General features: G+C 47.5%; 3 protein-coding genes and 1 non-coding gene across 6 annotated transcripts; 2 read left to right on the top strand and 2 right to left on the bottom strand.

Moving 5' to 3' along the window:
* The first annotated feature begins 11,845 nt into the window (after nucleotides 1-11,845).
* RAX (retina and anterior neural fold homeobox) lies at nucleotides 11,846-16,062 on the top strand. The gene is made up of 3 exons (XM_045886322.1): nucleotides 11,846-12,134; nucleotides 12,442-12,692; nucleotides 15,565-16,062. Exons 1-3 carry the CDS (start codon nucleotides 11,846-11,848, stop codon nucleotides 16,060-16,062), a joined length of 1,038 nt encoding a protein of 345 aa, XP_045742278.1.
* A 7,737-nt stretch (nucleotides 16,063-23,799) lies between these two features.
* LOC123853352 (U2 spliceosomal RNA) lies at nucleotides 23,800-23,990 on the bottom strand. The gene has a single exon (XR_006793124.1). It is a non-coding gene; the product is annotated as a U2 spliceosomal RNA (small nuclear RNA).
* Nucleotides 23,991-39,598: 15,608 nt separating this feature from the next.
* LOC135362528 (small ribosomal subunit protein eS24-like) lies at nucleotides 39,599-40,130 on the top strand. Its single transcript, XM_064578001.1, has one exon. The coding sequence runs from the start codon at nucleotides 39,638-39,640 to the stop codon at nucleotides 40,028-40,030; it is 393 nt and encodes a 130-aa protein (XP_064434071.1). The 5' UTR covers nucleotides 39,599-39,637; the 3' UTR covers nucleotides 40,031-40,130.
* A 163-nt stretch (nucleotides 40,131-40,293) lies between these two features.
* Nucleotides 40,294-52,456, bottom strand: GRP (gastrin releasing peptide). 3 transcript variants are annotated; one of them, XM_045870694.3, is made up of 3 exons: nucleotides 52,318-52,456; nucleotides 46,812-47,011; nucleotides 40,294-40,616 (listed from the first exon to the last, which is right to left on the bottom strand). In XM_045870694.3, exons 1-3 carry the CDS (start codon nucleotides 52,454-52,456, stop codon nucleotides 40,560-40,562), a joined length of 396 nt encoding a protein of 131 aa, XP_045726650.2. In that variant the 3' UTR covers nucleotides 40,294-40,559. The 3 variants fall into 3 exon arrangements, with proteins under 3 accessions (XP_045726650.2, XP_045726649.2, XP_045726648.2); XM_045870693.3 differs by having other exon boundaries at nucleotides 40,294-40,592; nucleotides 46,790-47,011; XM_045870692.3 differs by having other exon boundaries at nucleotides 40,294-40,613; nucleotides 46,790-47,011.
* Between the last annotated feature and the right edge of the window lie 11,565 nt (nucleotides 52,457-64,021).

Genomic DNA, 64,021 nt, shown 5'->3' on the forward strand with positions numbered 1-64,021 from the left:
CTGCTAAACAAACCAACCAAAATACTCTTCGTAAAAACATAACACAGCAACTTAAGGAGAAGGGAGGAAACAATAAATATAGGAGCACAAATCAATGAAATAGAAAGCAAGCAAATATATTTTTAAAAGCCCAAAAGTTAGGGGCACCTGGGTGGCTCAGTTGTTAAGCGCCTGCCTTCGGCTCAGGTCATGATCCCCGGGTCCTGGGATCAAGCCCCGCATCGGGTTCCCTCTCCCACTCCCCCTGCTTGTGTTTCTTCTCCCCCTGTTCTCTCTGTCAAATAAATAAGTAAAATCTTGAAAGAAAGAAAATTCTCAAAATCTTACCCACAAAGAAAAAAGTATATATACTTATATATATCCCAAATTCCAGTCTTTTGTTAGATAAGTATATATTTAAAACTCTTACAACTCAATAATAAACATTTTAAAAAACAAGTGCAAAAAGAAAGGGAAGACTGTGAGCAGACCCTTAACGAAGGGAGACGCAGAGACAGCCAAGCCTATGAAAAGGCGCTCAGTGTGATTGTCAGGGAAATGAACATTAAAACAATCACAAAATGACACACTACGACAGACCCACTAGATTGCTTAACACTGTAAAAGCTGACAACAAGGGCCGGAGAGGGTGTGGAGCAGTTGGAGCTCTCCTGCACTCCTGGGGGTGAGGGGGGGGTGTGAAAGAGTACAACCAGTTTTGGAAAATGTTCTGGCACTTTCAAATGCAAGTAATGGACTAAACCACACCATCCTCTGACCTAGCACTACACGCTTAGGATCTGAAAGCACATGTCCTCAAAAAGATGTGTCTAAGAATGTTCACAGCCCCTCTCTCTCACTATCTCTCTCTCTCTCTCTCAAAGAAATAAATAAAAATCTTAAAAAAAAAAAAAAAAGACACGGTGCATTACTATCATCTCAGAAAATCCACGCGTGCCCCTTCCTGGCCAGTGTTCACCACCCTTCCCCTCGAGGCAAACGCTGTCCTGATATTTTTCACCATAGACTGGTTTACCCGTTCAAGAATTTCTTTTCTTTCCTTTTTTTTCTAATATTTATTTATTTATTTATTTATTTATTTGAGAGAGAGAGTGAGAGAGAGCACTAGCGGGGGGAGGGGCAGAGGGAAAGGGAGAAGCAGACTCCTGATGAACAGGGAGCCCGAAGCGGGGCTCGATCCCAGGACCCTGGGATCATGACCTGAGCCAAAGGCAGAAGCTTAACGACTGAAGTCACCCAGGTACCCCAGCAGAGCACCATGTCTTGATAGGGATTTACTATAAAACAGCATATTAAAGTATATGCTTTTGTGAAACTCATTATATGGTACACTAAGATGTATGTATCTTATCATGTGTATATTGTACTGAAAAAGAAAAAGGGAATCCTTAAAAAATATTGAACTCTAGCTAATGATATGCATGTGTTGGTGTACTTGGGGATGAAATGCACTGAAATCTGCTACTGACTTAAAGAAGTACAAAAAAGTACAAGAGATGGATGGATAGATGAATAAATATATATAGAACAATATAGCAAAATACCAATTTTAAAATCTAACGCATGGATACATGGTACTTATAAACCTTTCAACTTTATTATATATTTTTAAGTGTTCTTAATACATGTTTTATATTTTATCATTAAATATTGAGGGCAGGGGCACCTGAGTGGCTCAGTTGGTTGGGCGTCTGCTTTTGGCTCGGGTCATGGTCCCCGGGGTCCTGGGATCAAGCCCCATATCGGGCTCCCTGCTCAGCGGGGAGCCTGCTTCTCCCTCTGCCTCTGCCTGCAGCTCCCCTGCTTGTGTTCTCTCTATCAAACGCTCTCTCTCTTTCTAATAAATAAATAAAATCTTGAAAAATAAAAAAAAATAAATACCGGGGGCAGAATGAACAAACTTCTAATTGTTAGCAGCTCTAGTGAAAAAGGTACAATAGGAAGAAAGGCGGAAACAGATGGACACAATGAAGTTTGGAGTTCTCTGTGCATTTTATTTTTTAATAATGTAGTTTTAAAATTTTTTTTATTTATTTTAGAGAGAGAGAGCATGCAGACAGGAGGGAGAAGGAGAAGGAGAGAGAATCTGAAGCAGACTCCACTCTCAGTGCGGAGCCTGACACGGGGCTTGATCTCACGACAACGAGATCACAACCTGAGCCGAAACCAAGAGTCAGACACTTAACTGACTGAGCCACACAGGTGCCCCAATAATGTAATTTTTAACATTCTAATTCCAGTGAAGTTAACATACAGTGTTATATTAGTTTCAGGTGTACAAAATAGTGATTCAACAGTTCCGTATGTTACTCAGTGTTCATCAACATAAGTGTCCTCTTGATCCCCTTCACCTATCTCCCACATGAGTTTTAGGCTCTCAGTTTCTTCTCTGCTCAGTAGTCCAAATAATGGACAGGTACTTGGTTCATATTCATGTATTCATGTGTAGCACTTTCACTTAAGAATTCAAAGTATTGAACAATATATAAATCCTACTCCCACAAAAACTAAACATTTTGATGAAAATTACATATTTCTTAATGCAAATGGGAATATAAAAGTTAAAATGAAATAAATATGCTCACAGTGTAACCACAGGAATTCTGAAGGGCCATAAAATAACATAACATTTTTCACCATTTTTTAAAATATTTGTTTATTTGAGAGAGAGAGAGTGCATGAGAGTGCAGGGAGGGGCAGAGGGAGAGGGAGAGAATCCTCAAGCAAACCCACTGCCAAGCGCGGAGCCCAATGTGGTACTTGATCCCACAACCCATGAGATCACGACCTGAGCCAAAACTGAGAGTTGGAAGCCCAACTGACTGAGCCCCCCAGGCATCCCCCTCTTTCACCATTTTTAAGTGTACAGTTCTGTGACATGAAGTCCATTCATGTTGAATAATGATTACCACCTTCCATCTCCAGAACCTTTCCATTTTCCCCAACTGAAACTCTGAACCCGTTAAACAGGACCTCCCCATTCTCTCCTTCCCCAGAGCCTGGCAACCACCTTTCTACTTTCAGTCTCTATGCCTTTGACCACTCTAGGTACCTCATATGAGTGGATCACACAGTACTTCTCCTTTCATGACTGGCTTATTTCACTCAACAGAATAGTCTGTTTTCACCCATGTTGCAGCATGTGTCAGAGTTTCTTTCCTTTTTAAGGCAGAATAATATTCCATTGTATGTATAGACCACATTTTGTTTATCCATTCATCTTTTCATGGACACTTGGGTTGATTCTACTTTTTGGCTACATGATAGCTCTTACTTTCCTTTTTTTTTTTTTTTCAATGAAATTGGATGCAATTCCACCTAGAAATGGAATGTCTAGGTCATCCTTAGATTTCTGTCTACATTAGAAATAGTTTGTGGAGCTACAAAAATGATTCTTGGAGAATGCAGTAAAATTTGGTATCATACCAATTAAATTCAGATTCAGAAATCTGTTATTTTCTTTTTTTTCTTTAAAAAAACCTTTTTATTATGGAAAAATTTGAAACCTAACCAAAAGTAGCATTGCAAGTATAGCAAATGCACATGTATCCAAGTTCAGCTTCTTTACCTTCCTCTAAAGTGCTGCTCTTCTGGGAAAACTCTGTGTTGTCAACCCCACCTATAAACTAAAGACATCATTCTTAGATGGCATCTAATTCCTAGAGCTACAGAAAAATAGTATAAAGCACGAAATGATGCTTACTTGGTTTCTCAAGTCATTTCAGAAAACATTAAAGATCTCCAAGTTACATTTCTTTAAAGCTTATTCCTTTGACTTACAGGGTCCGCACCCTCAGTAAGTGCCGTAAGCTCCCGACATCTGAATGAAGACACTTCTGGGGAGCATCTTGAAAACCCTATTGAAAGCATCTGATGGTTAAAAAGGGCTAATTAGATTGGTCAGGATATATGAGATCAGCATTTTTAGGGCTTAAGGGGTCAAAGGAGAAAGTGCAATAAAAATTGACAAACAAATGTCTATGAAATTGTAAAAGTAAGCTATAGCTAATGGTCCGCAGGAGAGTTGCAGGAGCCGCTTTGGAAAAAGAATGGCATTCCCTAAGACGGTGCACTCCGCTGAGAGAGAAGCCGGGGTGGGGGGTGGCTCTGAGCATGGTGGCTGGGGCATTGCATGGGGCCCCGGCTCCTCATTCGATGAACACTCACATCAAAGACCAGAGAGGAAACCCCAGACAGAGCTGATGCTAACAAGACTGGAGTGGCCTGAACTGACTTTTGAAAGCGATCAAATGGTTTCTGTCGACTACGTAGGAAGGACCTCAAAGCAGTTTGACATTTTCCAAACACCTGGGAAATAGCTAATACTTAGAAGGACTTCAGATGACTGATGATAAGGATGTGAAAAAATATGTACTTGTGCTAATTAATAGCTATCTGAAATTAGACAAATTTCTTTTTTTTTTTAAGATTTTATTTATTTATTTGAGAGAGAGAGAGAATGAGAGAGAGAAAGCACATGAGAGGGGGGAGGGTCAGAGGGAGAAGCAGGCTCCCTGCCGAGCAGGGAGCCCGATGCGGGACTCGATCCCGGGACTCCAGGATCATGACCTGAGCCGAAGGCAGTCGCTTAACCAACTGAGCCACCCAGGCGCCCCAATTAGACAAGTTTCTTAACCTTAGTTTCCTCATCTATAAAATACAGTTCCTTGCTGTTAGTCATGAAATCAACCACCACGACGTGTAGCACATGTTCTGGATGCTAGGGATCCGATAGACAAGGTCCCTATTCTCACGCAGCTTAGATTCTAATGAGGGAAGACAGGTAACAAACAATTACACAAACAATACACAAGATAGTTTTGGAGAATGGAAGGTGCTATGAGAAAAATAAAATGACAAGAAGGATTATGTGAACATGGCGGGGGGTAGCATTCCAGGCAGTGAGAGTAGTCAGTGCAAGGGTCCTGAGGCAGGAAGGGGCTTGGAGGATTTCAAGAAGAGAAGAAGACCAATATGGCTGTAGCTCCGTGAGCAAGTAGGAGCAGATAGGAGAGTGCCCAGAAGTGTTCAGTGAGGCCAGGTAAGTGGGGAGGGGTAAGTCTTGACTCACAGGGTGCTGTGAAAATGAAATGAGAATTGACTCCTGATAACTGTCCTTTCAGAAAGAAGAGGGGAGGAGTCTGCTAGAGATGGCCAAACTCTGAGTGGGGGGGTGGGTCAAGGCTGCTGCAGAATGGTCATCCTTGGATTTACCTTCTTAGCACTCTAAAGAGGATTGCTGAGCTTCAAGACCATCATCCCCTTGAGATAAATGTCTCTTGTGCTTCCCTTAGACACTCTGAATTCAATTAGTTTAATTAGAAAACAAGTAAAGAGGAATTATCTTAATATAGCTTTGCTCCTAACAACTCAAAAAAAAAAAAAAAAGCCCGTTTCTTTGGCAGAAATCCAAGTTTCCCTCTTTTATTTATATATTCTGAGATAATGATGTAAATGCTCCATTTTATTAGCAAAAAAAGTGGACATCTCTTACCCAATAGATCATAGTTTAGCTTTAATAATAATAATAATACTTTCTGATTTCTTCACTCTTTAATGAAGTAAGAACATTGGTATGCTAGTTAATATTTTTAGACCACTAATGGGGGGTGGAGAAAGAGAAGAGGGAGAATGCTTTGATTTTCGGGGCTTGCCTAACTGTGACTATGACTTGTTTCAAGCCACTAATGTGGCGTCTGCGAACTCAGAGCTGGGAAGGGATACTAACCCATCGGCTCTCACAAGCCCCTGCTGGCTGATTCCGGCACACGGGTTGTTTGCCCAAATGCCCTGCAAATCTATTGCCAAGGGAATTTTTCCTCTTACGTGGAGGCTACTTGGATTGGCATCAGCTGCAAAAGCAAGCTCAGGACCAAGGCCAAGGTAATTGGGTTGGTAAATGATTGGGGAGTAGTGGAAGAGTAACTTCATTGTGTTTGTTCAATAAACGTATTCCTCCAGGACTCATGCGCACACTTACTCCAAAGACAAGCATGGGACTTCCAAGTGTAGGACTCCTGAGAGCTCAGCGTGGCAGTGGTAAAGCCACAGTGGCCTGTGGAAGAGTCAGGGAGTCCGGAGACTGGCCCCTAGTCCGAGCCCTGCCACAGCCATTTTATGTCATCATGGGCAGATCACTTCCTCTCTCTGGACCCCGGTTTCCCAGATTCCCAGATCTCCGAAGGAAAGGTGGGGGCTAGCAGTGGGAGAACAGACAAGATAATCACCAAGCTTTTCCTTCTAAGTCTTAAACATATGATCCTCTGAAATACAAGAAAACTAAATCAGAGGCTAGTTTTAAGTGATGGTGTTCCTAAAAATACCGTAATTGGGAAACAACAGGGATGCCAAAGGAGGACAGACTTCTTGCCAATTAATGGATGATCTGCGGAGAGCTGTGGTCTCTGTTCTTACACAAAAGGAAGTCTTTCAAACAGCGTAATGCTACCGGGGAAACTCAACAGCTCCCAGATGCCCTTGGTTTCATCTTGTGATTAGGTAAAATGTCTGTTTCCATCTGCCCACCTGAGAGGCTCTCCATTCAGCCAGAAATGCCTATATGATGCCCATCCCTTCATTGGTTGGTGTGTTTTAGCCACAGATATGTGATGGGGTAAATAATAATTCACTGCAGTATCTTTTTATCAACATTTACCCCACCTCAGTCTGAAAATACTAGAAGATATTTAGATTGCCATAGCGAGTGGTAAACTGATGTATAGGAAGTGTTTTATCTCATGCCAATCTGATGAAAGTGGCCAACAATATTCATTATTGGTTGTCTACTTGTAAAAATGGGTTTTCTAATAAGCATTTCTGAGAATATTTTCCTGGTTTTCCTTCTGCTATGCTTCAACTAGGAAAATATTTTATTGGTTAGGAAGATCTGGTAGTGAGAGACAAACAAGCACTGTGTGTTTTATCTCTGAACTCACTGTGTCCGAATTAAAGACAGTTTAGTGATTTTTTTTTTTTTACAACGGTCTGCATCTTGTATATCGTGCCCATGACGTGACATGCAATGTACAGTAGAGTATAGGGGAGAATTCATAGCATCAAAGGAAGACAAAATAAATGACACAGGGCTGATGCTTAAAAATATACTGGGTGGTTCAGTCAGTTAAGCCTCGGACTCTTGATTTCCATAGTATTCCTATATCCTTTGACTCCCAAATGTTCTTATTTCATCTGCTAGTTCTCTTAGAGTCACAGGAAGATTCACAGGGCCTATCATGTAAACACGCCGTATTGGGAGGCAGTGCACATAGTGGTTAGATGGACACATTACTGAAAAACACCTAGGTCCAGATTCCACCCCAAACCCTGAAACCTTGGCACGTGATTCAATCTGTGTTTCAGATTCCTCGTCTATAAGAGGAGATAATATTGACTATCTCACAGGGTTACTGTGAGGACTAATTAGGTAATCCACGTAAATTCACTCTCAGAAGAGTGCCCACTGGCATAGCATTAGTAGTCGATAAATTTATTTATATTTTTCCCTGAAAGAACATGTATGAGCTAATAATAGAAGGAGTGTGAGACAAGAGGAGTTATTCCAGGATAAAAATACATCTACTGAAGGAAGAATCTACATGCAGATGATAGAGTTGGTTTTACACACGTGAAGTGATATCATATAAGCCCTTAAATAAACATTTTTCGCCAAAACCTCAAACACCGCTTCAAGGTGAAATTACTAGACGCCACAGTCAGACGCCATTAGCTCACTTTGTGAACGTGTCACCTGCTCACCCGGCGCACAGGGAAGTCACCGTACAAAGGCCCATTTCCCGCAAGAGGGTTCTGGGGGAAGCAGTCCACCTAGAATGCTTCCAGAAATGGGACCTCCCGCATCCATCCAAGACAAAAGAGCCACTTTACATTACAACTTCCCATAATTGCTGGTTACATTTAGATTTCATTTTCTTCATGCTGGCCTGTCCTTATTCCCTTTCTCCTCAAAATCTCCCCCTCTCACCCCACCCCACTTCAATTATTGTTCCATATTGTCCTTCCCACGTCACACGGAACCTCCCACTCTAAAGACCTTCCCAAGCCCCGACCACCCCCACTCTCCTCACTACTGGAAAGGTTTCTCTGAGCCATGCCAAGTTTAAAGGGGCTTTAGCTATGTCTAGGTTCAGCCCGCATGTGGGGGCTGGCAGGACGGATTTTTCTTTGATCCACCTAATGAATTAATGAATTAAATAGAGGTGGAGTTCAGAAGGCAGGCTCCTTACTTTTGCTGAAGTTCGGCTGATTATGAGCCGGCGTAACTGCTGGAAAAATGCAGCGAGCTCCATGCTAGAATTAGGGACATGGCCGAGTCCATTCATCTTCCCTAATCGAGTTCTTGGGAAATACACATGTAGATTAGCCCCTAACAATGACCCCCGGCTGATTGCTTGGAGTACCCTCCACCGCGCCCACAATGCCATTGACTAGCTCTTTATGTCGCGCACAAAGAAAGCCCCAACCTCCCCTTGTCCTGCTTTGCCCTGTTTCCCCCGAAGTCCCTCGCCAGTGGCTGTTGAAGCCTTTTCTGCTTTTCTCTCAAGACTCTGAAATAAACAGTAAATAAAAGCTAACCTCACCTGGACCTATTAGGGAGAGCTGGGCAATCCCAGAGGGAATTAACTTTGGAAAACAAGGCTCTAAGCCCCTTAGCGTGTGGGCAGAAGCTTAAGAAAACACTGCCAATCTTTGTTGAGCAGTGATTATAGAGATCAATTTAATATTGGGGAAGTTTACATAAAAAGCATTCTTGGTCATAGGGAAAACAACAAACACCAGTCAGCCACTCGGGCAGCCACCAGGTCTATGTAACTGGCATTTGGGACATTGTGGGGGTGCCACCAGACCCTTTGCAGGGACAGTTGCCTTCGACAGCCTAGAAAGCCCGAGGGCCCCAGGGACAGGCTTTGCCTGGACTGAGATGGGAACCTCCCAAGGATTTGTTCACTAGTCTGGGACACCAGCGCCCCAAAGGCCTCTGTCTACGGGCTCTGGCTTCACTTCTCCGGGAAGCTAAGCTGCCATTACTTCAGCCTCTTAGATGCAGTGGCCAGTCTCAGGGAAGGATTAAGGATGGACTGCAGGCTAAGATGGGCTTTTATTCTTTTCAAAAACATCCCACTCTACAACCTTTATTACAAATGAGCCATAGGCAGAAAACGCTGGACAAGGAGTCCCGTGGTCTGAGTTCTAGTCCTGACCTCTCCCCTTAACAGCCTCAGTGTCCTCGTCTATAAAATGGGGACAAAGGCATTTGTCCTGCTCACCTCACAGGATTGTGAGCATCCTCTGATGGGAAGAGTGTGAAAGGATTCTGAAAGCTATAAGGTGCATATTGATTATCATTAACGTAGCTTTTTCTTAAAATAAAACGTCACTTCTGGGGTGCCTGGGTGGCTCAGTCGGTTAAGCATTTGACTCTTGATTTCGGCTCAGGTCATGATCTCAGGGTCCTGGGATGGAGCCTGCAACCAGCTCCTTGCTCAGCAAGGAGTCTGCTTGAGATTCTCTCTCTCCCCCTGACCCTCCTCCACTCTCTCTCTCTCAAATAAAAATAAATAAATCTTTAAAATAAAACATAATTTTTACTTGAACCTGTAGCTCAATATCTACTGCAAACTCACCTGCTTGCTATTTTAATTTACCTTTTTATAGGTCTACTAAAAAATAGAGTGATTTGTATAATGACCACTTGCATATGCCCATCATAGAGAATTAATCATTTCATGATCCTTAATGTGGTCACATGTCCTTTTGAGTGCCCTTCTAACACCAATTTAAAGGATTGGGGGGTGGCTGGCTGGCTCAGTCAGAAAAGCATGCAGCTCTTGATCTCATGAGGTCCTGAATTCTAGCCCCACGTTACGTATAGAGATTACTTAAATAAATAAACTTTAAAAAAAATAAAATAGAAGTGAGGGTTGGAAGATAATGTGTTTTTCTCTTGTTTCTTCTGTTGTCTTGTCTCCCAGGCTGGCTGTTAAACTTCTCAAGGCAAGCACCCAGCCTTTCTTTTCTTCTGTGGTGCTGGCATGGCCCACCTGAGTGTGGGACCCTCAGAAGGGAGGCAGTAAACCCTTGTCTGAATGCAAGCAGAGAGAAACTAACGGTGGGGGTGGAGGAGACGTCCCTGTGTGGGGATCAGAGCTCCTGCTGCAGAGGACATTTTAAGAATCTCTATTTTGTATCTGTATGAGATCATGAGGTGTTAACTAAACTTATCTTGGTAATCATTTCACTATACAGGTAAACCAAATTACAAACCAAATTACACTGTACACCTTCAACTCACACAGCGCTGTATGTCAATTACATCGCATAAAAGTGGGGAAAAGGAAAGGAATCTCTAGGTCCTCAGACCTTTAGGAAAGCATTTTGGTTCACCTTTCCCGCTAATAGTTTAGAGAAGAGGGACGGGGGCGGGGGGGGGGGTGGCCTCGGGTCGGGCATCAAAGTTGAGAAGTGTCAGCCTTCACAGCGCGGACCACAGCACCCGCACACGTGAAAAAACACTTGTCGGCAGTAACCATCATTCCACCTGGCCTGCGACTCTCATTCTGGGCCAAGGAAGCCTCGTGGGGCTCCCAAAGCGCAAAGAAATGCAAGCAGATTACGCCTATAACCCCCCAGAGAAGTGCGAGGCCTTCACCCCAGACGAAGGTCCTTGCCCCGTCAGCCTGAGGCTGGGACATCTCCTGGGTCTGGAGACTGTTGGCGGGGAGAGGGGTCCCGCGGGACAGTCTACGAGAGTGAAGGCGGGCTCCCCCTACCCCACCCGCCCCGGGCCTGAGCCCGGCAGCAGGTCCGTCTCGGGGCCTCCCAGCCTCCTGCTGGGCGGTCGGGCACTCGAGGTCACCGGGCGCGCAGGGACAGATGGCCCCACCGCCTCCTGGGGCTGGCGCTGGGGTGAGCGAGCCTACCGGCGCGCGAGTCCGAGGGGACAGGAAGGAGCGGTTAAACATATATAGACAAATAAAATAAACCCGAAGGCTTCGGACTACGGAGCCGAAAGAGGAGTGCCCTTGGGGGTAAAAAGAGGGAGAGAGAAGGGAAATTTCAAAACTGGGACGAAGCGTGCGTGGCCCGACGTCCTACGCTGTAGAGCAGGGCAGCCGCCCGTCCGCTCTGTCTTTCCAAAGGTCGCCCCGGGCGCTCAGCCCGGCCGAGGAAGTGAGCCCGAGGGCGGAGGCGACTCTGGGGTCGCGGGAGTGATCGTGGGGGCGGGGTGGGGGGGAAGCCCAAGAAGGGAGGCAAACCCACGGGGCACTGGGGGAAGGTGAGACCAAGGGCGTCGGGCCCATTGAGGCCAGACGGGGGAAGCGGGTCCCAGAGCGGGGTCCCCAGGTCTGTCAAACATCCCACCGCCGGTTCCCCCCGAGACGTGTTTAGAGCGTTTGGAGCGGATCGAGAGGTGGAAGGTGGAAAGTTCGCAGTGCCGGCCCCGCCCGGAGTGGCAGCACGGGGACCCTGAGGGAAAGACCCGCCCCGCTGCCGAGGGAGGGGCCGAGGGAAGAGGCTGGGTCCGGGGCAGCAGGGGAGGAGCCGGGGCGAACGGGCTCGCAGCCTTTAGCCCCCGGAGCCCCAGCTACCCCGAGTCCGAACTTCAGACTCCTGCAGAGACCCAGGCCGCCGTGGGCCGAGCGCTCGCCCGCCTCCGGCGCGCGCAGCCCGGGCCCGCGTCACCCGCCAAGCTTGACCTTGGGTCCGGACGCCGCGGGTGGGACGGCGGTACCCGGGAAGCGCCGACTTCGAGCCTCTTCTCTCGGCCTCCAAGGCAGGCGGCGCTGCGAGAGCGCGGGCCGCGCCCTCCGGCCTCCTGGCGCTCCCCATGCACCTGCCCGGCTGCGCCCCCGCCATGGCCGACGGCAGCTTCTCGCTTGCCGGCCACCTGCTCCGCAGCCCGGGAGGAAGCACCTCGCGGCTGCACAGCATCGAGGCTATCCTGGGATTTACCAAGGACGACGCGATCCTCGGTTCCTTCTCCGCGGAGCCGGGCGCCCGGGGCGCGAAGGAGCGGGATAGGAGGCCGGGAGCGCGGGCCGCCTGCCCCAAGGCGCCCGGGGGAGGCGGCGAGCCCTCCCCGCAGCCTGCCCCGGCGCCTGCCCCGGAGTACGAAGGTGAGTGTGCACCCCTGGCTGCTGCGGGGCCCTGAGGGGGTGCCCAAACTTAGGAGCTCCGCAAGACGAATAAGCCCCTGCCTTAACCTTTATTAAGGCATTTGGGCGCGGAGTCGGGCTGTGTAGAGCAGGAGGCTCCAGTTTGCGTTCCGAGAAATCTTAGGGGCCCCTCACAGCCTTTCCCCGACCTCCTGGTCCCGCGCCCGGGAGGAGCCCGCGTCCCGCTGCCAGCGCCCAGGGGTAGGTGGAGTGGGCCCAGAGATAACTCCCGGAGTGTCTCTGACCGTCTGGGGCCTCTTCGTCCCAGCCCCTCGACCCTATTGCCCCAAGGAGCCTGGGGAGGCACGGCCGAGCCCAGGGCTGCCGGTCGGTCCCGCCAGCGGGGACGCGAAGCTGTCGGAGGAGGAGCCCAAGAAGAAGCACCGGCGGAACCGCACGACCTTCACCACATACCAGCTGCACGAGCTGGAACGCGCGTTCGAGAAGTCGCACTACCCCGACGTGTACAGCCGCGAGGAGCTGGCCGGCAAAGTCAACCTACCCGAAGTGCGGGTCCAGGTAAAGCGCCCAGATCGGTCCCCGGGGAGGGCCCCAGGCCCAAGCTGCAGCGAGTGCTCACCGAACCCCCGGGCGTCCACGCATGTATTGTGGCGCTCTTCCCATTGGTCCTCCTCGACGGGGCTCGCCCAGAGCCTCAGAGGCGCGTCACCGACCTTGTGGGTGACCCACCACCGCCCCTGGGACAGTCTGTTCCAGTTTGTAGTAGCATCTCCCTTTTGGGGGTCTCCCTCTTCGAACCTAAAGAGAGCACTAAGACAGGGCTGGCAAGACGAAGAGCGACAGCTCGTTAGACGCAGCCAGGACTGGGGCGGGAGGCGGTGAGTAGGGAGGAGATGTAGGCAGCCTCCCGCACTGGGGCCCCAAATGCCACCCTGGTCGCTGGCGCTCACCCTGTCGAGAAACCCAAACCCAGTCTTCTTGCAAGGGCCCTGGCGCCTGCAGTTGAAACTTTTGGTGGATTTGTTTAAGAAACGGACTTTTGCTTCTTTGGTGCACATCCAACCAAACTTCCTTCCCTCTGCTGCAGAGAGGCCTTTTCTTTTCTTTTCTTTCTTTTTTCTCTCTTTCTTTTTTCTTTCTTTCTTTCTTTCTTTCTTTTTTTGTAAAAGGGTTTTTGCTTTAATTAAAGCTGAATTATCTTTAATCCCTGATCATTAAAATATTTGAAAGCCTTAAATATTTGCTAGTCATCTGTGAAAAATCTGGGAGGATTTCCAAATTAGGAGAGTTTACAGAGGCCTGAAAGGGAGTCATTGGGAACAAATTTCACTACCTCTGAAAGGCAGTGGAACTAAGGTGGGATTTTTGTGTGTGTCTAATGAATTAGATTTCCAGGAAGTGAAGATATTCAGATGTTAGGGGACTTTTAGCCTTACCTTAAAGGTAAAAGGGGACAAGCTTTTGCCTTTTGTCTCTTCTGCTTATTATATTAGGGGTTTAAAGTAATGAGTAAATGCTGCGGTTTAAAAAAAAAAATAGTTCCCTAATGTAATTTAGGATTAACTTGCAAGGACAGTTCAATTTCTCTTAATTTGGGGCGGTGGAACTGCGATGGATGTGGTTGAAGGTGTGGACATTTTAGTACCTGCTTTTCAGGGAGAGAGGCTGCCGTAGGGGGAAGAAAGGAACACAAGTGAAAGACGAAGGAGGAGGAGAGACAAAGCCTCCCAGTGCCCCCACAGACCACAGACACAGCCAGCACAGGGCTGCCTTCCCACTTGGTGCCGCTTCTGTCCTACCTTCCTTCCTCCCTCTTTATTTGTTCGGGGATTTTGGCTCCTCCTCTAAGTTGTCAGCTTCTTGAGAACAGTGTCTGCGGCTTCTCTGTGACCACAGGGCCAGCACAGTGCCCGGCATATGGCGGGTTCTTAACACATGGCTCTGATGTAATCAGACAGGGGGGGGGGGCTCCCGTGGGCCTCCAGCTGCATGGAGGGCAGCAATACAGCCCTCTAAGAGTAGACTATCCCAATCTTCAGCTCTCTGACTTGGAAGACTGGGTGGAAGGCAGTAGCCGATATTTTGGGGGGCCAGAGTGGGACATGCATGGAATTGGAGGAAGCAGTGGGATGGGAGCCCTCCCGAAGCTGATGTTTCTCTTTTCTCTATTATCGGCAAATATCTAATGTTTCTGGGGGAAATTAGGGCCCCAGCTATGGAGATGAATCTTTTGTGGGAAGGGGACAAGGGTACCTAACTTTTCTGTTCTTTTTCTTCCTCCCCCTCCCCCCAAATCCTAGCATTACATACATTACCCTTCTAAGGTCTCAGCTATTCCCCTATTTCCTTCCATTAAAGGAAGCCACCACTTTGGCCAAAGTTCTTTCAGATTCTCTACCAAACTAGACCAGTTCTCTCTGTTCTGTTTCCAGGGGTAGGAACTTGGTAGTGAAATCCTAATTACACCTTTTCTTGGGCTTTTACCAAATCACTAATGGACGTTTTATCATCAAGAAACCAGACTTCATTCTTGGTGCAGACTTTCTATATGTAAAGGGGGGAAAAAAGAAAGAAAGAAAAATTGAATTCATTGAACTTATCTTAATGTCAAAATTGACTCCAAAAAATTCAAGGTAAATATAATAAACAAACGACTGTAATCATTGAAAGCCATTTATAAGAAATATCAGAAATACTAAAGGGATATCAGTTAAAGAAGAATGAAGATCTTATTAAAGCAGCAACTCAAATAAGCTTGGGATAAAATAAAACCACTTTTTTCTACTAGTTATAACCAGTAATTCCTGGAAATAGCTGTATTTTAACATCCAGTGCTGCCACTTAGGGTACTTGGAGTATTTGTTTATATATATGTTTATAATAGAGACAAAAGGTAGGCAAAGCACAGAAACTGGGGGCGCCTGCCTTCTGCTCAGGTTATGATCCCGGGGTCCTGGGATGGAGCCCCGCGTTGGGCTCCCTGCTCAGCCGGGAGCCTGCTTCTCCCTCTGCCTCTGCCCGCCGCTCCCCCTGCTTGTGCTCTCTCTCTCTCTCCCAAATAAATGAATAAAATATTTTTTTAATTAAAAAAAAGAGAGAGAGTCTGAGCCCAAACACAGTCAGTGAGAGCAGGACCATAGAGAGAGGAAGCAACTGCTAAACCGAGGTGCCAGGAGGAGCTGACAACCAGCAGGTCCCCGAAATTTGGTGACATCTGCTTTCCAAAAACGAGAGGAGGGAAGAGGCAAAAAGGAGAAAACGGGGTGGAAAAGAAAGGAGAAAGTAGGGGTGGGGAGGTGGTGCGAAACAGTGCAGCCCCGGTTTTCTTTGCGGAGGAGAGAGTCGTCCCGGCCGGGCTGCCCCGGGGGCAGGGCGGGGCGCGGCCCGAGCCTCCGCCGCAGCCCGACGGCCGCTGTGCTGCCCTCCGCAGGTGTGGTTCCAGAACCGACGGGCCAAGTGGCGGCGGCAGGAGAAGCTCGAAGTGTCGTCCATGAAGCTGCAAGACTCGCCCCTCCTCTCCTTCAGCCGCTCCCCGCCCTCCGCGGCTCTGGCGCCCCTCGGGGCCGGCCCGGGCGGCGGCGGCGGGCCGGCGGGGGGCGCCCTGCCGCTCGAGTCGTGGCTGGGGTCGCCGCTGCCGGGCGGGGGCGCCACGGCGCTGCAGAGCCTGCCGGGCTTCGGGCCGCCGCCGCAGAGCCTGCCCGCCAGCTACACGCCGCCGCCGCCGCCGCCGCCCTTCCTGAACTCTCCGCCGCTGGGCCCGGGCCTGCAGCCCCTCGGGCCGCCGCCGTCTGCCTACCCGTGCGCGCCGGGCTTCGGGGACAAGTTCCCCCTGGACGAGGCGGACCCGCGCAACAGCAGCATCGCGGCTCTGCGCCTGAAGGCCAAGGAGCACATCCAGGCCATCGGGAAGCCGTGGCAGGCCCTCTAGGGGCACCCGCGACCAGATCGGGCCGGACGACAGTCCTGGGAACCGACCCGGACCCGCAGGCGCGCGCCCTTCCCCCCGGGTCCCCACACGGCCACCCTGCCGAGCCGCCTGATGCTGCAGCCAGGCTTGGGTCTCGGACGCGCGTCTGCTCCTGGCTCGGCCGGGAGGACTGACCTTCCGGCCCGCCGAGGCCCTTTGGCCTCTGGCCGCCCCTCCACCCCCACGGACCCCCGGCCCTGCTGCTGGAGGCGGAGAGGCGGCCCGGCCCCCCGGAGTTCAGGGGACCCAAAGCGCCTGACCTCGGCTGTTCCCCGGGCGGCGTGGCTACCCCGGAAAACGACAACTGGGAAGAAGGGGAGGCCGAGAAATAGAGTTTGAGGGACTGTTTGTATGCGTAGTTTGAAATATTGGGGAGGAGAATTAAAGATTGCCTTGTTTTGGTTTGACTCCGGTTAAGGGCTCCCAGGACTGCGGTGGCGGGGAGGAAGGCGCATGGGGGTACGGGAGGGGCTGCGGTGACGGTTGGGGGGGGTCAGGGAAAGCAGAGGACCGCGCAGGACCTGGGGCTCCCTCCTGCGTTCCCTCCTGGGGGCGCTTTGCTGCTGCGGAGACTCCGAGCTCCCCCCAACCCCCCCAGCCCCGAGCGCTCCTCTCCTGACGCTTGCGGGAGCCGCGAGTGTGTGGGGCTCGGGGTGTTTGGAGCCCAAGGCTCAGCTGCCTGCGCGTTCCCAGGCCCTCTATACCCCAATAGCCAAGCTGCGGCTGCTACTTCGAAGGACTGACCCCAATAGGAAACGTCTACACGACCTTCCCCAGGGGGAGAGCTGAATGTCCGGAACCCCTGAGGGCCCCGCCTCCCTGCTTGCAGCCCGTCGCTGCCCAAGGGCCCTCTTGGATCACTGTCCGGGTCATGGGCTCTGTGCCAGCCGCTGCTACCCAGGACTGATGACATTAGTCCTCCGAAGACTCGGGCAGAACAATTTTTCCTCTTCTGATCCCCACGCCTCTCTCTCGCTTCCCCAACTCGCTCCTCAACCCCCAACCCCACGGTTCTGTTCAGTGCCCGTCAGGTTAGCTGCCGTGCTCTAGGACAGTGTCCTGGAGCGCTCTGCGCCGCGACCCCGGAGCGCACATCCTTGCGGGCGCGTCGTGGACAGTATCCGCTGTTCTCTGGGGCGGGAGGGAATCCAGAGGTCTCTGCCGGCTTCCGAAGCTCCCGCGGCACTTGGGGAGTCACCCGAGAAGGAGAGCCCAGAACTTCCAGCCTGAGCAGCCGCGGTATCCGCAGTGGATCCTGGAAGCCGGGCAGACTGGGGAATAACCCGCTTTCCCACCGCGCAGGTCCTCTGGCCTCGTTGCTTTGAGTGCACTGGAAAAGATGCGGCCGGAGCCTTAGCATCATCCACCCACTACTGTTTTGTCGTTCGTTAGCACGTTAGTGAGCCACCCCAGCCCCCTTCCCTTGTCTAAATGAACCTATGTCCCTGGGAGGTGGAAAAGATGCAGAAAGATCAACTGTAAGGGCTTTGTGTGAACTACCAAGCACCAAGCAAGGCAATACATACTGTGATCTTGCTTCTCTGATCCCACACTATCCCAGTCCTACTCTTGGGCTCCTGAAACCGACCTGGGCAAAGGACGACTGTCCTGAGGCTGGGGGTAGAGGAAGTCTCATCACAGGACTCAGGCCTTGCCATGAGGGTCCTGAGAGGCCATAGCATAATCAGGGGTGTGTACCCCTAGACCCTCATGTGGTGCCTTGCATATAGCAGGCTGGTCAGTAAGGATTTATTGGATCTGTTATTTCCCTCAAGAGGTAGGAAGTAATACCTGTACTTTCTCTCACAAGGATGTTCGTTGAGAAATGGATGGATTGGCCAAGTGATCCCAGCCGTTGGCATGGAAAAAAAAATAGGTAAACAGGATGAATGTGTAAGTAAATTTCTTTCAGTTTGGACTATCCTCTTTCATCCATCCTTTCATCCTTTAATGCCCTCCTTTTACTAGGAATGGTTTATTCAGAGAACTCCCAAGGTCACTGGTGAGTACCTGCTCAGCCTTCCCTCTCCTTCCTGCAGTCCTGGGCACCTCTGACCTTGCCCATCCTACCACCAGCATCTTCTTTGCTTCCTTTAGATCATTTCCATGACTATTCATTTTGCCTCCTTGCACCACTTTTCTTCCTATGCTTTGTCACTTGCAGCTTTTCATCACTTCTTTCTCCTCTTTTACTACTTAGTCTGAGAATGAATATTCTAAACCGTCTCTTTAGACACCAGCAGAGTGAGTCATACCTGGATTTCAGGGACAAAGCCTTGGAAAATGATCAAAACACTAACAGCTAATGATCACTGAGAGCTTATTATGTGCCAGCACTCTTACAAGCAGCTTACATCTACTGATTCATTTAAGCCTCACAAGGACCATGCCAGGAAGACACAGTTAGCCTCATTTTATAAATGAGGAAACTGAGGCACAGGGAAGTTGCCTCAAATAACACCTCTTACAAGCATTGGAGCTGGAGTAACCAGAAGCTCTGGTCAGTTCACAAGCATACTGCAGTGTTCCAGAAGCACTTGCTGAGTAAGTGCTCCTATTTCAACTCCCGGGAACACAACTCACTAGGCCACATGGGAATTAAGATCCTGAGGGGTGGGTGCTAGCTTCCAACAGCCCCAGAGCCCCTCTGCCCCCACTCCTAGGGGCTGCCTAACAGAGCAGCTCTAAGAGCTCCAGGAGTAGAGGTGCAGGAGAGGCCGGAAGCCAGGACTTAACTCAGGCTGGAGGTTAGAATGACTTGCGCTAAAGAGCCTTAAAGCGCCAGACGACCCTGAAACACCTGCGGATGCTGCTCAAGCTCATGGCTGCGAAAAGCCCTTTGCAGAGGCGCCGGCTTCGGAAACTAGATTGTGCTGGCTATGATTTGGGGTGTCTTTCAGGGACTCGGGGTGGGGGGAGGTCTCCCCAGTAAGCCTGCATCACTTGAAAAATGGTTCTTGAGTCTTCCATAATGAGACTCAGGTCTGGGTTTGGCTCAGGCGGGTTTGGCTCAGGCGACGCTTACAAGCGTCCACTGAAGGGGAGCAAGAACCTGTTGGGAGTGGTTCCACAGGGTTTGGGGAAGAAAGACACTGTTGTCCAAGCACAGCGACTTAGGTCCCCAGGCAGGCGCTGCTTCAGGCTGACTGGATTCAGTCAGTCTAAGAGGGAGGCCTTGGGAGCCTCCTCCCCAGAAGAAAGCACACGCTCTGACCTGCCGCGGGAGGAAGGCAGGTGAGTCTGTAGCCGATCGCTCCGTTTGGGCTCCTGGGTACCTGGCTAGGAGCCGCGCAGGGCCGGGCTCCGGGCCTGGGGGCGGGGCGGGAAAGGATGCCTCGGATTGGACCACTCCGAGAGAAGGGCGGAGTCAGGCGCGGCCTGGGGACCTGGGGCGCTCGCTGGCGGGTGCCCAGCCGAGACCAAGGGCTAATCCAGAGATCGCGGACGCGCCGAGCTACGCCACCCCAGCCACGGCCCCCGCGTCGGGGGCGTTTCCGTTTTCGCGTTTTCCCCATTTTGGAGGAGTGTCTTCTTGCCCACGGGAGTGTCGTGATCACACCGCGCGCCACGGCTCTGGATTTATGGTGGCGATTTTTCTCTGCCGCAGGGACGCGGGGGACTGAGGGCCCCGCCTCTCCTGGTCACCCGTTTCTGGAGCCACGGGGTCCAGAGGCGGCCGCGGCCCCGCGGGGCCCTCCTTGCTCCGTGCCCTGGGGCCCCACGCTGTGGCCCCAGGCCCGTCCAGGCTGTTCATCAGGATTGGTTGTCCCGCTCTCGAAACCCAGTTCTGCGCCCTGCGGGTCTGAGCTCCCACCTCTGCTGCCTGGGAGGGTGACCGGGACTGGTGTGGATGACACGGGGAGGACCGGGAGAGACCCCTGGGGAGGGGCAGGCTTTGACCAGAGGTCAGCAACTGGCCTAGGGTGGCCCCTATGTAATTTTATTTTATTTTATTTATTTTTTAAGATTTTATTTATTTATTTGAGAGAGAGAGAATGAGAGACAGAGAGCAGGAGAGGGAGGGGGTCAGAGGGAGAAGCAGACTCCCTGCCGAGCAGGGAGCCCGATGCGGGACTCGATCCTGGGACTCCAGGATCATGACCTGAGCCAAAGGCAGTCGCTTAACCATCTGAGCCACCCAGGCGCCCCTCCCCCCCCCCATGTAATTTTAAACAGAGAGTCCCTGTTGGGGAGATGGGAAATGTCCAAGCAGGGGAGACAATCCCTGCCCGTCCCCCACTCCCATCTCCAGTTAATCCAGAATCCAAAGAACGGAGACAGGGAATCCTAATCCTCCCCTCTCTGAGCCAAATTCATCGGTTAATCGAAAGTCTGCTGAGGGATTCTGGAAGCCAGGGCAGCCCAGGACTCCGCTCCCCGGGAGCCGCGTCCGCCCCGCAGGCGGCGGACAGTGGGGCCATCAGGAGTGCGGACTCAGCTGCCCAGGCGACTTTAACATTTGAAGTCATGCCTCTCCTCTCCTGCCACCTTCCCTCCTCCTCCCCTGCCCCCCAGCCTCGCCGTGGGCCTTTCTCTGTCTCCATCCAAGTGCTCCTTTTCACCCACAGAACCTTACTACACGAATAGAACTCAAGCCTCCAGGAGGCCAGCAGGAAAAGATTTCCGGGGGAGATAAAATTAATGAAAAAATTGGCGCTTCCTTTCTGCACAGCCAGCGCGAGCTCCGCACCGGCCCTCGGGGCTCCGCCCGCGTCCTAACTCGCCTGGGAAAGTGGGACGGCCCTGCAGCGGCCCGCGGGTGCGCGGGACCCTTCAAGAGGCGGATGGTGTGCTTTGTGGCCAATGTCGTCCCCTTAATTGGGAACTGGCTCTCATAATCTGGCCTCAGCTTGTTAACTGTACAATAGTGGGCAGAGTTAATGACTCATTAGTGATTAATTCTTTAACTGTGCCTTAACTGCTCACTGTAAACCCCCTTTCCTAAAACTGGATTAAATCGTCTAGATCCTTGGCCACGTCTCTCACAGCCCTGGAAGAGGCTTGGAGGATGCCATGTTCCCTCCAACTTCCAGGTCAGCTTCTTAAAAGCAGGTGCAGCGGCGCCCCTCAGCGTGGAAGTGGGGAGACCTGTGGGGTGGCGGAGTTGTGACATTGCCTGGTCATGACCTTCAACAGCCCCATCCCCCCCACACACACACACCAAAGCTGGATCTCCAAGATCTCCCCTCCTCCCTCATTGTCCCACCAAAGACACCTGAAATGTAACACCCCATTTTCCAAGCAGCTTTCCTCTGCTCTGCACTTAACATGGGTGTGTGTTCACAGTAGATTCTGAATGAATTGTATAGGGGGGTGCCTTCCTGTCAAAAGTCACCTGCAGAAGTTATTTCCAGGGCTAACAATAGCTGGGTTCTATATATAGTCTCTCCATCTGTACTTTTAAAAAGTTAGCCCTTAGTGGTTTTTTTTTCACCTTCTTAATTTTCCTACAATCGTTATCCATTCTGGAAATTTGTAAGATATAGTGGACATGTAATGATAAACAAGAATCTCCACCCTCAAGGAACATGGTCTAAGTAGAGGAAATGACCCATTTCTACATATGTTTTCAAATGCCTACTGGTTTTCTCCACTTGGTGTTCCACAGGCCACCCAAAATAGATATGCTCAAAACAAAACTTACTCATCTTTACTCTGTGGCTTCCTATAAACCTCCTTAAAATTCCTCCCTCTTTCTTCATTCACAGCCACCCAATGGATATGAGAATCATTCTTGATGCCGACACAAGTTATTTTCCACTTCCTTTCTACCTCTTACCTCTCTCCCCGCCATATAGCTTCCAAATCTTAGCTGCCCAGAATGAAGACACCTCCCAGCCTCCCTTTCAATTAGATATGATTAAATATCTACTAATGTCGTGGAAGGGAAAACACTTCTAGGAAGTAAGTTCTAACAAGTCACCAGCTTGCTCTGCTCTTGTCCCTTCCCTGCTGCCCACTGCCTACGAGGTGGGTGTGATGCTGGTGCTGGAGTACCCACCTGGGACCATGTCATGAAGCCATGTGTTGCGAATGTTGAATGACAGGATAGAAGGGACCATATGTGGTAAGTCCCTGACACAGGAGCACTATACCAGCTCCGGATTGCTACCTGGGTTCTCTGTTTTAAGTCTATTTGTTGACTGCCAGCCAAACCTAGCCCTGATTCAGTCATTCCTTTAAACACCTATATGCAGTTCATTACTTAGCCACATTGCTTTTACTTCAGAACACCTAAGTTCACCTATCCTTGATTTTCTCTGCCAGTTCTCTAGTTCAGGGCTTTATTATCCCTCCCCCATGTTGCCTCCCACGGCTTCCCACGGCATACAGACTTTCTCATATGGCACTTAACACATATGCTCCTGCTTCATGGTTGTTTCTTCATTGATTCATTTACGACCATGTATTGAGTTCTTTCCCTCTCTCTCTCTCTCTCTCTCTCTCGGGAGCTGTGAAGATATGGCCTCCATATGGATCTGCTTGTCACTCAGTCCTCAATCTCTCCTTCACACTATAGCCAGAATTAGGTATCTCAAACAGTTCCTCTGCTTAAAATAATTCCTTATGGCCCATGGGACCAAAGCCAGGCTCCTGGTGAGTATGGCGTCTGAGGCTCTTTTGAACCGGACCCGACCCAGCTTTCCAGGCTTGTCTCTGGCATTCTTGCTCTTTCCTTACCTTCCTCTTTCCCTCTTCCTTTCCTTGCCCTCTGTTCAAGTGAGACCAGCATACTCTGCCTCTCACTGGTCCACCATATGCTTTTTCACTTTGTGGCTTTGCGCGTAAATATTCCTTCTGCCTAGAAGGACTTCCCACCATCCTGCTCCTGGCAAACTCCTCCAGGACCTGGCCCAGGTGCCACTGCCCCTCTGCACAGCTGGTCTGCATTCCTGCAGGCAGTCAGTTCCTTGCCTCCCCCCACCCCTGTACCAATCCCCCCTAAGAGCACTTCATTGTTGTCCTCCACCCAAGGGCTATTCCAGCACATATCCCATAGTGTTGTCTGTGGCCCCCAGTGAAACTGTAGGATCCTTACAGGCAGCTGTCTGACCCTTCTGGGCATATTCAGTGCCTGACCCCATGGAAGCACCTAGTAACTGATGAGCAATAACTAACACAAAGGGCAAGTGATTCCCAGAGAAAGCACCACATTCTGTAACAGCTTATAACAAAGAAACCCACCTTAGCCTATGACGTCAGGAAGTCACCAAAGTCACCCTGAGGAAGTGACACTCATGAGCCCTGAAGGGAAAATGGAAGAAAACAAGGAAGAGGTGAGGAGAAGAGGAGTTCACCACACCTGCAAAGGAAGAGAGAGCCGGGCTTGTCTCAGGCTCTCAAACTAGGCTGGGCTGGCAGGAGTCGAAGGACAACTTAAAGAAATAAGTCTGTATGTGGCTACAAACAATTCGGGAGCCAGGCTCAGCATCCAACCAAGACACATAAGGAGAATTCTCCAGCACAGGAAGGGTGTTCTGGTGCTGGACAGCCCAAAATTAACTGATGTCGCTACAGGTGGTGACATGATCATTTCAAATAGATTATCCTGCCCGTCATATGGAGAAGAGCTTGGAAGGAGGTAAGAGAGGGTTCTAGAAGACCAAACAGAAGGCTATTGCTGTAACTGAGGGAAAATGGAAGCTTGGCCTTGTGTAGTGACAAGGTGGCTAGGTTTGAGGTTGAATGAGGAGATTTTGGGGGAGCACCGTTCCTGGGAGTACTGCAATGCCAGGTCAATGCATAGAGTGGACGGAGCAAACTCCTTTTCCACCTCCCCACTCCAAAAATCCATTTAATATATTGTCTTCGGATCCAGGACATATCAGATATTAAACTGATCGGAACAGATACTACACTTGATCTTAGCCAAAAGACTGAGAAACAATTTTTTTTTAAAGTTCAGTTTTGATCAAGTGAGTTTGAGGGAAGATATTGAGTAGACAATTCCAAGTACTGATTTGGAGCTCAGGGGAAGGATCTGAGCTCTGAGATCAGTATACAGAAGACAGTATAGACCATTGGCATACCACAGAGGAGGTTGCCTCGGGGGAGGGAGCGGAGAGAGAAGAGGATGCTAATGTCGGAGCCTTGAGAAACGCCAGCATTTTGTGAACTTGCCCTGAGCTTTTCCACCCCTATGGCTTTACCCAAACTCTGGAATATCTTTCCCCACAGAAAATGCTTAAAGATGAAGGAGAATGCAACATACCCAAACTTCTGGGATACAGCTGAAGCAGTGCTTAGAAGGATTTTTAGCAGCAAATGCCTACATTAAAAAAGAAGAAAGATCTGAAATCTACAACCTCACCTTCCATCTTAAGACACTAGGAAAAGAAGATTAGACTAAACCTAGAGTGAGCAGAAGGAAGAAAATAGTTGAAATCAGAGTGGAAAGGGCACCTGGGTGGCTCAGTCATTTAAGCGTCCGATTCTTGATTTCGGCTCAGGTCATGATCTCAGGGTAATGAGATGGAGCCCTGCATCTGCTCCGTGCTGAGCATGGAGCCTGCTTCAGATTTGCTCTCTCCCTCTGCCTCTGCCCAACCCCCACACCTCTAAAATAAATAAATAAATCTTTTTTTTTTTTTTTTTTTTTTAAGAAATCAGGGGTGCCTGGGTGATTCAGTGGTTAAGTGTCTGCTTTTGGCTCAGGTCATGGTCCCAGGGTCCTGGGCCCCTCATCAGGTTCCCTGCTCAGCAGGGAGTCTGCTTCTCCGTCTCCCACTCCCCCTGCTTGTGTTCCCTCTCTTGCTGTGTCTCTCTCTGTCAAATAAATAAATAAAATCTTTAAAATAAAATAAAACAAAGAAATCATAGTGGAAATCAATGAAATGGAGAAAAGAAAAACAATAGAGAAAATCGTATGAAAAATATTTGATATAAGCAGTCATCAGAGAAGTGAAAGACAAAACCCCAGTGAGACACCACTGCATACGTATTAGGATGGCTAGAATCAAAAAGTCAGTGGGAAGAAGTGTTGGTGAGCATGTGGAGAAATGAGAACCCTCGTACAATGATGGTGAAAATTTAAATAGTGCAGCCACTTTGGAGAGCAATCAGGCAGTCCTTCCAATGATTAAATACAGTTTCTTATGACCCATCAGTTCCGGGCAAGAGAAATGTAAACGGATGTCCACACAGAAACTTGTACGTGAATGTTTGTAACAGCATTCTTCATAATGGCCAAAGGATGGAAACAACCCAAATGTCCCTCAACGGATGAACTGACAAAGTGTGGCATATACATATGATGGGATTATTCAGCCAGGAAAAGGTATGAAGTATGTATACGGGCTACCGCATGGGTGGACTTTGAAGACATTATGTTAAGTGAAAGAAGCCAGTCACAATAGACCACATACCATACACATGGACATTGCTATGAAAGTCCAGAATAGGGAAATCTATAGAGACAGAAAATTGATTCACGGCTGCTTAGTGCTGAGGGACAGGGGGATGGGGACATAGAGGGTGATAGATAAAGGATATGGGATTTCTTCTTGAGGTGAGGAAAATGTTCTAAGATGGGCTGTGATTATGGATGATTGCATGTATCTTTGAATATACTAAACACTATTGAATGGCACACCTTAAGTGGGTGAATCGTATATCCCAAAAGTTGTTTTAAAAAAACACAAAATAGTCTTTCCACCAAGCTCTTGCTCCTTCCATTCATTTCAGGTACTTGTGCTGGAATAATTTTCCTAAATACCATTTTCATTATGCCGCTCTCTTGCCAGGTGAGCCTTTGCAGGGTCAATAAGGATGCCGCAGTTCAGCTAACACATTCAGCGCCTACTGTCCTAGGCGCAGTGATACATTCACCTGCTTCCAGCTCCAGATCTCAACTCTTCTTTCTGACCTTCAAGGCTCACCCTGCATGCCTCGCTCACCCATTTCCTTTCCCATTGACCTTCTCGGTGATAGAGACTCTCCACTTTAAACAAGCGACCTGGACAGCATTTTGCTCCCCTCCAATTCCTTCTCCATATTGTTACTCAGTGTGGGCAATACCCTTTCATCCAAAATGACAGACCGGCCTAAAAGGCCAGTGCTCCCGGGAAAGAGAGCAATTGCTTAAATTCACTGTGTGATGTTGAAGCTTGGTGGGAGAAAACTTTCTCTGCCAGTGACAGTTCAGAGACTGGGCCTATGGAAAGAGGGGGGCCTGAAGCCCCAGGGAAGCTGGATTCTCATGCCATTTAAATAGGGCCAGCCCTGCGTCCATGTAGGATTGTTCCTGCTTTTTTTCACCTGGGTACTACGTACTAACCACCCTGCGTCTGTCGCTTTTTCTCCTCTCCTTGCGTCTAACCCAACTCAAAGCTCATCTCCTCCAGGGATCTCTCTTTGGTTTCTCTGGCCGCAGTCTCCTTACTTCCCCAGGATCAGTCTGTCTTGTATCTATGAATTCCCCTCCTCTGTCCTCCCCTACCTCTTTTTATTTTTTATTTATTTATTTTTATTTTTAAAATTATTTATTTAAATTCAGTTTAGTTGACATATACTGTATCATTAGTTTCAGGAGTAGGACTTAGTGATTCATCAGTTGCATATAACACCCAGTGCTCATTACATCACGTGCCCTCCTTAATGTCCATCCCTCCATCCCCTCATCCCCACACCCACTTCCCTTCCAGCAACCCTCAGTTTGTTTCCTAGAGTTCAGCATCTCTTACGCTTTGCCGTCCTCTCTGTTTTCTTATTTCATTTTTCCTTCCCTTTCCCTACGTTCATCTGTTCTGTTTCTTAAATTCCATATTTGAGTGAAATCATATGGTATTTGTCTTTCTCTGACTGACTTATTTTGCTTAGCACCATTTTTTAAAAAGATTTTATTTATTTATTTATTTGAGAGAGAGAGAGCACGAGCAGGGGGAGGGGCAGAGGGAGAAGCAGACCCCCCCGCTGAGCAGGGAGCCAGACCAGACCCCAGACTCCAGGACTCGGCACCATGACTGGAGCCGAAGGCAGACGCCCAACCGACTGAGCCACCCCCGTGCCCCTTTGCTTAACATAATATGCTCTAGCTCTATCCACGTCATTGTAAATGGCAAGATTTCATTATTTTTGACGGCTGAGTAATATTCGTGTGTGTGTGTGTGTGTGTGTGTGTATACACACATCTTTATCATTCATCTGTCAATAGACATCTGGGCTCTTTCCATATTTTGGCTATTGTGGACATTGCTGCTATAAACATTAGGCTGCAAACAAAAGTAAAAATGAACTATTGGGACTTCATGGAGATAAAAAAAAAAACACCTTTTGCACAGCAAAGGAAACAGTCAACAAAACTAAAAGGCAACTTACGAATGGGAGAAGATATTTGCAAATGACTTATCAGATAAAGGGCTAGTATCCTCCCCCACCTTTTTTAAAGCAAATAAGCCCATTTGACAAAAATCTGCTTGAGGCTCAAGGTTTAGCCTTCAAGGCTTTGTACACAAACTCACAGGACTGTGTGAATATTCAAACAGCCCTCCTCTGTCTTTTCTATATTTTGTTTTGAGGTGAGGAGCACTCCTTTCAGATTACCATTATAGAGAGATTTCTTGTCAGGAGGTCACAGGAACCCCAGTTCTGCCACGGATTTGATGCGTGGCTTCCGGCAGAGTAGTCTCAGTCTGGCTGGAGTTCCTGGGCTGTGAAACCAAAGGGCTAGACCTCAGGGCCTCTACTAGTCTCCCAAGCAGCAAAATTCTGTCCATCGAAAACACGCACTTCAGTAATTTGGCTGAGGGTGCCATCTGATGGCCCTTTTGAGAACTTCACCCGCTGATTGCGCACTAGAAGCTTTCCTACTGGAATGCTGACTTCCCAGCAGGGCCTGCAATGAGAAGGGCTTTCCCTCAGCCAGGTAATGGCTTTACGGTCTGACTCCTCCCAAGTCCGTGGGCTTCATGCTTCCCCTTGGGCGGAAAGACCCTCCTTCTCCACTCAGATTCCCACCCAGGTTAGGTCAACCCAGCCACGGGGATTCTTACATCATTAAAGCCACCCTAAGAGAAACCAGGACGCCAAGAAAGCTATGATTTCACGTTCTCATGCCCCCTCTCCCCCAACACACTTCACATTAGGAACGAATTGGTTCTAAGGTAATTCGTTCAAAGCAGGAGTGACTTCTTAAAACTTTCATGAGGAAATATGTGCATTTTTAATACAATGAGCCCTGAAGTAGGGCAATTCTTTTTTTTTTTTTTTTTTTTTTTAAGATTTTGTTTATTTATTCGAGACAGAGAGAGCACGAGCAGGGGGAGCGGCAGGCAGAGGGAGAGGGAGAAGCAGGCTCCCCGCCGAGAAGGGAGCCCGATGCAGGACTTGATCCCAGGACCCTGGGATCATGACCTGGGCCGAAGGCAGACGCTTAGCTGACTGAGCCACCCAGGTACCCAATTCAGTACCTTTTAGATATTCAGGAAAGGGTTTTGTGTCCAGACGGAGTTTCCTTCAAGAATAGAGGCTATAGTGGGGCGCCTGGGTGGCTCAGGTGGTTGAGCATCCGACTCGATTTCAGCTCAGGCCATAATCTCAGGGTTGTCAGAGGGAACCCCTTGTCTGGCTCCCCGCTCAGCAGGGAGTCCGCTTCTCCCTCTGTCCCTCCCCCTGCTTGTGGCCTCTCCCTCTTTCAAATAAATAAATAAATCTTTAAAAAACAATAAAGGCTATAGACAAATAATTGTGAATAAGCAAGAATCCAAGGAATATCAGTCCTTCTTAAGAGCCCGTTTTAAAATAACTATTAGAGGGGCACCTGGCTGGCTCAGTTGGTGGAGTTTGCAACTTTTGATCTCAGATTTGTAAGTTCGAGCCCCACACTGGGTGTAGAGATTACTTAAAAATAAAATCTTTAAAAACATAACTATTAGAGGATGGATTTCAGGTAATCAAGGGATAACTAAGGAACCCACAGCCAAAAAATCGTGGATGAGCACTGAATATATGCAGTCTACGGAACTACAACGAAACAAATGGGGGGATGTGGTGTGGTTATCTGCACTCACATTATAGAACTGAGGCAACTGAGAAAAAAAAAGAAAAAGGGAAGAGATCAGAACTAGAGCAAATTTGCTAGTGCTGGAATGCAAATAATATCCTTAAAACTAATAAATAAAAGAAGTATATGTATATTTAATACAAAGCTAAATACAAAAAAGGTAACTTTATTGACTAACATTGGGTGATAGGGCAAAAGGAAGGAGGGAGAAGAAACAGTAGGATCATCATTTGGAGTAGGAAATGAATACATACTGCCTATAAAAACAGATATCTGAAGATATGATATAGAAAAATAATTTTTTTAAAAGATTTTATTTATTTATTGGAGAGAGAGAATGAGAGAGAGAGCACACGAGGGGGGCAGGGTCAGAGGGAGCAGGGAGCCTGATGAGGGACTCGATCCCGGGACTCCAGGATCATGACCTGAGCCGAAGGCAGTCGCTTAACCAACTGAACCACCCAGGCTCCCCTGCATGGTCCCTCTTGTTACCTTTCTATAACTCACTCTCTGCCCTGCCATCATCCCTCCGCCTGGCAAGCACCAATCTGTCCTCTATGTCTCACATTTGTCATTTCAAAAGTATTACATAAATGGAACCATAGAGAACACACCTCTTTTGGAATTAACTTTCTTCCACAGCATGATTCCCTGGAAATGCATTCACGCTGCATCTCTCGAGTCCACTCTTCCTATTGCTAAATAGTATTCTGTGGCTTGTGGGCCACAGTCCTGTTTAGCCTCTCACCTGTGGGAGGATATCTGGCCAGACTCCAGCTGCTACGTACATTCTTGTGCAGGTTTTTGTGTGAACGTTAAGTTTCCAAATTAGAGCCTCTCAACTCACATGGCAGCCCTCAGTACCATATCCCATTCCTCAAGTACAACCCAGATTTTTGTGCCATTGGATCCCATTCAGGGCCAAATCATCTTGGGGTGGTTATTAGATACTACCCAGCCTTATGTCTCCATACTGCTCCATACTCACAGATGTATAAATAGAGAAAACTATAGCAAGTCCTCAGTGCTATTATCTCTATGCCTTTCATATATTGAAGTCTTGACCGCCGCCCCTCCCCGCCCCGCCCAGTGCCTCAGAATATGACCTTGTTTGGAAATAATGTTAATTATTAATGAGTAAACTCAAGATGAAATCTTACCAGAGTAGGGTTGGTCACTAACCCAATATGACTGTGTCCTTATAAAAAGGGGAAATGTGGTTACAGGCACACAAAGACACACACACACACACACACGGAGAATGCCATCTGAAGATTGGGGCTACGTTCTCACAAGCCAAGGAGTTTACCAGCAGCTAGAAAAGAGGCCTGGCAGGGACCCTTCCCTAGAGCCTTCAGAGAGCATCTTATTTCGGACTTCCAGCCTCAAGAAATGTGAGAGAATAAATTTCTGTTGTTTAAGCCACCCGGTTTGTGGTGCTACCGGCCCTAGCAAACTAATTCAGGTCCTCTCTCGGGGCCCAGGGGAGGGTTGTACAAGTGAAAAGTCCCTGGCAAATCTGCCTTTTGCTCATGAAGATAGCTAGTTTCATTTCATAAAATCAAGAATGGGGCTTTAAAAAAATCTTTTTGCACATCGGTATTTAAAATCTGTAATTTTTAAAAAAGATTTTATTTATTTATTTATTTGAGAAAGAGAGAGAGAGAGAGCAAGATCAGGGAGAGGGGCAGAGGGAGAGGGAGAGAGAGAATCTCAAGCGGACTGCCCTGCGTGGGGAGCCGGACACCGGGAATCGATCTCACGACGCTTGAGATCATGACCTGAGCCCAAATCAAGAGTCTGTTGCTTAACAGACTGAACTACCCAGGCGCCCTTAAAATTTGTAACTTTGACCCTCCTATGCAAATAACAAATAATTCAATACCATCTGAAAGCACTTCCGTTATGGGTAATTGTGTCGGGGTATCAAGATTGAATGACTTCCGAAGTGGTGTTCTTTTGAGTTTTGAACGAGGCAAATTCTTTTTTTTATTTAAAAAAATGTGAGGGACACCTGGATGGCTCAGTTGGTTAAGCGTCTGCCTTCGGCTCAGGTCATGATCCCAGGGTCCTGGGATCGAGTCCCGCATCGGGCTCTCTGCTCGGCAGGGAGCCTGCTTCTCCCTCTGCCTCTGTCTCTCATGAATAAATAAATAAAATCTTTAAAAAAAAATGTGATTGATGGAGTGATAATATACACACAATAAAGTGCCCGAATCTCAGGCATAGTGAATGCTCACAGCTACACATGCCTGTGTAACCAGCGCTGGGGTGGAGATCGCCACGGGTCGTGGCGTGTAAAGGTACAAAGGGGGCAGCAGAATGTGCAAAGGCCCTGGAGCAGCAAAGAGCTTGGTGAGTCCATGGAACTAAAAGAAGTCCAGTGAGACCCAAGTGGGGACAGGTGAGGTCAGAGGCAGTAGCCAGACCAGGCAGGGCAACAGACTATTCTAGAGATTTGACCTTCTGCCTGAGGATAGAGACCATGTTTTAGGAAGCAGAGTTCCGTGATTTCTTATGAACTTGGAAAAGCCCACTCAGGGTATTGGAAGACCGCAAGGATACACTTAGAGAGACCATTCAGGTCATGTGGCAATAGGAAAACTATTTCAACATCCATCGAGAAGGAGATTCAGGATGATGAAGTTCATTTTAGACCCACTGAGAGGGCATGACCAGAGGAATACTACGCCTCACACTTGGACTTCTTAATAAATAAAGGGCTTGTTTTGAGTATCAACCTTCTGGGTTCAGCAGGAAATATAAAACCAACTGAGGGATCCCAGTGGAGGTCTACTAGAAACTAAATCCATCAGTCACCTCAGCAACCACGTAATGCCATAGATTTCCTTCCCTTGATTACTCTCTGGAAACCACATGTTTACTCAGCAGTGCCAGACCCCAGGCAGGCTCAGGGCCACCACCGGCATCTTACTGTCCCCAGAACAGGCTTGCATGCCTATAACACATGTCCTTTAACTTTAAACTAATAAATGGCTTCTTCTTTTTTTTTTTTTTAAGATTTTATTTATTTATTTATTTGAGAGAGAGAGAAAGCAAGAGACAGAGCACAAGCAGAGGGCGAGGGGCAGAGGAAGAAGCAGACTCCCCGTGGAGCAGGGAGCCCTGATGCAGGACTCGATCCCAGGACCGGAGACCCCGCTGCCCCACCAGGGTTGAGATTGGACATAGACATTCACTGACATCTTCAAAATAAGACAGAGAGTTTCTTGCTTCACACGCCTCTCGCCCTCTTTTAACATTTCACCTGTCGCAGTCCTCGGGAATCTCTGGAAGTCTTGGTGTGAATTCAATCTCTCTCTCAATCGCATCATCCAGAGAACAGTAGAATGTTCGATGGGTGGGATCAAAATCTCTGCGTAATGACTGGTTGGTTCTAGGAGAGCCGTGTCCTCGCTCTCACAAATGCACGCAGGGCCACAAGATTTGGTGGAGCAGGGAGAGGTCAGGCGGGGCGTGTGCCGCATAGCCCACAGTTATTCCTCAAGATTCCATGGAGGGCCTGCTCTTCGGTTTGTTTCCGGACCCAGCGAGGGCCTCGGCAAAAGAATCTCTGGAAAGAAATGGTCTGGTGCTGGGTTCTCACGAGATTCGATTCCAGCTCCATTTCTTTATCAAGGATGTCTGAGCAGTAGCCTTTCAGAGTGCACGGCATTGCCTAGCGATCAGGCGTCCTAACTTGTTCCCACCACCAGCTGGGAAGGGAGTGAATCTTCAGAATCAGTCGGGAGAGCAAATATTATTCGGTAAACACCCTTCCAAAACATTGCCCGCTCAACTAGGAAATCAGAAGCACGGGCAGGAATTTAAACAATATTGTTGAACAAGCACGGAGTAGTCCCCTTACCCCCGACATACCTAACAGTTAAACCAGGAGCATAAACTTCATGCCTCGAGTGTGCAGGCAGGTAATGTAAGCAAATAAGCAGGAATGGGTGGGCACCAGGGTGTGATGGGGACTGGGGCAAAGTGGACAAGGTGAGCCCCATCTACGGGGGCAGCACCAGGCACTGACTGTCTTCAGAGAGAGCAGCATTTTGCAAGAGCTCACAGCCTGGATTGATATGTGAAATCCCTTGATTTTTTTTTTTTTTTTTTTTTTTTTTTGACAGAGAGAGAGACAGCGGGAGAGGGAACACAAGCAGGGGGAGTGGGAGAGGGAGAAGCAGGCTTCCCGCCGAGCAGGGAGCCCGATGCGGGGCTCGATCCCAGGATCCTGGGATCATGACCTGAGCCAAAGGCAGACGCTTAAAGACTGAGCCACCCAAGTGCCCCCAAATCCCTTGATTTTTAAGCATGTGTGACACATTCTAATTTTTAAGACACTGTACAGGCAAACAGCATGTCTGTTGTAGCCTCCGACCAGCAGGTTGCCTGTTCCTGACTACTACTGAGATAAATTGTTTTTTACATTATTCATTTTCCTTTTCTCCATGCAACCCCAGGAGTTAAGTGGGAAGAAAGGGGCCCTCTCTACAATCTGGTCTGGGTATTTTTTATTTATTTTTTTTAATTCAAGATCAACCCCCAGCCTGCCCATTCAGTCTGCTGGTAGCGGAGGCATCACGGGAAATTGCCCAGCGGAGGGACCACAATTTGAAACTCCCAATTTCCTTTTTCATTTCTGTTTATTTCAGTGGTAGAGTCAAAGGAGCAATTATGTTGTTACAGTGATGGCCATTTGTCCTGCCAGGCAAAGTAAGCAGTTAAGGCGGAGGGAGGCCCAGACAAAAGCCAGGAGCAGCCTGTCAACTATGATCACAAATCTGAGCTCTGAGCAAGAGAGACGGACTATTGCTAGCTCTTCAGAACTCATGGTCTTAAAACTACTGGAAGGACTTTACATGAGCATCTGAGAAAGGACTAAAACCCAGCAAGTTTGTACTTACTGGCTGTGGCTAAGTTTTGAAATTGGTATACTGATCAAACCAGGGTGGGGTGAGGTCACGAGAAATGAAGCTCATGCTTGTTGCAGATGCTGTTGGAAGTCCATCCCAAATCACTTCCATCCTCCTTCCTCACTGAGAGAGAGTCTTGATTTTGTTTAGGTTCCTGCCACTCCCACCACATGACTCATGGGTAATTCCTACTCAGTGGTCAGATTCCCTTCACTAGCGGCAGAGTTAGGGCAAGCATGTGACCCAGCTGGTCACTGAGGTGAGGGATTAGAGACCTCTGGGGAAGGATTTATCTCTATTCATAAGGTGAAGCCTAAAAAGAGATGGCCTCGCTTCTTCCTTTGAACGTCGTCATGTCTGGATATGACACCCGGAACACCAGCAACCATCCTGTGACCATGAGGGAAGGCATCTGAAGGACAAATCTGAACTGCTAGTGGCAGAAAGGCAAGATGGAAAAACCCACGTTCTTGGAATATATTTGAGTCACTAAATTGAACTGTACTAAACAACCTTGAATCCCACTTCCCTACGAGAAAATAAATTTTTTTATCTTTTATGCAAATTTGAATTAAGGGTTTTCTGTTACTAACAGCCAAAATATTGTAGCCGGTACAATGTTCATTCCTGAAGATCTACAGTAAATTTCTTTTCCATCTAGAGTCAGATGGAATCATTCACTCATCATCCATTAATGAGCTTAATGAGTCAGCTCACAGGGCAAAGGAAAGCAGGTCCACAGGTAGAACTCCTGAGTGTCCCAGCAATCCCACTTCTGGCTACCCAAACAAAACGGAATCCGTATCTTTCTTTCTTTTTTTTTTTTAAAGATTTTATTTATTTATTTGACAGAGAGAGAGCGAGAGCAGAAACACAAGCAGGGGGAGTGGGAGAGGGAGAAGCAGGCTTCCCGCCGAGCAGGGAGCCCGATGTGGGACTCGATCCCAGGACCCTGGGATCATGACCTGAGCCGAAGGCAGACGCTTAACAACTGAGCCACCCAGGTGCCCCGGAATCCATATCTTGACGAGATTGTCTGCATTTCCATGTTGGTAGCAGCATTACTCACGATAGCCAAGTTATGCAAACACCTTAAATGTCCGTCAGTGGATGAATGGAGAAAGAAAATGCAGTGGGCAGGGGAAATGGGATATTACTCAGTCTTTTTTTTTTTTTTTAAGATTTTATTTATTTATTTGAGAGGGAGAGAGAGAGATCGCTCATGAGAGGGAGAAGCAGAATCCCCACTGAGCAGGGAGCCTGTCAAGGGGCTCAATCCCAGGACCCGGGGATCATGACCTGAGCCGAAGGCAGACGCTTAACTGACTGAGCCACCCAGGCGCCCCAATATGACTCAGACTTAGAAAGAAGGAAACCCCTGTCTTTGGTGATGACATGGATGAAACTGGAGGTCTGTGTGCTAAGTGAAATAAGCCAGACACAGAAAGACAAAAACTGCATGGTGTCACTTATGAGTAGAATCTAAAAAAGTTGAACTCTAGGGGCGCCTGGGAGGCTCAGTCAGTTAAGCATCTGCCTTCTGCTCAGGTCATGATCCCAGGGCCCTGGGATCAAGCCCCACATCAGGCTCCCTGCTCAGCGGGGAGCCTGCCTCTCCCTCTCTCTCTGCTGCTCACCCTGCTTGTGTTCTCTCTCTCTATCAAATAAATAAAGTCTTTAAAAAAAGAAGAAGAAGAAAAAGTTGAACTCTAAAGAAGCAGAGTAGAATGGTGGTTGTCGGGGTGGGGGAGGGATGGGAAATATTGGTCCAAGTTTCAGTTATGCAGGATGAACAAATTCTGGGGATCTAAGCATGGCGACTATAGTTAACAATACTGTATTGTATACTTGAAATTTGCTAAGAGGAGATCTTACCTCTTTGCATGAAAAAAAAGAAAAGAAAAAAAGAAAAGGTAACATGCAAAGTGATGGATTTATTAACTAGCTTGATTGTGGTAAGCATTTCACAAGGCATGTGTATATCAAAACATCATGATGTACACCTTAAATATACACAATTTTTATTTGTCAATCATACCTTTGTAAAGCTGAAAAAAAACCAAAAACCAAAAAACCAAACAGACAAAAGCAAGGCTGCAGGTTCCTTTCTTCCAGTTGGTTTACCAAGTCCCTCTGTTCCTGAAGGACTGTGGGCGGAAGAGAGCAAATACACCTCCCACACGTCCACATAAACCCACGCATCCATATATAAAGACAGGTGTGACAACCTGCCAATGGGTATTTGGAAAGTATCACATCTTGTGTTTACTTTTAGCAATAAAGACGACATCCAATCAACAAAACATGGTGTTTATTGCAGTCCCTTGTTTTCAGAGATGAAGGATGGGTGGGGCCACAGAGAAAGCATACGGTCTGGAAACAATGGTTTTCTGGCACTTAATGTTCAGGAGAGACACAGGGCAGGGCACCTTCATATTAAACCCGGTGACCTGTTGTCTAGGAGTCTTCCAGTCGTGTCAGTGTCAAGACCCACTATTTCCAGTGGGGTCCCTTCCCGGGATTTAATCTTGTAATGGCCGACATGGCTACCCAACATCCATCCTCTTCTTTTCCTTATTAATAGTAAAAGAAATGTGGCTATTGGGGGTGGGGGAGGGGCAGGTGGCAGCCCGTTGGGACCAAAAGACAAAGGCGGAAGATTTCAAAGAGCAGGGAGTCTGTGTTTTGTGCGCTCACATCACGGCCTCGGCCAAAGTGTGGAAGAGTGGCATTTGTTCCTCCAAGGAAGGAGAGCCCAGCCTTCTCCAGAGAGGAGAGGCCACCCCCATGGGGGCTCTCTGGAGACAGAGCTGGGGGAGAGCCACCAGAATCTTCTCTGGTGAAGAAGTGGGGCACGAGCAGGGCATGATTACAGCAGCCAAGTGGAAGGACCAAGACCATTCTCATTCTCTCCTTGGAGACTCTCAATGCCGCCGTGGTTAAAGCCACCTCTGTGGTCAGTCAGGTGATATGTTCTATGACTTCTGTGGGCCGGGGAGAATGGAAGGAAAACCAGAGGGGAAACAGAGAGATGTTTCTGTGTTTTATCTGGGTCTAATTAAGGAAGTGATTAATCGGAAAACACAGAGCCCCAAGAGGTGAAGCAAGGAGGCCTTTCAGTGCACGTGATGACTACGGCCTTGCCGCTTCGGAAATGGTAATAGTTCATCATTGAGGGTTTCCCTGGAAGAGCTATTTCACAGTGTCTGATTGAAGTAGCCTGTGGCTGAGGAAATGAATAATGTAAATCCCACAATTGACTTGGATTACTCCCTTCACATCTGAGCTGGGTTAAAATGCTTTGTGATGATCAAATGTCCCCAGTAGGAACCGAAAGGTGGGCATTGTGGGGCTAGAGAAATTGTACTGCTCTGCTTGAAATGCCTGCTTCGTGTGTTACTGAACCTCTGATCATGAGCACAGATTGCCAAATTACCCTGAGCAATTCACCCTGTAGCACTTAAAAAAAAAAACGACTTTTTAAAGGAACAAATTTGAAGATTATTGCTTTCTTCCCTTCTGGATTCTTCCTACTGGTTATCCTGCTTTGCTGCAAGGACTTCTGAATACTGTCACCTCTAAAAAGCGATCTCTCTTCTTGCTCTATGCACACATGTCTGGCCTGTGTGCTCTGGAAAACAGCCACCAGGCTCCTGCTTTCCCAGAATCCCAGGCTGGATGTTAAGTATCCTCAAGAAGAGGAATGGGTAAGAGATCAAAGAGGAAATTTTTTTTTTTTTTTAAAGAGAAGGGGACATGTTATCTGTCTCTGACCATATTATTTGAACACCAGCTCCTTTTTTTTTTTTTAAATAAGGTCCCACAGTTTAAGTCCCATAGGCCCAAAAATAGAATCCTTAAAACTACGTCTCCCAGTTTCCCTTGAGGCTAGATCCAGACATGTGATATAGGTTCCACCAATCAGACACAGACGTTCAAAACTCTGATTTGGAAGTAAGCCAAGGCTGAAGAAGTTTGTGGGAGGAGGGACATACCACTTCAAGCACACGTGTCTGCAGAGGCAGGAGAAGAGAGTGCCAAGTTCATTCTGGCAGTTCTTCGGAATGCTTTAGGGATAGCAGGGCGAGCGCTAACCACCTCATCAACCCGATCAGGGGCGTGGCTTTGATCACTTAACCTGCTAGTGTGTCTCGAGCCCATTTCTCTGGTCTTCCCTGCCTACCATCTCCTCATAAAATTTCCTTTCCTACTAAAACCAGCCAAGGAGGATGCTGTTCTTTGCAGCTAAAAATTGCCCTACCCAAGCGGCACACACTCTGATATGCGATAAGCCTGCACTTGCAAAGGAGGATTCGAGAAAGCTCTTCTAGTAGGGAACAGTGTATCTCTTCAATAAATGGTTTCTAATGCTGACTTGTCCTTGGTACAGAGGAGCCCGGCCAAGGTCAGGAGATTTGAGGGAGCTGTTCTTGTCTCTCAGAACACACAGAGGAAAAATAATTGCAGCGAAAACACAGGATCACATCTACTCTTAGGACATAAGCAATAAGCAAAGAAGTGACAGTCTAAGCGGGGTGGTTCTGAGAGTATTGCCTTTCCCTCCCTGCCTGAAGTGACACCATTCGAGAAAGTTTCCCCTGGGTCGGGAAGACTGTTTTCATCTTCACGAGTGTCCCTTCCGAGGGTGAATCCTGGTGATAGGGCTTACTCCTTGATCCTTAGCTGCCTGGCTGACTTCAGCTGACACAGCTCAGGATCGAGTTCTTTGGAAAGATACCAGGAGGGCCCCGGGAAGAGGACGGTGGTAGGACACTGACAACACATTTCGTGTCTCTCCCCAGGGCTGGCTCTGTGTACGTTGTGAGTCAACACGGTTTTAAAAGAAATTAGAAAGAAAACATCACATCTTTGTGGTTCTTTGACAATCAAAACAAGAGCAAGATAATCTCTTTACTGTTTCAAATGTGATTTCCCCAAATGAAGGAAATCTAAACATATGGCAAGAAGCTTTAAAATCTGTTCATGTGTGAATGTCATGATAAATTTGGAACCGGTGAGTGATACCAACCACCAGGCCACGTTCTCTGGAAATGGAAGGGAATCTCTCGAATTCAGTTTCTCCTTTTGTTGTGGAGCTGACTAAATCTGCCTGGGGGGGCCCCTTTCCTCCCAGATTGGCAATGAGATTTTGGAGAAAGGGCGCTACTTGCTAGGCTTAAATATACTGAAAGGGAGGTTAAAAACGAGGTAATGTGGACAACGTTAAATGCTACAGAACATCTCGTGACGTTGGATGTCTGAATCCCAGTTCCATCTACTATATGACCTTGGCCAAGTCACTTGACCTCTCTAATGCTGTTTCCTTGTCTATTAAGTGAGAAGGCTCATTCTCAGCTTATAAAACTGTTATTCATAACATTAGCAAAATATCTATAGTAAGGGCTAAAGAAATGGGAATTATTAAGTGAAGAGTAAGCCTCTACCTTCAGCCTGGCCCATGCAATGGTAAGGATAAGGGAATATGAGCTTCTAGTTGAAGCCTCTAGAAAGGCTGTAAGTCACTACAAGGATTCAGTAAGTGGCCTTCAGGAGAGAGAGTTAAAAATCCAGCCTGCCGCTCTTTTCCTCCCCGGCTGCTTGAAGCTAGGCCGCCATCATGAACGACACAGTAACTATCCGGACCAGGAAGTTCATGACTAACCGACTACTTCAGCGGAAACAGATGGTCATTGATGTTCTTCACCCCGGAAAGGCAACAGTACCTAAGACAGAAATTCGGGAAAAACTAGCCAAAATGTACAAGACCACACCAGATGTCATATTTGTGTTTGGATTCAGAACCCATTTTGGTGGTGGCAAGACAACCGGCTTTGGCATGATATATGATTCCTTGGATTATGCAAAGAAAAATGAACCCAAACACAGACTTGCAAGACATGGCCTGTATGAGAAGAAAAAGACATCAAGAAAACAGCGAAAGGAATGCAAGAACAGAATGAAGAAAGTCAGGGGGACTGCAAAAGCCAATGTTGGTGCTGGCAAAAAGTGAGCTGGAGATTGGACAACAGAAGGAGTAAAGATGCTGCAGTGGCTTTATCTGGTTGTGCAGATTTTTCATGAGAGGATCAATAAACTAAGAATGTTAAAAAAAAAAAATCCAGCCTGCCTTCACCAGTGAGCACACAAGCTCATTATCAAGCTGTTCGTTAATCTCTGCCACATCCTTTCACTTGGAATTGAAATGAGAGAACTACCTGCCCTTTGGACAATGTGCTTAAGTTTTTTATTGTGAATGGTAACAGGGTGGGGACTAGAATGTAATTGACAAATAGCTTATAGATGTAAAGAGCATTAATTGGAAGACTCATTATGGACAGTTATCCACAGCAAACAAATTCAAAACAGAAGATGCTGCTTGAAAATTGTGAATTTAGTTAAGGTTGAAGGATACAAGAATAGTTAAGTGTTTTGCACAAAGGAAATCTTGTTGATGATCCAGTAGAATTGATGCCGGTAGAACATAGTCTCTTAAGGGTTTTGCTTTGCTTCGTTGAGAGAGGCCTGTTGTCCTGGTTAGTTCAGCTGGGGGTTCCTTCCCTCTCGTTGAGAACCTGGAGCAGAGAGTCCACCAACTTAGAAAATATTAAAAAGACGGAAGCAAACATAGTTAGCGATCCTGAGGTCTACTGCTAGAGGCAAATACATTCCCCACAAACCATCAGCATCACTTGGGAGCTTGTTAGAAAAGCAGATTCCTAGATCTACCCCAGACCTAGCGAATTGGAAACTCTGGGGGTGGAGCCCAGCGATCTGGGCTTTCAGAAATCCTTCAGGAGATTCTGAGCATGTCCATGCCCGAGAACCACAGCTGTCCCCCCAGGAGAGAGATAGAAACTGACTTCCTCTTTCCGGAGCCAGTATATGTTTGGCTCTTTCTGTTCTATTAGCCTACCTTGTATCCTGAGATACATGTCTATACAGGTCTATTTTGACCAAAGTTGGAAATTAAAGGTATGATCGCCAGGAATTTGTTACTAAAGTGTCAGCGGGGTAGGAGGACTATTAGCGAATATGGAATCTTAATTCTTACTTTGCTTACTTTGGCAATGCCTCATTGCACAAATCAAAGCCAGTTTATGAATCACATGATTGCACATTACGAAGCCACGACTGCAAGGGGTGGAACTGTGCAACTTGGGAACAGGAGCTAATTTGGTTTTCTGCTAATTCTAAATTTATTGTGGTTTGCTCATTGTGGCTTCTGTTCAAATTCAGACTGAAGAAAGAATGAGTAGTTGTAATGTTAAAATACGTCTTTGTTCCCGTACAGCACCCTTTATATGCTGAGATGAGAAAATGCCCTTCAACCAGACTGAGCTTATTATGCCTTCCAGGATTCTCTGGCCGTTCAGGTTCCCCATCGGCCAGACCCGCCATTTGTTTCTAATAAAGGAATTACTGATAGTCTCAGGCCAGTTATTACCTGCTCTGTGGCTCAACTATTTTGACCAGGTGCTAATGAGGCCAAGGCCTGGGGTTCAATTCCCACACAGACCAATTAGTTTTGCTTTTCTCCATGTGCCCAGGGCTGCTCTATTAAGGGTCACCAGCCTGCCTGAAGATGCCTCCATCCATCTTGCAATATGAGCCACTGGTTATAAAAGGGGCCGACAGAGGAGGTGGGTGAGGATCCATGAAGCCCCCACATTGGCTCAAAATATTGAATCTGAGCTGTTTGGTTTAAGGAAATGGAGGTAAAGCTACAAGGACAAGAGGAGTTGGTAATCTAGGAAGATCAAGGACCCAGAGGCAGGAGGGAGGGGTCCCTTATTAGGGCGGGGCTATATTTGAGGTGGGGGTGACTTCACTCTGCTCCTTCATAGCAACTGTCACGGTAATCGGGGAATTTTTAGTTATTCTCGAGTACATGTTGCTGCTTTTCCTATACTTGGAACTTCCTTTGGAGCGTTTCACATATTAAGAAAGAAAACCTTTCTATTCTCTGTGCTGATTTGATGGGACAATGGGAGCCATCCCTTAAAAGTGAGGGCAAACTCGTACATTTACTTCCTTTCCATAACATCCTCTCCAATGCACTCCCTGGGCCCCTTTCTTCCTATCCACCAAATAAGAAAAAAACAAAGACTGTAAAGAACCATGATCTAGGTCCAAATTACAAAAGGAACCAACTTTTGAAGGCCAACTTCAACCTTCATTGAAACTCAAGACAATCCACAGCCACATCTAGAATTACAGATTAGGCCATGGGGCTGACTTGAACACTGTTTCATGTGATAGAAACCATTGGGTAAAAGTTCCATTAATTTTTTGTGATAAGGGTACAGTTAAAAGATGAAGGTTAACCTTGAAAATGATTGGCCATAATTGCTAATAATGTTCCAGAGCTCGTTTGCTACAATATAGTAGTCTAGATTCAGTGCACATTTACACAAATCTTTTCTGAATTAAATAAATATCTTTGCCACCAAAACATAGGAAGATGCTCAGAGTTTCTGACTACAGCTCTGGAAGATTTGGCAACAGGGCTTCATGTTTTATTACTAAAATGGGAGAGGAGAGCATATGTGGATAGTTTTTAATTTTAAGAAATCCTTCAGCCTTTGAAAATTCCTGCTGCTACTTCTGGCAATGCTCGGCTAAGTTATTAAACTTTCTAACGCTGAGCAATATATGGATTTCTAATAGAACCATTCTCTTGGTACTCCCTCTTTGTGAATAAGAAAACTATAAGATGTTTTCAATTTGCATATCAACATTCTTTCACTAAGACGGAATTTCCAAAGCAAGAAGAGTGATAAACTCTTTTGGTCTATGCAACAACTACACTAACTGTTGAATTTTTTCATATCGCTGAGAAATATATCCAAAAGAACAGTACCAATGTGTGCAATAGTTCATTATTCAACTTAAGGTGGAATGAAATGCAGGGTGCCTGGGTGACTCAGTCAGCTGGGCGTCCAACTCTCTTGGTTTTGGCTCCGGTCATGATCTCAGGGTCGTGGGATTGAGCCCCACAACAGGCTCTGTGCTCAGCGGGGAGGCTCCTTCCCAGTCTTGCTCCCCCCCTTATGCAAACTCTCTCAAATAAATAAAATCTAAAAAAAAAAAGGTGGAATGAAATGGGATGGGCCTCCTAAACTTATAAAAAGAAGAAAAACAAAACATAAAAAAAATGGTAGAAAATTGAGGCCTGATTATAAAAAGATGACTTGGTTTCTCCTGCGTCACATGAATACTGATAAATATGGTCCCCTAGAAACACTCTCTGTGACTGCCCACTCAGTCCACCCCACACTACGACCACTCGGAGGTCTTTTTGGAGCTATTTCATAATTGGCTTCGCAGCTTACAGAATATTCTTCTAAATATGACAGGAAAACTTGGATTTTTAAGGAAGGAGCTGAATTTTTATTTTTAAAAAAAGATTTAGGGGCACCTGGGTGGCTCAGTCGGTTAAGCATCTGCCTTCAGCTCGAGTCATGATCCCAGAATCCTGCTCTCTCGCACACTCTCTCTCAAATAAATAAATTTAAAAAAAATTAATTATTTATTTGAGAGAGAGAGAGACAGAGGGAGAGGGAATCTCAAGCATAATCCCCACTGAGCACAGAGCCCGATGGGGAGCTCGATGGGGAGCTCGATCCCAGGACCCTGAGATCATGACCTGAGCCAAAATCAAGAGTCAGCCCCTTAACCAACTGAGCCACCCAGGCGCCGCAGGAGCTGAATTTAAAAAAACAAAAAACAAAAACATTCCAAAGTTATACAGAGCAAGGGTTGAGAGAATAAAGCAACTCAACGTGGATATTGGGGTTTCACTCAAAAAGGAAATGAACTGGGAGTGTAAGTCCATTTCAGTGTTTGTAAAATTGCTTTTGGGGGTTTTGTGCTGGTGATCATCGTTACTCCTCAGACAAAGGAGAAGGCGCTGCTCTTGGACATCTACCCCCAGGAAGTCCATCAAGTCACCTGACAAAGAAAAGACCTCAGCCAGGGGCTGAGAAGTCCATCCCAAATTCCCGGAGCCCTCAGAGCCCTGTAATCCACCCACAAAGAAGGGAGCTGACCCCAATAATACAGGGGTGGGCAAGAGAATCACTCGGGGCTTTGTACGAAGTTGCTACTTATTTCTGTATTGGTGGGTTTAATCCAGATTTTCTTTCTGAATAAAGGCTACTAGAGATGTTCTCCCTAGGTGCTTAATGCAACAAATGAACTTTCCATTTGTGTTTAGCATCGAGAATCCACAGTAGACCAAAGTGCAGTGAAACATAGAGCCTCCCTCCAGAGAAGCCGGCTGAGGCTTGGGAAAGCCAGCCCTGAACCTCTGCAAACGGGCCATCAATCAAAGAGTTAATCACCATGAAGGAGTGAAGGCGGCAGTTCCCCAAGCTCTGCGAGTGAAACACAATATTATTGTCAGAAACAGTGAGAAGTAAGACCACTACTGGATCCTGCATCCTTCATATTTAAGATCCATGAGGACCCACCATTGCCCAGCAGACACTTCACATGTCCACGGAGCCCGCGTGGGCTCCTGCCCTTGCTCTCACCAGTGAAAAGCTATGTGAGAGAGAGGAGTAAAATGTTCTTGAATCTTCCTCCTAAGACTGCTGTGAGCATGAACAGAGTGGAGGCACACTGCTTTGCCCAGGACTTGGATTATGGTAATCACTCAATAGAAGTAGCTATCCTTAGTATTACTAGAGTTGTGATTATTATTTTTGCTTTTTATACAAATTTCATGGAAACTTCTTAAAGGTTACTGAGAATCACTTCATTTTCAGTTGCCTTGCTTTCCTCCTACAAATTTTATTCTCTCTTTCATCCCATTTACTGTCTTTGTATCTAAGCAGTGCCAGTTTGGAATAATTCTTTCTCCCTCTCTTCTACAAGACCATAGACAGGGCAGATCAGTTGATTAGATATGTTCACCAAATTTCAAAATACTAGTGTGAGACCCAAACTAGGTAATCTCAGAACAAATATAAAGAAGTGCTCTTTGCATTAAAAGTAGCAAACCAGAGTGTTATCTCTCTCTCTCTTTTTTTTAAGATTTTATTTATTTATTTGACAGAGAGAGAGAGAGCGCACAAGCAGGGGGAGCAGCAGAGGGAGAGGGAGAAGCGGGCTCCCGGCTGAGCAGGGAGCCTGATCCCAGGACGCTGGGATCATGACCCGAACCGAAAGCAGACACTTAACCAACTGAGCCATCCAGGTGTCCCCAGAGTGCTCTCTTCTAAAAGCATATGTGAATAATCCCTTCCACTAGTACTCATCAAAAACAAATGTAGAGTATGTTGCCGGAGGCAAGGGAAACAAAAGCATAAATGAACTATTGGGGCTTCATCCACATAAAAAGCTTCTGCACAGTGAAGGAAACAATCAAGACAACTAAAAGGCAGGCTACAAATGGGAGACGATATTTGCAAATGGCATATCTGATAAAGGGCTAGTATCCAAAATCTATAAAGAATTTATCAAATTCAACACCTAAAAACAAATAATCCAGTTAAGAAATGGGCAGAAGACATGAATAGATACTTTTCCAAAGAAGACATCCAGATGGCTGACAGACACATGAAAAGATGTTCAACATCACTCATCATCAGGGAAACACAAATCAAAACCACCATGAGATATCACTTCACACCTGTCAGAATGGCTAAAATTAACAACACAAGAAACAACAGGTATTGGTAAGGATATGGAGAAAGGGGAACCCTCTTGCATTGTTGGTGGGAATGCAAACTGGTGTAACCACTCCAGAAAACTATATGGAGGTTCCTCAAAAAGTTAAAAATAGAGCTACCCTGCAATCCAGCAATTGCAGTACTAGGTATTTACTCAAAGGATACAAAAATATAGATTTGAAGGGACACATGCACCACGATGTTTATAGCAACATTATCAACAATGGCCAACTATGGAAAGAGCCCAAATGTCCATCAACAGATGAATGGCTGAAGAAGATGTGGTGTATATAGATATATACACACAATGGAATATTACTCAGCCATCAAAAAGAATGAAATCTTGCCATTTGCAACAACGTGATGGAGCTAGAGTGTATGATGCTAAGTGAAATAAATTAGTCAGAGAAAGACAAATACCATATGATTTCACTCATATGTGGAATTTAAGAAACAAAACAGATGAACACATAGGAAGGGAGGAAAAAGGAGAGAAACAAACCATAAGAGACTCTTAATGATAGAGAACAAACTGAGGGTTGCTGGAGGGGGGTGGGTGGGGGAGGGGCTAGATGGGGGATGGGGATTAAGGAGGGCATTTGTTGTGAGCGCTGGTGTTGTATGTAAGTGATGAATTACTGAGTTCTACTCCTGAAAGCAATATGGTACTGTGTGTTAACTAACTAAAATTTAAATAAAAATTAAAACAAATAAACATAGGGATTGACTCAAATAATCTCTGGCCTCCCTTTCAAAATATTCTGGGAGGGCCTGTTGGATTAAAAAAAATCCCATCAATGCACAATCGTTAATCAGCATGACCGCTGATTATACTCCTAAACTGGAGTTTGGAACCAATACCCCTTCGATTTGTTAGGAGGAAAAATCATCTATTATGTTGAAAGGAAATTACACAGGAAGTGTCTACTCATTTCTCAGCATGTATTGGTGTCAGCTTAATTAAGTGCTTCTGAAGGCTTGCACTGTAAACAATTTTATTCTTCTCTGCTCAAACCTAACCTCTTTCCAACTCTCCCCAAACACCCCACCCCCCACCCCACCCCACTCGCCCTCTCCCACCTGGTGCGTTATACCTTTAGGTTTTGAACCTAGGATTTTAAAGCTGCTGTCATCCTGGTAATCCCAAGCAGATGGGGGAGATGACTGATGGCTTCTGGTCCCCTTTGCTTCTAGGAGGCTTAGCAAATTCCTTGTAGCTTCTTCCCACCGCATGTACTCTTGCAGGTGCTGCAGCAGGCTCCTTCCCTCATAAACATATGGGGACTCTCCTGTGCTCTTTTTCCCCATTAAGTGCCCTGTGAAAACAAAACCAAAAACAGACTACCATCAACTGAACCCAGGGGGAGGAAAAAACAAGAAATTGCAAAGGACACCAATTAGGTTTGCCCTGCTTCCTCCGAAGTGCAGAATAAACAGCATTTTAGTATCAGACGTTAGTTCATAAATGACTCCCTGTTCAGAATGTGCAACCAGCTGGACACGACCTACAACCACAGCTCAGGAGCCCTAGGTTTGGTCCCAGCACCTCTGCTAACCAGCTAGGTGACCTCTGCCAAGTGTTGAGCATCCCCAGTCCTCAATTTTCTCAACTCTACATTGAACAGGTTGGACTAGATGAAACTTAAGGAACCTTCCATATCTACAATGCTGCCACCAATTCTACTCCCAGCTGAATGATGGAGGTTAAACATCTTCCTCAGTTGCTTCTAAATTGCTGCCGAAAAGAAGAGTCTTGATACTTTTCTTCGTGTGATTTAAAAAGACGTTGGTTTCCTCTGGGCTCTAACACAAATGTACCAATGGAATTTTTCATTTAAACTTTCTTAGAATTTTAGCTGAGACTGAATCTAGGAACTATCACCTAGAAATTCATTTGTTGAGTATGTAATGAAAAACAAGGTGAAAACAAATTCTGAGCAATGCTTCTCAGCCACAGAAATGCAGAATTTTCTCCTAGATGTCTGAAAGGGTCAGTGAAAGACTACCCATGGCTCCAGGGATGTGCACTTCCCATATAAATGAAGAAAAATTGCTGTGTGGGAGGCCAGGCCACTAAAAATGCAGAAATTCATGTATGCAAGTGGGGATAGCCACGGTGTCAGGAGTGGGTAGGGAGTTCAAGGTCTGCACTCTTAACACCTTAGCCCCTTGCTAAGAATACCCACATTATCTTACTTAGTTTCTTCAGTGCTTTTTTCCCATCTCTCTGCAATTGGATTTTATAGTTCTTTTAAAATCCTAATACTAGTAAAACTATGGTTGTTGGTTTTTTTTAATTAATTTATTTGACACAGAGAGAGAGAGCGTGCATAAGCAGGGGGAGCGGCGGGCAGGAGAAGCAGGCTTCCCCACGGAGCAAGGAGCCTGATGCGGGGCTCGAATCCAGGACCCTGGGACCATGACCTGAGCGGAAGGCAGACGCTTAACCAACTGAGCCACCCAGGCGCCCCAAAGCTATGATGCTTTTGATTCAAAGCTCACAAGGAAAACTCTCTGTGGCTCCAGTATTGTCTGGCATTAGATGTATTGAAGGCAAACTTCGTGGGAATAAGTTTCAACAGACCTCAGCCACTTAAAATGGCAAGAGCTCCATCCACCAACAGAGAAACCCTCTCCCTGACTTTATTGTTGGCGTGTCTTTACGGGACATTTCATTTGATCTATTCCACAATAAGTTCAATGCAAGTGCGACTTGCCAAAGGTAACCCACGTATAAGCAAAGATTCTAGGATTAAAATCAGCTCACAGACCGGACTCTACTATATTATACTGCTTGGAAGTGTCTTTGAACGTCCTAAAAATATAAGGCAGGTAGAAATCACTCTGGGGTCAGGAAATAAGGGTAAGGTCTACAAACGGCTTCCTAATGTTATCAAAAGGAATAGGGATCATGTATCAGTGTATCATGACTCATTATGTGACTCAGAAAAGTTAATTCTGTGAGTATTGGGGTGCCTTAAAATGAGGTCTTACTGCACTGCAGTGTGAACACTGTCATTTATGAAATGACACCTCACACAATTTCAGGACCTGACTGAGGACACAGTCCCACCTGAAGGATTGGAATCTTGAAGGATTGGCTCCTCCATTATCTGCTTGGTCAGGCTGGTACCCAGATATCCAAGAAATCACCTGGCTATTAGTCATAACAGTGATTATGGGGCGCAACTTCCCAGGAAGCAATGAAGCATTTGGCTTTATTTGTGTGGAGGAAATTGAATCATGATAGTGGGAAAGCAGGATTAGAACCTGATGCTCCAGGAATGACCTTGGTCACTCTTATCCCCTCTCACTGCTCTCGTCTAGTTAGGATGCTAGAAATGAGGAAGCTGCTATGGCCAACGAAGCAGAGGGACAATGGAGATGTTTTTACAAATAAGAACTCCATTTTTGTCATGCCTGAATAATTTGGTGGACTTCTGTAAAACGGGGAGATAAAGTAATCCACCATTCTGTGATTGATTTAATATAGTTCCTCGTGACAGCATACAGATCTGCATATTTGGTGGGTGGGTGGTGTTCAGACTCCCACCCCCAGATCCAGAGACTGGTCATTAAGGGAAGGAAGTGCACCATCTCTAACATCCCAGGGAACCCACTGCCTGGGTCCTATTTCACTTTGGAGGTGGCTACTACCAACCAAATAATCGTCTCCATGGCAACATGGATGCTCTGCCCACTTCCACTTCTCCCATCATTTGTTATGTGTCCGTATCATAGTAATAGAGATCTCAGCCTAGACAAAAGACAGGCCCTTGAAAAAAATAAAACCTTGCCCCGAAGTAAAATAAATAAATAAATAAAAGCTTTTGTCCCTTTTAATCCCGTAAAAATACCACTACCACAGCAGGCTTGAAACATAAATGAATTTTCTTAACTCAAAATTTGAAGATCACTCCAATTTAGGGAAATCTCCATTAAGACACAGAGTGCTGAGCACTTCTGAGAGCTAGTTTTTCTGGAGTGATCCTTAAACTACATTTCGCAGTCTCTGGGGCAACACTCCCACAGAGAGCCATTCTGCCACTGAACAGTGGTGTTTCAGGTTTCAACCTTCCAGGACATTCGTGACCTCAGTGTGAGAGCCACGACCGGGAGCATTTCATGGGAACAGAGGGGACAGTTAGCACTAGTAGTGCTGACCTGTATTCTCATACCTATATTTTGCACAAACAAAACATTTCCAGAAACATCAAGCCAGATAAGAATTTAAGTTTTCCATCTGTTAACTTGCTTTCCATTGCCACACCATGCTTCTCTCAGCTGCAAGAAGCAATTCCCTTAACAAACCTGCAAATTTGTGCTGACAGCTTCCTCATGGACAGCAATATGTAGCTTTAGTTTGATATAATTAAAACTAAACTGCACGTCTTCAGTGATTGAGGAGGACAGGCATTTCCTTAGGAGAGTGGAAAGCTAAATTTAAAATCTAACAACATCGTTCCTGCTTATGAGCGCTCAGATTCCCAGAGAGCACATCTCTCCAAAGAAACTTTTTCTAGATCACATGTTATTTTTTTTTTTTATTTTTTTATTTTTTTAAAGATTTTATTTATTTGACAGAGAGACACAGCGAGAGGGGGAACACAAGCAGGGGGAATGGGAGAGGGAGAAGCAGGCTTCCCGCCGAGCAGGGAGCCCGATGTGGGGCTCGATCCCAGGACCCTGGGATCATGACCCGAGCCGAAGGCAGACGCTTAACGACTGAGCCACCCAGGCGCCCCAAGATCACATGTTATTTTAGACCCAACTGTGATTTTCTACTTCACCTCCCCATCTCTTGTTCTCCATCAACTCTGCAAAGCTGGCCAGGAGAGGAAAAGGGAAAAGAGTGCTTCCAAGAACACATAGGAAAATAAGAAAATTGGGGGGTGCCACTGGTTAGTGTACTCTTGGATTAGGAATGCCCGAGTGCCACCACGCAGGGTGTTTTGATGCCAGACCCCCTAAGCACCCGGGGGACAGGTGCACTGGGGAACTATAGCAACCAGCGTGGGCTTGCATCAGAAACAACATGATTCTAGGGGCCCAGATGACTCTCTCGTCCTGCTTTTGGCCTGTAAGGATTGCCTCATAATAAGCCTTTTAGTCCAAAAATATGAATGAGCGAAAGGAAGTTGGAAATCTGGGACTTTCATTCTACTTTTCCAGCCCACTGGCTGGCGGCCGGACTGGACAATGGCCACTAGGTCTAAATTCCCAGAAATCCTTTTAAAGCATGAATTCTAGGTTTGGCTTTGGAATACCTTCTAAATACCCTTCTCTCTTTGAGGGTGGGGTTTTTCACTTCACCCATCCCAACCTCTCCTCTATGTGTTCCCGGTGTCCCCTCAGAAATCACAAATACCTTCACCCCTGGGACCTCAGGGACTCGGCAAAGGGTTCTTTTAGCCACAATGAAGACTACCCTGGTGGCAACCCCGAGTTCTGGATTTCTCTGACAGAGGATATGCAACACAGAGGAGCTGAGGCCCTGACCGGTCAGCCTCACCTCTTCCCATAAAGGCGTCCCTATCCTCACACCATCTGTGACTCGGCTGGTGTTTGGATTAGCATCTTTTTCCAACACACCCTCCCCGACTAGGAGTAGATGGCTAAGGAAATAGTGGAACGCACACCACCCGCACCACCACCCCTTAAATCTCTCTGGGATCGACCAGCTTCTGGGGAAGAGCTGGGGCCGTGGTAGCAGCTACCTGGGGAAGCTGGAAGCTTTGCATTGGCCAGACAGAGGCTATGCTGGGCGCTGGGGAGAGCCCCGGAGTGACGCTGGGTGGGCGCGAGGTGGCGGGGCCGCTACCCTCCGGCCCGTTGCGGGAAAGCTGTGGGGTCTCGCCCGGCTGCCCGCCCCCCGGAGGGCGCCCTCCCCACCGCCGCTGGGGTTCCGGGGCCCGGCCGGCGCGCCTGCCAGCCCGGGCATGGAGGCCAGGACGTGTGGACAGAGGGAAGGGGGAAGGAGCTAGGGGAGGCCGCAGATCTAGAGAGCCGGAGGACAGCGGGGGCTCGGGGACGGAGAGGCCGGGATCTGCGTGGGGAGCGGGCGCCCGGAGCCTGCGAGAGGGAAGGAGGGAGCGCAGGGGAGAGGGAAGGCGGGGGAGAGGAAATCGCCGCAGTGGCGGAAGGACCGAGGGAGCTCAGGGGAGCCCCAGACGAGGGGCGGCATTCCGGGCGCGCTCGCTGAGCGGCCCGGGACCCCAGGACCGGCTCCCACACCTGTGGCTTTGCGCGGCGCTCGGGGCGCAGCCCGCGTCCGGCTCCCGGCGGTCGGAATCCCGGGGCTCCGGGACGCGCTCGGGGACCCGGCGCCCCACGTCGTTCAAGGACAGAACCGTGCGAGACAAGGCTACCATCAGGCAGGTAAAAGGAGGTGTGGGGTAGGTGAGAGGGCAGGTTGGGAGAGCCGGCCGGGGGGGCCGGGGGAAGAGGGAGGGGAGCGGGAAAGGACCACGGGCGCAGCCTGAGGCTGCTCGGGGACCGACGGCTGCCCAGGACGGGCGAGGGGAGGGGAGGGCTGCGGCGCGGAGCCCGGGGCGAGCGGGGCGGAAAGGTCGCGGCAGACGGCTGGGGTCCCGCCGAGGACTGGGGCGCGCGGGACACTCACCCACCGCCCAGTGGTTGCCGCGCGGGTACATCTTGTCCAGCACGGTCCCTGCGCCCGCGGGCACCGGGGCGGCCGGCCCCCGGGGCGCCTGGCAGAGGACCAGCGCCAGCAGGACGAGAGGGAGCTCGCGGCCGCGCATGGTCCCGGCGGGAAGCCCCTGGAGCGCGCGGTGAGGCCCCGGGGTGCGCTCTCCCCACCGAGCGGTGGCGCGAGGACCCGGACTCGGAGAGCGCCGCCGCCGCCGCCGCCGCCACGGGGCCCCGACTTTATACGGCAGCCCGCGGGGGGGGGGGGGGGTAGAGGGCGGGGGGCTCTTCTCCCGCGGCCCCGAGCGCTCTGACGTCTCCCTGCAGCGAGCCGGGGCGTTGGGACAGCAGTCCCCGAAAATCATCCATCTTCCGGCCGAGGGAGGGACAGGCTGCGCACACTGCCCCTCTCGACCTGTCCGCGTAATCCTGTCCGCCCGGGCCGCCCCCGTTGGATTAATTCTGCCCATGCTCGACGCCTCCGCTCCAACACGATTTCACCCCGGGGTTCTGCAGGGTGAGCTGCCTTCGGATCCTGCAAGGGGGAGCCGAGACCCCGCGGCCGGATCCCCAGGGTGGGCCAGCGGGGGGGGGGGGGGGGGCGGAGCACAGAGGAAGGACGCTTTCAGGCGGGGCTTTGCTGGAGGGGGTTGGAACCAGGAACCCCCTCCGTGGACCACACTCCCCCCTCGAGGTCCCAGTCCACAGAACCCCAGACCCTCGCCTCCCTCTTGCAGAGCCCCCTTCTCACCACCACCACCAGTAATACCCACATCCCACCTCTGAAAGGGCATCTCAGAGATGCCCTTGCCCACTTGTATGATGAGATGTAGATCGCAGCGGGAAGGATATGTTATGTGAACAGAGCTAACAATAACTTTATTATACACCTGGCCCCTTTCATAAGCATATTGCTTCCATGAAGAAGCTGCTTTGATGCCGATTTCTCTAGGCTGCATCTACCAGAAAGCTCAAACTGTCCCTAAACTGTTACTCACACACCTGTCTAGAGTAGCTTAACTTCCCTCTGCTCCTTCTGTTCTCAGATGTGAAGAATGGTCAAGCGCCCAACTCCCCAGGTTCCTGATGCCATGGATACAAAGGGGATGAACACCCTAGCAAAGCAACAATGAACAGAAGCTGGAGGATGCTGTTGCCCACGTGTAGGCTGGCAGCACTGGGGGCACATTTCTGTGCTCCTGCAGGGTGATCCTCGCCAGGGCTGGTGACTTGTCTTGCTGGTGGGTCCCTGGTGGATCCCTGGCGTTCCTTGTCAGCTCTGGTGTTGATACCGTCGAAGCTGAAGTCGTACATTTTTGTGCACATATCTGGTGATTCACTATATTTGTGCCATTCTGAGATTATTACATGGGCACATTGCATGACTGACTGTCCTTGGGCTTGGAAGAGTATTTCCATGCATGTATTTGGCTATAAGGTACACACAAAAAAGCTAATTTCAAGATCACGTTATTAGTCACAGAAATACAGTACTACTGTCCTGAAGGCATGACCCAAATGACAATCAGGAGGAAAAGTCCACACTTGGCCTGGACTCCATCTGTCCTGGGTTCCCAGCTTCTGTCTGCATCCATCCCATCAGTAAGCGGATGTTTCACTGTCAGGTGATCATCCATAGATTTACTACCTTCCACTTGGCTATGAACTTCTGTTGGTCTTGTCCCCCCGTGTTCCTGCAGAGAACCTGGATCACAGCAGTGTTTAATATGTATCTGATACATGAACACGTAACCTGAGAAATGGTCAGGTCTAAATGTCTTCTACAACCTTGGGTCTTCGGAGGAGCATTCAAACTTTATCTTTCCAGATTAAGTTGTCGAAAACGTTCCTTCCCTTTGTTTAATCAAGATTATTTTAGGATCGGGTGCCTGGGTGGCTCAGTTGGTTAAGCAACTGCCTTCGGCTCAGGTCATGATTCTGGAGTCCCGGGATCGAGTCCCGCATCGGGCTCCCTGCTCAGCGAGGAGCCTGCTTCTCCCTCTGACCCTCCCCCCTCTCATGTACTCTCTCTCATTCTCGCTCTCTCAAATAAATAAATAAATCTTTAAAAAAAAAAAGATTATTTTAGGGTCTTTATTTTTTTTTAAAGATTTTATTTATTTATTTGACAGAGAGAGACACAGCAAGAGAGGGAACACAAGCAGGGGGAGTGGGAGAGGGAGAAGCAGGCTTCTCGCCGAGCAGGGAGCCCGATGCGGGGCTCGATCCCAGGACCTTGGGATCATGACCTGAGCTGAAGGCAGACTCTTAACGACTGAGCCACCCTGGTGCCCCTATTTTAGGATCTTTAAATGATGCTTTGCCCCTATGACACCATGGAAAAACCACTGTAAGTACATCGAAGTATAGGAACAATTGTGCAGAAAATGCAACTCTTTGCTAATTCAGGCAAACCACTGTTTCTGGGGTCTCTTGCAGGCCAGGAAATACCTGGGTCCCTCCATCCACTCCTGGTCTTCCTCTAAGCATCCCGGCACACAGGCTGTCTGCACCCAGTCTTGGGCTTGGACATGTGACTTTCTTTGGCACCCCTTAAGGGTGAGTCAGTCTTGCTCAAGGCTGCATTCACAGTGCCTGGCCCAGTCCTAGGCACAAAGAAGAGACTCCCTAGATGGGAACAGATGCATCGTCCCGCAGATATACGAGCCTGAGTCCAACCCCCTAACCAGAAAAGACAATGGCTTGTTACCAGCTAGAGAAAGAAACCATAGCATGTTTGATTCAGCCATTCAATACGAATGAGCCCGAACAGATCCTAGCTGGGTAACCTCTTCTATGTCTTTTATTTTTTATTTATTCTTAAAGATTTTTAAAATTTACTTGTCAGACAGAGAGAGCACAGGCAGGTGGAGTGGCAGGCAGAGGGAAAAGCAGACTCCCCGCTGGGCAGGGATCCCGATGCCGGGCTCTATCCCAGGACCCCACGATCACGACCTGAGCTGAAGGCAGACACTTAACCAAGTGAGCCACCCAGGGGTCCCTCTTCTATGCCTTTTAAAATCTTCACCACAGCCCTGCCAGGTAGAGATGATTAACCCCACTGACTTCGTTAGGGGAAAGCTAAACTGCTATGGGAAAGAAATCTCACACTGCAATGCCACATTCAAAAGACAGGTCTTTTTCTCTTTCTCGTTACAGTCCAGGGCGGATGTTCCCAGTTGGAAAGTAGCTATGTTCCACATGGATATTCAGGAACCCAGGTTCATTCCATCTTGTGCCTCTACCATTCCCTAGTGTGCCTCTCCTCAGAGGGCTGTTCTACGAGGAGAGAAGGAGCGTGTACCGAAATGTAAATCAATGAACTGCTTCCTTCATTGAGAACATCTTCCTATGTCCAGTCAACCCTTGTCAGGGGTTAGGAACACACAGGGTTCGGAACACACGGGTTAGGAGCAGCGTCCACTGTCGGCAGTGTTCCCTGAAAAGAAGGCATGAGCAGATGGGCACCTGGTGTCTCATACGCCACAACCTTCCTCCCCAGATCCTCAGGTACACATTGTCTTGTGCCTGATATTCCATGCTTTGTGCTTTTCCTTTTAGCTCAGTGACTCCCAGACATTTCATTGCTACGGGCAGTTTAAAAATTAATTTCTCCCATAGAACTCAGGTTTTGATGGGCTTTTTATTGCAACACAGACCATATTGCTTAGATCTCCCATTTTCACTCATCAAAGACCTAAGGAACTGTCCATCAGAATTTCTAATCATGTTGAAATAAGTAGTATTACCACAGAGGATCAATGTAATTCCAGCTTAAATCAGTGGAACACTGACTTTTAGTTAATCTCTTTTCAGCTTCCTCAAGTGTAAATGTATATTTTTAAGGCGACTTCTTGAAATATGGAAACAGAGCCCATCTCTGTCTTTGCCCATCGTTATCCAGGCAGGGAGTCTCTGCTTAAGGTTGAGGGGCTATGCTGGCTGTAAGTGGTCATTTACACATCGGTGTCTGTGAAGGCTTTGAGGGCGGGTCCCGCTGCAATGAGGTGCCCCGAGATTTCTAGGCCCAGGACAGAGCAAAAGAAGAAGACTGAGAAGGAAAATGGCTGGGAACAGGGCAGTTGTGTGCGGCCTGTGTGTGGGCTCTAACGTGGCCTCTGCCACGCAGGAACAACTGTGTGACCCTAGGCCAGCATCCGCATCCTCGTCTCTTCATCTATAAATTGAGTTGGTGTCAAGAGGATTAAATAAGGTCATGTTGTATTTATCGACTGGCAGTGGCTTATTTATTCTAATTAATGATGGAGAAATATAATTAGGGCAAGCTAATTTTTTTTAACGATCCTATTTATTTATTTGAGAGAGAGAGAGAGAGAGAGAGTACACCCAGGCTGCGGTGAGGGGGGTGGGGGGGAGAAGCGGACTCCCCGCTGAGCAGGGAGCCCAATGTGGGGCTGGATCCTAGGACTCCAGGATCATGACCTGAGCCGAAGGCAGACACCCAACCGACTGAGCCACCCGGGTGCCGCAGGGCAAGCTAATTTTTATCTTACATTGTGAGCTTCAAGATAGCATAATTCCCTGGCTCCGCGCCAACCCGATGCCCCAGGCTATTTAGCTCCCCTGAGGAGCTAACTTAAGGAGCAGCTACTAGGTACCAGGCATTGTGCCTGGTCATCTGTACATTCACTCGTGTGATCTTCCCAGCTGTCCGAGGACATGGATGTTATTTATCCCATTTCATAAATGTGGACACTGAGGCCCAGAAGAATTAAATGACTTGTCCAACACCCAGACGGTAATGGGCAGAGCCAAGAGTCGACCTCAGATCCATCTGATTCCCAAGCTCAAAGTGTGGTAAATCTGGTAAAACTGGACTTCTTTGTAGCTCCTGGACTTTTCTGGGGTTTGATAAATTTCATCTCCCAGAAGGCATAAAAAGTATCCTAAAAATAATTTTAGAATGGCTATTGGGGATAATTTTTAGAGGCTTTTGGGCGAAATCTCACTGCAGACCTCTCTGCTTGCCTGTTTGCAGCTGTTGCCCGCTCCGCATCCCACCGTGCCTCCAGGTGCTTGCACATCGCCTTCCTACTCGCTCGTGGAAGTGGGCAGACGTGGTGGGAATGTATCAATTTGCTTTCCGGAGAGGCTCATAGTTTTGGCTACAGCAGGGATGGCCAGAGTCCCAAAATATAGCCCACGATGTCTGAAACTGAAAATGTATTTCCGAGATCTGTCTACTTGAACATCTTACTGTGGGATCCCCCTCAAAATCCGAATATTCCTGGCATTTCACTGATTACTTCCATGGTCTTCTGAGTGACTGGAGAGATTCCAGACTTACGGTTTATTTACTCCAGGGCTTCTCAGCCTCAGCACTGTTCAGATTTGGGGCCAGGTAACTCTTTGTTGTGGGGGCTGCCTGGAGCATTGTAAGATATATTTAGCAGGAGCCCTGGCCTCTTCCTGTTAGATGTTAGTAACACCCCTTAGTGTGACAACCAAAATGTCTGCAGACATTGCAAATATCCCCTTGGTAAGGGATAATCATCCCAGCTGAAAACCTCTGGTCCATCTTTTTTTTTTTTTTTTAATACAAATTATGTTGTTGGTTTTTTTTAAAGATTTTTATTTATTTATTTGACAGACAGAGAGAGAGAGAGCGAGAGCAGGAACACAAGCAGGGGGAGTGGGAGAGGGAGAAGCAGGCTTCCCGCCGAGCAGGGAGCCCGATGTGGGACTCGATCCCAGTACCCTGGGATCATGACCTGAGCCAAAGGCAGCTGCTTAACGACTGAGCCACCCAGGCGCCCCCTCTGGTCCATCTTAACTGCTCATCCTCCTTAACTACTTTCCCACCTGGTGCTGCTTGTGCTCCCACTTGAACACCCCAGTGCGGGAGAACTCATCTGTTCTCCTCTTTAGAGAATGCTGACATCGGAAAACTCTTCCTTATAGTGAGCATTTCTAGCGTCCCCCATCATGCAGTCCTATCTGCCCTGTCCAGTCCCTCAAGTGCTTACAAACCCTATATCATGCCTAAGACACTAATTCTTCTCTACATTAGATTTTCCCTGTGCCATCAACACTTCCTCAAATGTAATGATTGCTCCTCCTCTCCCAATCCTGACTGATCTGGACATCCTCCAGTGTGACTATGTCCCCTCTAAGCTTAAGAAAGTGAGAGACAGAGGTGGTGCTGAGTGTCCACAAAGGAATCCCTTGCTTGGATCCTCCCCAGAGGGAGCTGAGCATGGGTCAAGGGATGTGGTGGGCAAGAGGCACTATTTTCTAGAACTTTCCACAGATAGATGCTTGTCTCACTTGGCCTCCTAAGGCATGAAAGCCACTGTATGAGCTGCTGCCTGTTTTGGGTCAACCCTGGCTGGAAGGCTAGGAGGCTTCAGACGTTGTCCCCACCCCTCAGACTGCAGAGAGGTGAGCCCTGAGCTGTAGGAGGGCCAGAGGAGAGTGGGTGATGGTGCAGCGTGGGAAAGTTCTGGTTCTGCGCAACTCTGGCTCTTTCTCCTAAGGACCTATCCACAGAGGCTGTGGTCCTCATCCTGCCTCTCTCCTGGGATATTTGTAAGGACAACAATAAAAAAGGCCACGAATGTGAAAGCACTTTCTAGACTCTGTGAGAAGAAGCCGACGGCACCACCGTGAAGCATGGTTATCTCCAAATCATCATCCCTCTCTGCTGGTGGGCTTCTCCAGGCCATGGCCTCTCAACTCTAGCCAGGCAAATTTGCAACGAGTTTAGTAATGCGTTCCTAAGGAAAATATTATTCAGGAAGGTCTCTGAAATGCTATTAGTTTAATCTGATTTGGTTTATCAAATCAAGGTACATCTATTCATCTCTCTTATGCTCCTTCTGGACGGCGCCTAGCACTGTGGCACCCAGGTATTCAGACCAATATATCACATTACGACGGGAACAAGGGTGCCTGGTGGGTCAAGTGCACACATGGAGCCTCCCAGCATGGCCTCTTGGGAGTGCTGGGGAAGGGGTGGGTCCTGAAGTAGAGTAGGGTCCTGCGGCATGCATGGCATTTCTTGAAGCCTGCTGGCCACAGTGATGAGGAGAATAACGTCAGCTGAAATGAATTAGGTGGAAGCTGCTTAAAATGATCAATCGTAGCACCTGATATAATAATGTGATGATCCTTTCCGCCAAAATCGGAATTCTTTTTTTTTTTTTTTAAAGATTCCATCTATCTATTTGAGAGAGAGCACATGAGAGGGGGGAGGGTCAGAGGGAGAAGCAGACTCCCCGCCAAGCAGGGAGCCCGATGCAGGACTCGATCCAGGGACTCCAGGATCATGACCTGAGCCGAAGGCAGTCGCCCAACCAACTGAGCCACCCAGGCGCCTCAAAATCGGAATTCTAATTCAAGTTCAAACCAGTGTTCGTCCTCTTAAGGTTCAAAGTGGGGTCACTTTGGCTGTCATCTAAGACAAAGGAGGGGACATTTCCATAGGTATCCAGAGGCAGTGAAAAGAGTAGTGCTCCAGAAGTCAGGAGGCTTAACTCTATGTGACCCTCTCGTAGTCATAGTATTTATGATAAAGTAAGAATTGCTTTGTATCGAAATCTCATTTCACCCTTATTAACAAGTACATGATTTTATTTTTCCCTTTATTGGGGAGGGAGAGTCTTAGAAAATGTAGACACGTGCCCATGGTCAAGCAGCTGGAGCTATGGGGCAGGCCCTCCCTGTTAATCACAACTCTTCATTGCTGGACCTGGTGCAGCAACTGGTATACTGGGCCTAGAGTTTTACCTAATTCACATCTCATTTCTACCTGTCTGCATCAGTCATGGTTCTCCAAAGAGAGAACCAACGGGATGCGTGTATGTATGAATACATACAGATCGATCGATTGATCGATCGATCTATCCATCTACCTATCGCGAGATTTTAAAGAATTAACTCAAGCAATAGCAGAGGCTTCCAAGTCCAAAATCTGATGGGCTAGGCCAGCAGGCTGGAGACAGGGCTGAGTTGCAGAATCCAAATGCAGACTGCAGGCAGAATTCCTTCTTGCTTGGGGGAAGTCAGTTTTTTTCTATAAGGCCTTCAACTGGTTGGGTAAAGCCCATCCATATTATGGAGGGCAATCTGTTTTCCCCCAAGTCTACTGATTTAAATGTTAATCTTATCTAAAAAGTACTTTCACAGAAACATCTAGAATAATGTTTTACCAAATATCTAGGTATTGAGGCCCAGCCAAGTAGACACATAAAATTAACCATCACACTGTCTCTGTTGTCAAATTTGGGCAACTGTCATGAATGCCACAGTAATCTCGAAGGCACACTGCTTTTCCTGGAGTCCCACCAAAGTTGGAAATTTCCAAAGGAGCTTGGCTAGAAACAAAGGAAACAAAAAGAAAAAGAAACCATGAAAATGGAGACATGGATAGGATTTTTCAAAATACAAACCAACTTTATTGACTTATCATTGACATATTACAAGGCACCCGTTTTGAGGATACACTTTGTTGAACTGTGACAAATATGTACAACCACCCCAATCACTAACTTTCCCATCACCCCCAAACATACCCCCCCCCAGCTTCAGTAAATCACTGATATGCTTTCTGTTACTACAGATCATTTGTCTTTTCTGGAATTTCATATAAATGACATTCGACAGTCTGTAGTCTTTTGTGATGGGTGCCTTTCATTTACAGTAATGCTTTGGAGATTGAAAAACACTGTTGCATGTATCAGATGTTTGCTCCTTTCTTCTGATAAATAGTCTTCTATCTTGTGACTGTGTTTCAGATTGTTTCCTTACTCACCAGTTGACAGACATTTGGTCTGTTTCTAACTGGAGGTTGAGGGTGTTGTTTTGTTTTGCTTTGTGCTTTGTTTTTGGCTATAATAAATGAAGCTGCTATGAACATTTATATCTTTGTGTAACATATGTCTTCATTTCTCTGGGGTAAGTACCTGGGAGTGGAGTTCCTTGATCATATGGTAACTATGTGTTTAACACTCTAAAAAGCTGCCCAGCGTCATCTCCTGATGCAAAAGCCAATCCTCCCTGTTTGAGTGATCCATCAAGTTATAACTCCATGTTTGGAATGCCTCTGATTCTATTTACTGCCCAGAAATAAATGCCTGCCAGAGCTTCACCCCAGTGAACATTTAAACTCCCCCATCGATGTTTGCCCCTGCAAAGGGATGGCTTTCCAGAATCCTTTTCTATAAATTTGTGATTTAAGTTCCTTTGAAGACACCCTATTGAAAATGAACTACTGTGAACTATTGTGAACAGGCCCATCTTAGCTCCCTAGTGACTCACACTTTAGCTAGAGCATGTCGGCTACTCAGATCAAGGCACTGTAGGAACCCAGCTGCTTGGTTGAAGGGAAGACAGGAGAGAAGGAGGATGTTGTAGATACACTAAGTCACTTCCAACGGCCATTTCTCCTTTCTTTCTTGCTACCCCCAGGGCCCAGCCTCCCATGGCTGCTTTAACTCAATCATATCGTCCTGTTTCCTATATTCCTAGTCTCCTCGGGGCAGGAGCAGGTATGTGACCTATTTTGGCCAATGGGACCTAAGTGGAAGTCAGCCTGTGGCCATGGGAAAGCTTTTGCCTTCCTGATAAAGGGAACGGATATGGATGGCACCGACCTTCCAGCTTCTTCCTGCCTTGAACATAGACATTCCACCCAGCTCTAACAGCCATCTTGCAGCCATGACAGAAACGCTCAGAAATACACAGAGACGTCAGCCCTGACATTGTCAATATGGGAAAGCATCACTAGCATCTGTCCACCTCTGTTTTCTTGTTACATGTGACAAATAAACCCCTATTTGTGTAAGCCACTGTGAATCAGGTTTTTCTTACAGACCAATAAGTCTGTCAGCAATACAGGCAGATTCTGAAAAAGTAGGTAGGAGCGCATTGAAGGCAAATGTCGTGTTTCTTTGACTAGCGCCAACAAGTAGAATTTGCCTACAAATAGAATCAAATTCTTTTCTCAAGTTTGCTGGGAATCTACTAGGTTTTCTCACCGATTTCTTCTTTCTGCAGCTTTTTCCCCAAGGAATATGGGTTGCAAATCCCTCCCCCACCACTTACTGTGTGACCTTGGCCAAAACATCTAAACTGCATCTCAGTTTCCTCATTCGTAATGATTGTTGTGAGGATTAAAAAAAAAAAAAAAAAAAACTAAAAAAGTGACTTAAGTATTTTATTTTTCTTTACTGAAGTAGAATTAACATGCAGTGCTAGAGGTGACAATATGGTCAACAATTCTATACATTTCTCAGTGCTCATCACGATAAGTGTCCTCTATAAACATTTTAAAGTGCTTTTTATATTATTCCTTGTTATCAGGAAAAGAGAAATCTTTTCCATTATGCCGATCTTTAGCTTCCTGGTATATATTCTGCTGAGTGCTCTTTTCTTCAGTATAAGCGTGTTAAAGCATGTGTTCAAGTAACAAGAGCTGTTCACCAGGCTTTGTTATAGATTTTTTTTTTAAAAGCTAAATAAAGTTCTTCTAACAGAGTCTGGGCTCTCTGTAGGAGCTCAATAGGTGTTGTTGGTGCTGGTGATGATGATGGAGACAGGATGATGGCTTGCAAGCACCGAATCACCTTGTAGCCAGATGAGGGTCTGCCCTCCACCAGAGTTCCGTTTGCCTTTAGCAAAACTCTATACCCCTGAACTAGGATTGCAGGGACAGCGGGTCTGTATCTGCCACTTCCTAGTCCCCCTGCTGCAAAATAAATCTCCTTCAAACACAATATGCTAAGTTATTAAGCCAACCTTCCAAGGTATGTTGGAGGAAGGTCAAGTTTTCTTCAGCTTCTCCAGCAACCCTCTACCTCTCCCCGGTTCCCGTTGATTACTCAGACCGTCAAATGTAATCAAACCCAACAGCGAAACGCTTTCCCTTTTCTCATTCAATGCCATCTTATTTAGCTCTGACCAGGGTTCTCAAATGTCCAGTCCTTTGGTAATTTTGACTTTAATTTATCCTCTGCATTTGCCATTTGTCACGCATTTTGCATTATCTGCAAATTTAATCTAACTCTAAAGTCGGATTTACTTTCTCCTCCAGGTTGTTAATGAGCACTGTATATTGGATAATAAAAAATAATGCAGTTTCCTGTACCGAGGCCTATGGGATCCTTGATTCTTATTCACGTTTAGATCTAATTTAAGATGCCACTAATTTTTACTGGTACTGACCATTTGTCAGCAAAACTCAAAACTATGTTCCGTCCAATCTTCCAGGCCCTCCTCCTTTAATTGTTCTATGAATTGCCTGGGTCAGAGGTTTCACATCAAATAAATATTTAAATGATTTCCACTGAATTCCCCTGCGGGGTTTCGAGTCCATAATTATGTTCAAAAATGGCTGTGCTGGTATTAGAGAGAAGAATTGGAGGCTTTTGAATCTGCCTGGCTTGTTGCTCATTAGATTCTCTTTCACCATGTGCGGACAGATCCATTTTCTTATTAAATTTCTTGAATTCTTACCTGGAACGGCCGGCAGAGCATGAGAACATTCATTTCCTGAGTCATCGTGCTGATGAATATTCCTCTGCTTCTGGAGCTTGGAACCATACCAGATCCCACGATGCCTGTTCTCTTCACAGCGTGTGCAATGGTTCAAGGCCTCCCCAAAAGCCTGAAGTGCCCCCCGCTTCCTAAACGGAAGCACTAGAGTTTAATTACCCCTT

The sequence above is a fragment of the Mirounga angustirostris genome, unplaced genomic scaffold, assembly GCF_029215605.1.
Source record: "Mirounga angustirostris isolate CCGP_5_RB_7025 unplaced genomic scaffold, mMirAng1.0.hap1 SCAF_14, whole genome shotgun sequence".
Taxonomy (NCBI): Eukaryota; Metazoa; Chordata; class Mammalia; order Carnivora; family Phocidae; genus Mirounga; species Mirounga angustirostris.

Excerpts from the sequence above, each read along its gene's own strand:
- GRP (XM_045870692.3), bottom strand. The coding sequence starts at position 52,456 with ATGCGCGGCCGCGAGCTCCCTCTCGTCCTGCTGGCGCTGGTCCTCTGC. Across the intron at positions 47,012-52,317 it reads CGGCAACCACTGGGCGGTGG|GGCACTTAATGGGGAAAAAG; the intron begins GTGAGTGTCCCG and ends TTGTTTTCACAG. Across the intron at positions 40,614-46,789 it reads CCTAGGTTCAAAACCTAAAG|TTGGTGGACTCTCTGCTCCA; the intron begins GTATAACGCACC and ends ATATTTTCTAAG.
- RAX (XM_045886322.1), top strand. The coding sequence starts at position 11,846 with ATGCACCTGCCCGGCTGCGCCCCCGCCATGGCCGACGGCAGCTTCTCG. Across the intron at positions 12,135-12,441 it reads GCCTGCCCCGGAGTACGAAG|CCCCTCGACCCTATTGCCCC; the intron begins GTGAGTGTGCAC and ends TCTTCGTCCCAG. Across the intron at positions 12,693-15,564 it reads TACCCGAAGTGCGGGTCCAG|GTGTGGTTCCAGAACCGACG; the intron begins GTAAAGCGCCCA and ends TGCCCTCCGCAG.
- LOC135362528 (XM_064578001.1), top strand. The coding sequence starts at position 39,638 with ATGAACGACACAGTAACTATCCGGACCAGGAAGTTCATGACTAACCGA.